This window comes from Brachycentrus maculatus, unplaced genomic scaffold (assembly GCF_059751285.1).
Source record: "Brachycentrus maculatus isolate JH-2025_06_01 unplaced genomic scaffold, ASM5975128v1 h1tg000056l, whole genome shotgun sequence".
Lineage (NCBI taxonomy): Eukaryota > Metazoa > Arthropoda > Insecta > Trichoptera > Brachycentridae > Brachycentrus > Brachycentrus maculatus.
In genome coordinates, this window is record NW_028280810.1 from 1,483,400 (window position 1) to 1,544,347 (window position 60,948).

The following is a 60,948-nucleotide window of genomic DNA, read 5'->3' on the forward strand; positions in this document are numbered from 1 at the left end:
GTTACAGATGGCATCACTATCGGCTGGGAGACAATCATCAAGAACGTGTCCAAGCTATAGTTACAACAGCTCGTATTGTGAACCACTGAAGGCTTTCCATCCACCACTCTTACCGTCTTCATCAGCCACCAAACGATTCCGCAAACAAACACAGTCGCAATGCTCACTTCCCAGACTGTCATGCTTAGCCCCAGGAAGATATTCATCCAAGAAGGAATCTGCAAAGCTTTCGGGACGAGCACGCAAAACTGATCGTTGTATATTGGATTAGTAAAGTCTATATCGGGTGAACCGTATGCCGTGAGGAACCTTCCATTAAAAGAAATATCGGCTCTTCTTGATATTACATCGCCTATTGTTCCCGTGTATGTCCCATTGTCAGCTTTCCAACCGTACTCCTGTCCATCAGCGGACTCGGAAATTTTAGAAGTAAACTTTAAGTACTTCATCAAGTTCCCTAACAAAAACCCGTCGATTCCACCTACATAGCCACAATCGGCTATATCTTTACGCAGATAAGTAGATAGCAGGGACTCAGGAAGATGTTTCACCAAGGTCGGGATGCGCTCGAACAATTTAACTTCCAAGGGGTAGCCGTTAAATCCACCGTCGTAACTATGCAACAACGAATAATTTCTCATCGTTACATCTAGTTCCGTCATGATCACAATATCTTCAGGTGAACCACCATTTTGGTACAAAACAGGATCGAATGTCAAGAATCTCGCAGTGCCGCAGATGTTAGGTAAATATATTAAAATTTCCAAAATTCTGTACATATTCCAAATTACTAAAAATATTTCTCTTATCTTCTTTTTCAGCGTATCCTCGTAAATTGAGATTTCACAGTTTACCGATTCGAAACCCATATCAAAAACAGTAAGGACAAAATACGAAGAGAGTGATTCTTTCAAAATTATGTTATCGACCAAAGACGTTTTCGCTACTCTCGCCGAATCGAAGGCCATGAAAAATATTTGTTTCAGTGAAATGGCTTCCCTCATGATGCCTGTTTGATTTTGCGGATCACCGATAATCATTATACCCACTTTATTATTGAATATGTCTAACAGATTAGTTAAGTATTCATCTCTTTGCTCAGATCGGTCTTTGCATATAGTCACGGTTTTAGTATTCGTAACATCCAACAAGTCTTCCCATAGGTTGTTGTGATCTTTTAAAATAGGTCCGGTGCTCGTTTCATTCAAAGCCATTTTGTATGTTTGCGAAAAAACATTACCAAAAAATATATTTAAAATAAAAACAAGTAATCTGCATTCGCACTGCATTTTCATTATTATTATGAAATAGTCAACAACAATACAGTATATCTTTAGACGTTATTCCTAAGCGAACTAAGAACAGTTAAATTTCTGTGTCCGAAAATGTAATAAAATGTAAACAGCAATTTTAGATAATCTGTTTACAAGTCCCGCGACACCAAAATCGAGCAATCCTTAATCGCTATAATTACAGATACGATCAATCATTTAACGGTTCCCAAAGGTACCTAAATGTACACCACCCAACCATCTGAGCGAATGGATACATCTCCAAAAATGAATTCACGTTTTGTAAGCAGTTTTTTTCTTATATTTTTTTAATTCAACGGGAACATACAATCATAAAATTGTGGGTATACTGGAAAAAAAAATTTAACTCTAAAATTCCTGTTTGAATAATCCCTGTTATTTAAAGCTTTTAGCCTGAATAAAATACCCGCCATTAAACTTTAAAAAATTTTTCTTAAAACCACATATATTCAAACTAATTAGTGAATTTTGCCAGTTTATAGAGCGTTGAAAACTTTATAATATGCATCACCAAGTCAAAATTGCATATTTTCGAGTTAAAGTTTTTTGCCAGTACACCCACGATATAATATAAGCTCCTGTGGCCATATTATGGGCAGCGTTGTGCCTGTTAAAAATAAGGACCGGCTCAAGAGCTTTGGCGAGAGCAACCGACAAAAAACAATGCTAGATCGCATCGACGCGTAGTCGCGACGATAACAAATGATATTGTCCCCTTTCTTTGCACCGTTTTCCGGATTTTTACGAGATTTCGGTTGGATTTTAGGCCATATGGGATGCTAAAACCATTTTCTTTTATAGTCAAACAATATATGCTTCATCTTAAGTTGCGACATATATTTTATTGGTACACTTGTATAATCCGTAAGGTTAATAATCCAGTATTCGATAGAATAAATAAAAATAGTAAATTGGTAGATATTTCACTCTCACTTCCAGCTGAATGAGAGCATACTCGTATGCAAGTAAATTTTGATACAAGTGCCTACAACTAATTTAGATCGATGTTACACCTTCGATCGATGTTTCCACGATGTTATCCACAACTGAATAATATATCTACGTTGATTTAAATATAATAATAAAACACTTGTATAAGACCGCTTTTGATTTTATTCATGAAACACGACTAGTTTTAAAAATACTACAAATGTTCGTAACAATAGGTTAAAATACAAACAGTACATACCGTACATCAGAGGCGTGCATTATATACAGGTAGAGAGCCAGTGCCTACCCTGGATTACTCGCGGTTCATATAAAAACACGACCGGTGCCTACTATGCCTTATCCTTACCCAACCCTACTGACTACCCTTATTAAAAACTTTGTGCACACCACTGCTGTATACAAACAGTTACTTATTAACTTTATAAAATTAAACAACTTTGTTTTAACCACTTTTTTATTATTAGTACACTTTAACCTACCGGTTTCGATAAGGGCCTTGTATGTTAAAGTGTACTAATAATAACAAAGTGGTTAAAACAAAGTTGTTTAATTTTATAAAGTTTATAAAATGTGCCACAAAGTATCTGCGAAAAACATTCAAGAAAGTTACTTATCAGTTTTTTAAAATAGTCGTGTTACATTAATAAACTGAAAAGTAATCATAAACGAGTGTTTAATGTTTATATTTAGAAAACATGTTTTTTCACAAAGGTACTGCCGAATCAATAAATGATCTGCACTTTGATATTATAGTACCCAAAAATGTGCTTATAATACGATTATAAAATAATAAAATGACCATCACTAAATAAAAATATCCACTAATTCCAGCATCTCTAAAAATATGTGTTTTGTAATGTTTTTCCATCGGGAAATCAAAGTATTTTTTTATTAAAATATTTTTATACGCAGAGAAATCGCGTGTACATTTGGAGAACAAGAGCTTTGCCAATATTATTCCAACGAACTACTAATATTGACGCTGGTTGGACAATTATTAGTATTTACCTAGCTACTATTAGTTACGGATACCTACATTCCTTGAATTATTAATTATATTTGAAAGGAACTTTTATTATTTTATTATTTTTCTATAATAAAGAACTTTTATAATAGAAAAAGCAACGATAATAAATTTAATAAAACGATCGTAATCGATTTTATAAAACACTGGCTGTGCCCGGCCACGCGTTGCCGTGGCTCAGTCTGATTTAATGGAAAAGAAAGAAAATTAAAGCATACATTTCTCATGTTTTATTTCTACATGTTTATGAAGCAATGAACATATTTTAAATTTATGATATAACATTGCAATTGAAAACAAATTAAAATGCTTCGAGACAGCAGTGCCAAGAAGCACGCTGTCCGGCATGAGCAATGTTAAGTATTGCGTGAGTTGCTATAACGTTCAACAGATTGCGCTGCCACTGCCGTAACAAAAGCTGTGAAAAAATGATTATACCTGATACAGTACATAAAAACACTCGCTTACTAGAACATATTGTCAAACTTTCTAAATAAATTTATGGGATTTAAGATTTAGAACAAACGAACATTTACATTTTTATTTATTAAGATTGTGTCGATAAATGTATTATTTTTTATATTTGTTTTGCAATTCCATTTGAATTTGTATTGAATTCCATACATGTTGATGCTTTTTTACCATATTGTCAATTTTTAGATTGATATTTTTGTAGATCTAAGTGACCCGTTATTAAAAATAGGTCTCAAGTTGTGGTAGAGTGGGTTCGAACCCAAAATCTCTTCTACGACAATAACCACGGAACCACTTTTAGGATTTTCGAGCCAAAAAACCATTTATAAAAATAAAAAATATTGCGTATTCATCGGCACCCAGTAAATTGGGATAACTTCAAACACCCTTGTAAATTTTATAGTATCAATAATATAAGTCATTTGGAAAATTAAGTAAAAAATCAATTCCATGTCTTTTACTACTGTATAACAAAAATATATACAAAATTTTATATGTATGTATATATAAAATGAATGTGCTTCTTCTTCTTCTTCTTCTGTGCGTGTCATATCGCTCACTCCTTTCAAGAACGTCAAAAATAAAAATAAACTTGATTTTTCAGCAGAACGTTTTTGAAGCTTAAAAATATAATACAATGTTTTAAAAATAAATATCAAGCCACTTATTAATCTTTTTACTGTGCAACAGATCTTTTTAGGTAAAACCTGAAGGTTTTTTCTCCATTTGAAAAATATTTGGTATATTTAAACAAATAATCAAACAATACCTTTTCTTCAAAATGCAAAAACAACACTTTCTGCCCTGTAGCGGGTAAATATTAAGTTAAAAATATGCCGCTTTTGTTGGGATATAGTACATTTTCTGGGCACTCCGAAAATATGCACAACTGAAAATTGACAATTTTTGATATATGACGTTATTGAAAGGAGTGAGCGATATGTCCGCCTCCATTGTGTAATGGTCCAGATCCCCGTCCAATTTCGCATATTCCGTAGTCAGGAGATCCGTCTTCTGCCCATACCTCGTAGACCTTATTTTGTGCATTTTATGATTAAGTGCAATAGATTGTACTTCTATCATATTAGCACATGCTAGGATACCTTCCAAACCTTGATATCAGTCAGCAACTGTCTCCCCACTCTTGCTCTTTGAAGCACATTTGGTTGCTGACCATATTGTCCATGGAAGTGATTCAATTAAAGTCCAGGTGTAATTATTTTATTGTAAAACCTTTACGCTGTAAATTATTACTGTATCTCTTGTATGTAATGTATATAACCTAATAATTAAAAAAAAAAAAACAAATAATAATCAAGATAAATAAAAATAATAAAAATTGTATTAACATCTTAGTATTTCGGCTCAACACAGGCCATACCTAAAGAGCCGTAATACATGTAGTAAATGTATCTATGAAATAAATATGTATCTATGAATGTATCTATGTATCTATGAAATGAAATAAATAAATAAACAAACAATGGAATGCGTAGCATTGCACTATGTAGCCACATTTCAAATGTCTCTAATCGGTCCATAGTAGTGATCTTGAGGGTCCACGATTCAACTACGTATAGAAGTTCTGACCAAACATAATACATACCATTATTTGTCGAAGATTCAGATTGAGGCTATTGTTACAGAATATATTTCTCACCTTATTAAAAACTGTACGAACTGCCTTTATTCTACACTTTACTTGGGTTTCTGGGTTGACATTTTAAAAAAGGACACTTCCCAGGTACTTAAATTTCATGACTCTCTATACTGGCCGCATTTAAAGTGAGACAAGCTTGTGCGTGGTCCTGATAATAATAATAATCAATTTGGATAACTTATATAGCGCCATTTTCGTAAAATAATACCTCACTGTACTCAAGGGCGCTTCACTGTGAATACTTTGGGGAAAATATTATGGTGGAAATGATTTAGCACACAAATGATGGCCGAATACCATTTTTTTTTGTTTTACTTGGTAAATATCACTATTTCTTAAAATCTACTGTGACACGTGTTTCGATGCATTCTGCATCATTTTCAGTTTGAAAATGATGGGGAATGCATCGATACACATGTCACAGTAGATTTTAAGAAATAGTGGTATTTACTAAGTAAAACATTAATTAAAAATGGATAGATTTTACCACGAAGTGACTGCCGAATCAATTAATGAAACTGTAAATTTTGTTTTGCTGGTGTTTGTGTTGAGTCCTAACTTTACTCCTACATCATTGATTCTATTATTCAGCACTTCTTCTTCCTCATATAGGCCTTGTGACCTATTTTTAAGAGGGATTAGCCTCCAGCAATGTCGATTTCCAGCCGTCAATCCATGTCTTTGGTGGTCTACCCAGAAGTCATCTACCTTGGGATTGACCGTACAGTGCAATGTGGGGGAGTCTGGATGGTTCCATTCTGATCAGCACTTGCAAGTCATAAGTTGATTGGTGCAGCATTATTCAATTATAAATTGAACAAAGGTTGGTAATAAAAAGTAAAGTAATTAATTTTCAAATCATTTAATGTGTTTCTTAAACATAATAATGCAATGAATCTAGTTAAAGCATTTCAAATTTAAATATAGGTATTTATAACAGGTGTTAACTAATCACATAATAATATATATACAAAACAGTTTTATAAACTATACATGAAAAAATTACATATACCATTTTGTATTGTGTAAATATGTCTGTCAAACAGTATTGCATTTTTGAGGGTTCGGAAGGAAATCATAATAGAAAAATATTTTCTCGATAAATATGTTACAGTAAGAAGTATATTGTACATACCCTCATTAGAGTTCCTTTTAAATACGATTTGCATCCAAATAAATCTATATATTTTATACATACAACTAGAAAACTGCGAGTTAGTTAATTGTCTACCCATAAATACTGGATTAGTAATTAATAAATACTATGTAATATACAAATTATTCATTTAAATACAAAGAAAACAATCCTGTATACATTTACCTCACTTTGTTAACAATATTAATATAGTAAGAGTAATATATAAATTTTTATTCAACTAAACTATGAATAATATGAAAAGTAACGTAAGCCAGTTTATATTTATCCACACTGCCCTATAATGTGTTGTTTTTATTTTCAATATTCAACAAAATTATGCAATGCGCTACATACACAAACTTTTTCACAATATTAAAGTTTAACATTAAAAAGGCAATGAGCGATTCAATATGGGGAGGTTGCTTTAGATTTGATCTTACAACCACCAATCCCACACCGCTCAGCGTACAGTGAATCTAACAAATTTATTTTTATAATTAAAATGTAACTTTGTTTTAAAATCACTATAAATATTTTATTATAACTTAATTATAATGTCTACCGGTTAGCTTCGAAACCGGTAGACATTATAATTAAGTTATAATAAAATATTTATAGTGGTTTTAAAACAAAGTTACATTTTAATTATAAAATAGAAAATCACAAATTTAGTGCTTCAAATATAAATTATAAGTTTATTTCTTTTTTACTGACACTTCTTGGTGGAACTTTATTTTATAAAATAAAATAACAAATGTATATTTTTTTCTATTTTTATTTTATTTAACCGGTGACAGGATTTCTTCATCACTGACATCATAACACTGGTGGGAGGCTAGAGAAAAATCTATGTTATGTACACAACAAGGCAGGGATTGAAAAACATGATCAATAATTTTTCTGACAAAATGAGAATTAGCGATAAGAAATAACTGCCAGAAATTTTATATATCGGAAAACACAGGAGGAGTTGTCAACCAAAGGTTTGAGATTCACCCTTATATTATTATACCTACAAAAATCCATTTCTATAGTAAAAGTTTTATAAAAATCCTACTTAAAATGTTTACCCATAACTTGTATGTAATTTTGATTTTAATACACTACATAAATTCGTTAAATTTAAATTCATTTTGTTAGAAAAGTTATATAAAATCGTGGTTATTGGCCCTTGCCTTGTCGTTTATAAAACAATTTTCTCTAGCCTTTTACCAGTCTGGCACGTTGTGGGTAACGACGAAACCCGGTCATTGGTCAAATAAAATAAAATTGGAAAAAACGAAATAGTTGTTGTTTTATGATACTTATAACAAATGTTGTTTATTTCTACATTTATCCTCTAAACAAAGTTGGATCTGGAATATAAAGGTTTGAAGTTATGCAAATGTTCATTTCTACAACTCAAACATTCAAAATGTATAACTAAGCAAACAATAATGATTTACAGTTAATAAATACACAATTAAATGATTTATATAAAAGTCTGTTAATAAAAATGCTTCCAATCATTGATTATGTCTTGATTCCTTTGTAACTGTCAATCAATACAAAAAATAGCCTCTCGAAATTCCTCCCCGAGACCCGTTAACTGCCAAATATTATATTTTTATTAAGTAGATAGTATTTAGTGCTATTAATTTTGTAAATGATTTAAAACTTAATTTGCTAAATACATTTACAATTAATTTTGAATGTTTATAAGCTATGTACTCAATAAACATGTTAGATTGTTCTTAGAATTTTGACACAAATCCTAACCTTATATCGTCCATTATATTTGTGTTCATTTTACACTGATTTTTTTTTACGCCAGTGTCTCTTGGAATAGAACTCCTCTGCAAAATGAGGTTTACCTGTATTTCGGTGGAAATAAGGGTGATATATGTGTCACCTACTTTCAAAATCAGCCAGATCCATGTAAGTCGATTTTACAAAAAATGCAAAATTCTCCGGCAACATTTATGTTTAAAAGATAAGTCTATCTGTAGTTAAAATATTATGAAACAGAGAATTTTACCATTTTTTAAGAAAATATTCAATTATTAAAAAAAATAGACGAGACACAAACCGATAATGACGTCATTTTAATTTTTGACCTAACCCCGCTCTCTGATTGGCCGATATGGGTCTGTAGGCAAGTTCCATAAATATATCGGAATTTGAAATACAACGCTGGTTTTAAGTTATTTTTATCAGGGTTTTCAAGTATATAAATATTTCAAACAATAAAACCCACAATTAGCATTCCCATGGAGTATTTATTTTAAAATCTTATAAAATTCGATCTGGCGGATTTTGAAAGTAGGCGACACATATCTAGCATTTATTATTTCGGAGAGGTGGATGTCAATGTCAAAAGTAGATACAATTTATTTATCTATTATTATCATCAATACTCTGGCAAGCAAGCAGTATGACACACACTGGTTTTGTGAACACATGGAAACATTTTTAGATTGTGTGCTAGGAGGTTGTTTCCATAGCTTTTTTCTGAAATTCAAAGTATGATGTGCAAAAGAAAGTAAAGAGTGTTTTGGCAATTTTAAAAGGGGAGAAAAATACAAAATAAAATATACATTATGAGGGAAAGTTGAAGGCAAATGCAGCATAGAAAAAAGACATATTATATTCTGACAAAGAACTTGAGAGAGTGGCTGTAGCACGAAACCACTATTTAGAGCAGTTACACAAAATAAAATTTATCAAGTGATTTCCAACCTGCATGGAGTGTCACAATGAAAATCTTAACACATAAAATTACTGAATAATGCGTTGTGCGTTCATAAAATCATATGCAATCTCTTTTTTGCACGGACTTCTCGTTAAACAAATTCATTGAATTTTTTCAATAATTGTTTAATGGAATAATTGTTTAACCTTTGGCGGCGTGCAAACAATACATAGCTTAGCTTGTCAATTCAAAGTTCAAGGGACCAAAGTGTAAAAAATATTTAGAATAAGTTTTTTAAAAATGTAAAGTAATGCGCTGCAAAGTTTCCAAAGCATTTTTTTTTCTTGAAATCAACAAATGTAGAAAATAAATTTAAATTAAAATTTTATTAAATTTTTATAAACATCTACAATAATTTATGTTCATTTGTTGTAATTTTATTGAGAGTTTCATGCGAAATATAGTTAGGGCGACCAAAATATTGAAATATTTTTTAAAGTTGTATTGAATTATAGTTGTTGGAATCAATAAGCTTTTACTGTACGTATTAAGTTTGGCATTTTGAAATTAATTTTGCATAAAACATGAACAATCAACTTTTGTGACACTGTTTCGATATTCACGGTCAGCAGCCATGTGACGCCACGACAGGAACAGCCCTTAGGGTAAATGTATCAATAGACTATCATTTATAAGCGAGATAAGAGATAGATGTGCTCTTTGTGTTAAAACAGTTTAATATTAGATATAACATTCTTTGATCTACTCTAATGTATATTTAATATTCATGTACAATGCTTCTTTACGAAATCAACACGTGACAACTTGCTTCACACTGTGCCAAAGACAAATAATATGTTAGAACTATGGATATTCCTAGGGGACATTTGATTTATTCATATACACATTCTTAGGCTATAATAAACACTGTCAATACGAATCGTAATCTGTAAATATTCAATTTATATAGAAATGATAATAAATATGTAATCATATCACATCTGTTTTTTATTGATAAGGATTTGAGAATTTTCTAGTGTAAAATATTAATTTTTCAGATAAACTCGGATATTTTGTAGGGTGTATACATTTTTTTCTAAAGGCACTAAACAAAAATCGAAATGAGTCATAATTTTCAATAGATTTACAATCAACACACTTGAAAGTTAGAAAGAGTGTGTCAAATGAATAACTTAATATGTATTCTAATAGTATATCAGTAGAATTCTCTGGAATATTGTAACAAGAAACGTTCATTAAGTATATATGTATTATCTATTTAGTAAATTGTATGTATACATAGATTATCATTAGTATAATAAAGGCCTGTTTAGATACATATACCTACTACTCATTAGGGCAAGAAACTATACGAAGAGAGATTGGGAAAGTTTTATTATTATTCAATTTTCACCGACACATAACAGTAGATCAATCTAGGCAATTTTGAACGACCGGGTAACATTGAACAAAACCAAATATATTTTTATTTGTCTCCATAGAGATGAAGTATCTACTAATGAAGTAAACTACCAGAATTTCATATTTCCATCTTGAAAACTTCTTCATCTCTGATAAGATATTGAAAAAATCTTGATTACAACCCCTCGAATGGTGAAATCCGGTATTTGTATAAATGATACGAGCACATTCAAATTCTTCTCAAAACAAAAAAGCTCAGCTTAGAGATTTTTATCTCTGTAATAACAGTTAAATATTTAAAGTATGTGGTAATAAGTAGACATGGTATATAATAGATACATAATTTTTTTTAACAGATTTTTTTTTGCAGTTTGATTTATGCAAAAAATAAATTCCAGAATCGTTTTGTTTTAGGAAGAAAAGCGGTACAGAATTAATGAAACTTATTGATATCCTAACATTATTAAAATATGAAATTGTGTTCAATGTTACCCTGATAACTTAATATACATACTTTTAAATACACGCTGATTTTAAAATTTTCCATTTCAACAAGAGGATGTAGATAATATAATTATTGTTTTAATAACAAATACAAAACAGATGGCAAAAGGCGTTCAAAGTTACCCAGATTGTGTGTATTTCAAATACAAAATATGTAGTTAAATAATAAAACCGTCAACATAACATTGAAACAGACCAAAATTCAAGAGATACAACTATTTTCCCTGTTTTCCGTTTCACTTGATTCTGTTTCCTGATCAGTTGGTGTCATTTCTCTTCTTAGCATTACTTGGCAAATTAACAATTTACTAAGCCATTGTCTAACAAAATGACTTCTCCCTAAAACATTACATGGCAACAACTACAAATATTACTGTTTGCAATCATAGTTACCGCTAGAGTTATCTTTACAAATAAAACTGCGTCTGAGGAGTATTACATTTACAACATCAGGAATTTGAAAAAACTTCTTTTGATCTACACAAACAGCCAACATGTGAAAATAATTTATTAAAAAGAAAATTATATTCATAATTATTGTTTAATATCCATACATACATGTCCATACTCCTCTAAATTTGTTTCAACACAGTATTCCATCCACGCTAGCAGATAGATAAAGGTGAATAATAAATGATAAAATTCAATTTTGTGCAATCCTAAGAACAAATTTAACAACCAATAAGTAACAGTCAAACGAATACAAAAGTAACAGAAATAAAAATTTTGTCACACATCATCACACCAAAAATGCATCATATAATGCAAACTGTTGTGCATCAGCTTTATATGTAAGTAGGAGAATGTTTCAAGTCTGTATCGCAAACTGTGCATACCATGGCATCTCTTTTATTGACCAGGGTACATGTCGGACACTCCTTGCCGCCACTCATGAGGGGCGTGGCTTCCACACCCACCTGCCTGGACTTGGCGCACATCTCGCACGCATTCCTTGCGGCGCTGTTCACGTAGGTGCAAGTCCCGCACTCCCAATGAGCGAACCCGACATCTTTCCTTTCCTTACCTCCTGGTTGGTCCGAATTCTTCACTCCTTGGTTATCGTTTCTAGAATGGGTTTCCGAGTCTCTGGCCCCCGAGCTGCGAGATCCATGCTGTTCGGAACCATGCCTGTTTGTGAAACTCTTATCTTGGTCGTGAAGACTGACTACTAACCGGGTTTTGAGGCCTGCGTCCGTACTGTCGAAGCCTTGAGAGTGCTGCCGAATGTGACGGCTATTTGAACTACCAGATGCTGCAATGTAAGATTAACATTAGATTGTGATGATGATCAATAAAGAGTAACAATGGAAGAGGGAAATTATTCTCCAGCATAATTACTTAAAGATACTGAATTGACATGTACAAATGACTAGCATATACTAGGAGCCATCAAAGACATTGCGACAGTACAGATCAAGCAATTATTATTAGCTCCCTCTCCAAGCACAAGAGCTCAGTCTCTTTTTTGGAGAGGCTCAGAGCAACTAAAATTATAAGATTGTATTAAGTAGAATTGTATAGAAATTGTATAAAAAAATAACCATATTAAATAAATTTAAAAAAAAAAAAAATTATGATTATTTTTTGTATTATTATTTCATTATTGCCCTATATCACTCATCACTCCAACCGATAAAGGTATTTATAAAACAAGTAAATATCTATGATACATCCCAAATATAGATGTATCTAATAGATATGCGATACTTTTACAGTTAAGCAATTGGGATTAGGTACATCAGAATTATTTCTCAGTTTATATTTCTTCCAGTTTGTTTTTGATGTCAAATACATCAGAAACTGGAAATACTATATACTACTAGACAACTAGAATTAACATAATTAGCATTAGTCAAATTAACTAACAACTTCTTAATAAGAATTTGTTACTTATTTCAGTTTTTTAATACGATGCCCATCACTGATCCCAAGTACCCCAAAGAAAAGAGCATTAATTATTTTATGGCAATCTCCATCAAACTTTCAAAGATTACAATACAAATATGGAGCCATGACAAATATAAAACATGCGTAATGACAAATCAGATAGGAATATTACCTGGAGTCTTTTTGTTGGTGGGTGCCGCCTGTGCAGAATGATCTAAGGGTGGCTTCTTTTTGGGTACATTGTCATTTTCCGAACTCAAGCACTTGACGACACTTTTCTTCGCTTTGCGACTTTCAGCGCCTCTAGTTGTATTGTTTCCATTGACATAAATGTTCATATCCATTTCTTTTTTATCTTTGGTATCCTCCTTGGAAATAAGACGTGTTTTATCAGTGGTTACTCTAAATCCGTTGGTATCTTTCGCGGGGCTTATAGATGCATTTTCGTACGAACTAGACTTTCTTTTGTCCTTCTCATCGGCGAGAATATGTTTTCTACTGTTTGCTTTTGCCGCCTTGGCCTCGTTGTCTTGTTTAATTTTAAGCAAGGCCTCATTTATTTTAGCAGTCCTGTACATCTCTTCGTCAGAATCTTTTTCTAAACTTATCGCATGGAGGGCGTCTTCCAGGTCCATAGTCGTCTGTTGATACCTCTTCGGATCCCTAGTTCCCACCCTTCCTAGAGTCTTAGAATCCCTTTCGAGGGGCGGTGAGAGGATATTGCCTCTTTCGCCCAAATCTTTCGAATAACCTTGACTTTCCAAATTCCTAAAAACATAATCCCAGCTCTCGAAAGTACCCATTCCGTCTTCGCGCGCTTTACTTAGCGAAGGTTGGGTATCGGATCTCGGAATGGAAAACGTGTTATCGCTCGTGTACGAAGCTGACGATCTCGGTGCGCTGTTTCTCCTGGAATTTTCTTGATTTTCATAATTCAAATCGTGGGATTTTTTCATGGTTCCGTGGGCCATCGAATTATTTTTGGAATCCATCGAACCGCCGTGGTAAATTTTAGAATTCACGTGGGACTGGCCATTGTCCGTCCTCTTCCTTTCGGGATTGACTTGCTTGGGACTGGACATACTCGGACAAGTATGGTGAGAATGACTATTGTTAGAATAGCTGGGTATATCGAGCTCGATGAGTTGACCAATGGGAACAGATTGACAGTAGTTAGTCTGGGGAACGGCGGGACAATGGTATCCATTGCTGAGAGGCAGAGTGGTGGCTTGCCTGACTGGCCCGTACGCGGTCAAGGGAGGTTGTATCAAATAAGGATGCGGGTTCATAGGATTGTAATAGTACCCGGGCAGAGGTGCACACTGGTTAATGCCCACATTGTTGAACCTATACATCGGGTTGACTTCTAAAGGATTTCTTTGTAACCCATTCAAAGAGTTGACGTGTTGAGCTTGCATCATGGGATTGGAACAGTACAGACTGTGTGGATCCGGGTGGGAATCGACGTGCACGTGTGTTTTGACGGGTAGTGTATTTGCCGCTACAGCGTGACCATTGTGAATATATCCATTAGTACCCGGTTGCACGCAGTGAGGGTTTATGTGCTGCCCGTGCAAACCGTTTATTGTTGAAATAGTATGATAGTTCTGTTGTAACATGTTGTAGTCATTAACTGGGGGGGATGAAAAGGGCAGATTATTTTTAATGACTGCGTGAGGACTGGTACCAAACTTCACATTGGAATACAAATCTGAAAGAAAGGCAGAAATATGTAATCGATTTATTTATGAGAAATAATAGTGGAAACAAATTAATTGTACATCCTATATGGAAAGGCAAAATAAAAATATATTTCTTATTTTTGAAGGAATAAATTTAGAAGGTATTTCAATTAGTTTTGGCTACCTTTAGAATGATTCCTCTGAGAGTAGATAATGATGGCAGCAGCCTGGTCCACATCCCCAGAATACTCTTCTCTACAGCGCAAGACTTCCAGCCAACTACAGCTTCCTCCCCGTATGGACACTTCCTCCCAGATTTGGATCATTATCTGAACAAAAACAAATGATGTAATACGCGAAATCGTCAAAATACGAATGGTCAAAGGTGCCTTGAGGGAAGATAAAGTGCGCCTTTAATGTACTACACTTTTGTACGTTTGACTTCCAAAGATAAATTGGGAAAATATAAATATCCCAAAAATACTTAGGATTTCATAAAAAATTTAACTTCATGCATTTGTTACATTTGTAACAAGTTATAATGAAATACATAAAACATTATTAACCTGTTAACTGGGGAGTTCACATTTTAATTACGTAACATACAACGGGCGTGAACTCTTTCACTAGAACGTGTCAGTACGTCAACCCGGTGGACGTAATTTCATATATTTTATGCTTAAAACAAATAAAAAGACTATGAAATGTATATTTTTTTGTTTATTTTTATATAAATCACAAAGTAAAAGACAAAATTACGATCAAATGGAAAAGAATTCTTGTCGAGACATGTATGGATGACTAATTAACTCTGTTGTTGGAAAATATAGGTCTCACCCAATCCGGGGCGCAGCATATATTTCAAGGACGTATTCATTTGACCTACCCGTACCCGATATTGTTTACTTTTGACATATTTATACGTCCCGTCCGGTTAACAGGTTAATTTGGCGAAGGCCTAATGGTATTTTTTTCATTCCAAAGCCCTGTTCCTGTCTTAATTTTTAGTATTTCTCAATATCAATTACCTGACATTCAACGTAGGCGATGAGCGAGTCTCTGGAAACTGCCGTGACTTGATCAGGACAGACAGGTCCATCCAGGGTGAAGGTGTGCGGAGTGCTATCTTGTCGGTACCCCATGGCGCGCAGCATGTCTCCAGCGTCGGCCAATCCGGAACCTTCCACCTCATGCTTGTAGAAGCCGCTGTACAACTGCAAACCAAAAAAGTAATAAAATTTTTTCAAGAAAAGAGAAAAATATTTTTGTTATTCATTATTTACAAAAATACTTCAATTTCATACTATTTATGTGAGCCTAAGCGGCTCATTATTAGAAATAGGTATCAAATTGAGGTAGAGTGGGTTCCGACCGGGACCACAACCCGACACATATATTACACGTAAGAACTTCCGTAGTGTCATATTATGAAATATTATTATTTTAAATATTATTACATATAAGAGCTTCCATAGTGTAATGGTCAGCACGCTCGGCTACCATTCTGGAGGTCCCGGGTTCAATTCCCAGGGGGTGTCAAATAAATATAAGTGATTTTTTCACTCTAATTTTTATTTGATATTATCCTGGACTGGTACCTGAAGCGGAGGGCTGATCACCTTTCCTTCATGTGTTAACGATCAAGATAACACTGCGTTTATATGCAGTGCCCTATGTACCACTGAGGTGCGGATGAGGGTTTGAAGAAGGAAGAAGTTGAGGTATTAGTATTTTACAAAAATGGCACTATACAAATTATCTAAATTATTATTATTATTATTAACCGTAATGCAGGACAAACCCTTATGGTGCGGTACTCCTTGCGCCAGTGCTGCACCAGCAGGTTGGAGGCGTAGCGAGCGAGCGCGACCCACCCCCGGGCGAGACGGAAGGCACTGAAGTCCGGGAGAAGGGCCGACCTCGACAGCAGCTCCGCCGTCTCGGGAAGAGTGAACTTGTTCTCGTGAGGCACCAGATATAAGTAATCCAAAATATAACCTGAAAGATTTAACGATAGTTGTGAAACTGTGATTTTGTTATGCGCATATTTATTCATTAGAGTCTCGCTAATCCCAACACGCGAATCCGAACGTCCAGTTAATCCGAACATGCCCCGGAATGATATTTTTTTATGAACGATTAGTTTTTTATGTGACATAAATGCTCATTTCTCAAGGAATTAATGCTTAAAGGGGTGAAAATAAGTGCATGTCAAATCAATTAAAAAATAAATGAAATATTTATTAAATACAGTACAGTTTTTTATTTAACCACCCTACCAACACGAATGTACGTAATACGTCCATTATATTACCGCCCGAACGCAATAAGCCGTATCACCTACGTTCAGGTACAAAAAAGCATACCCTCAACCACAGAAACGTACATGATATCGCTCACTCCTTACAACAATGTCATATATCAAAAATTGTCACTATGTTTTCGAAATGCCCAGAAAATGTACTATATCCCAGCAAAAGCCGCATAATTTTAACTTAATATTTACCCGCTACAGGGCAGAAAGTGTTGTTTTTGCATTTTGAAGAAAAGGTATTGTTTAATTATTTTTTTAAGTGTACTAAATATTTCTCAAATAGAGAAAAAACCTATAGGTTTTACCTAAAAAGATCTGTTGCACAGTAAAAAGTTTAATAAGTACTTGATATTTATTTTTAATACATTTTATTATATTCTTAAACTTTAAAAACGATCTCCTGAAAAATCGAGTTTTTTTATATACGACGTTGTTGAAAGGAGTGAGCGATATGTCAAATCGTTCCTACTCGGGCTACGCATACGAATATGTCATACGGCACGTTTAGCATTTCGAGGTCAATATCACTAGCTACCTCTTTTTCAATGTTTGCAGAATATGTCGGGATTATGTTGATTGATATATTGCATTCAATACAAAATATATTTGTAAAAATATTCAATAGAATGTCATAACAACAACAATAAAAATCCGGCGACATCTCATGTTGAGAACCTCTGACTTGCAAAGGGTCATAAATAGGTATATTGCTTTAAAAATTGTCTGGTACATTGTAAATAAGTATTGTTATCGAGAAATCTTATGAAAAAAAACCCGAGGATTTTTCACCTATCTTTTTGGGTTATTACCCAAAGGTAGGGTGGTTAATACTGGGGTTTGACAGCACATTATGTACAGTAATTGCACATGTACTGCAGTGTAATAACTGTTAGCCGTGAACTGTATTCGGGTATTATTATATTGATAAAGAAGAGTAGTCTGTTCCGATTCTGTATTAGTTTATATTTACACACTATACGCCACTACAACACAAGAGTGTCGGGCTGTGGTCCCGTGGTTAGTATCGCGGACTCTTAAGTCAGAGTTTCTCGGTTCGAACCCACTCTACCACAATTTAATACCTATTTCTAATAATGAGGCTCACAGAAATAGTATGAAATTGAAATATTTGTGTAAATAATGAAAATACAAATATGATTTTTTTCAATAAAGAAAAAAAAAAAGGAGACTCGTTCTTTCACATCCAACTGCGTTATCACGGTTATTTCGGCTAATCCGAACAAGGTCCGGTCCCAATTGGGTCGGATTACCGGAACTGTACTGTAAGTTAATTTCATTTTACCTAGTGTGGGTCTTATGGAAAAATTCTGACCAGAACCCATTTACAATAGTAATTCCCACAGAATAGTAATTCTTTACGAGAGGTTATAAGATATAAATAGAAGGAAAAATATCAAGCAATCCCAGTCTGTATATACATGGTTGACAAATTTTTGATGGCAGAAATGGCAAAAACGAAAGAATTATATAAATAATAAAAAAATACTATCATTATAAATTACTTATGTAAAAAAATATTATTATTAAAATTGTACAAAGTAATTCATTAAATTTAAAGATCATTATGAGCATTTTCACTATTCACTCCTGCAATGACGACAATATTACACAGGAAGCACTTGTTATTTCAGTGATTTTTATATTTTTATCAAATAAAACATATAATATATAACAGTAAATAATAAAACCATTGTTACCTTCTAATTTCTTCCTTTGGTCTAATTTCTCTGGACTGTCATCCGTTTCCAAATAACTTAAATGTGTGTTGTCAATTTGTCGCCAGAGTTCTGGTAATTTTTCTCTTATAACATAATCAGTCAATGCCATTTTGAGTTTATTCTCAATTACATTCGAAGAGTAATATGCAAATCTGAAATAAATAATTTATAAAACAACACTTGGCTCGCATAAACATAACATCCACGAAAAACATATGCAATATGTAAATTAACATGAAAAGAAAGACGAAGAACACACATCAATTTATCAATTATATAGAACTGATAAGATAAAAATGATTTGCAAACAATGTGATTGACTCCAGTAAATCAAAAACAGATTAAATCTGGTAGAATAAGGAAGTCGAGGAAATGTCGATTCGTAAGGTTAGTGTGTTAGCTGCCCAAAATAGTTATTCCCAAAATAGCAACGCTATCAAACACTACTTACATTTTAGCCCGCGACGAAATAGGTCATAATCATTATATTAATATTTGTTGATGTCAGCCAATTTATAGAGAAATACACAAATATTGTAATGCGGAAATTACTACATTTTCACTTCAAACTTATTTTGACGTCTCCCTTCATAGCCATCTGTGTTTCATAAATAAAACCAGGTAATATGTCAGATGGCTATAAAATATACAATTTATGTGTACGGTCAAAATGTATCAGTGGCAAGTTAGAAAAGGATTATGAAAAATAAATAAACGGATGTTTAAAAGATTTTTCTAATACTTATGACTACAGTGTTTGCTTCAATAATTTTAATAATAATATGGAAGCACTAACCCAAAGATTTTACACGTTTAGACAATAAACAAAAATTATTTTATTTTATTATTTGATGGAAAGGTGTGTTGAGATGGTTTGTACATGTAGAACGTATGAGTGAGGAAAGAACGGTTAAACAAATTTATGAGGTGAATGTAGTTGGAAAAAGAAGCAGAGGAAGACCGAGGAAAACCTGGCACAATCAAGTATGTCAAATACTTGAAAGCGCCCGGGTCAGGAGTCGTAATAATCGTCGGATATGTATGAGGATATGCATGAATGTAGAAGAGGCAAAGAATGTTTGCAAAGACAGGGTGGTGTGGCGTTCGATTTTATCTGCCTACGCCTGCGGTGAAGCGGCGTGATGGTTAGTTAGTTAGTTAGTTACAGTTTTATTATTTGATGGATTCAAAAATATTTAGAGGTAATTGAATGGATTTTCCGTTTTAATATTATTATTACCGTAGAAAACGGTATTTTTTTAGCTAGGTATCTACTTATCAAATTTATTTTGATTTTATTTTATCTTCATTGTAAGTATCTACCTTTGTAACATAAATTATTCGGTGTTGCCAAGTTAATAGTCACCTATTGTCATTTTTGAATACCTATAGATAACTTTTCTATCGGGAAATCTTAGTAAATCTATGGCTGAACGGGACTGGGGGTCGACGTCTGTTGTAAATGGCTTTAGTTTTGTTTTTAAATAAGTTGTTTTCTGCATGAAGGATGCCATTGGTAATTATGAATTCATTGTTTATTTAAAATTTCAGCGCTATATGTCATATTATGCAACATATTCCAATAATACGTCACCGCGACTTACGTTGCACACGCAATATAAATTTTTCACGGGAAATTGACCAAATTTCGTTAATTTGTGTGCTATTGTTAATCATTGTTTCGTGTTCTTGTAATTAAAATACAATTTCCATTTACTATTTGTTTTTTTTTATGATCCAAGTGATAACGCCCTGTGCGGATGAACCATAAGTACATGTTTCTATGTAAACTTCCCAGCGTAGGTTTCCTGACTTTGAAAGAGTCGCCTGAGTAAAATATATGCAAATCCAGTAATTTGGTGATTTAAAATAATTACGTATTTTTTAAAATTATCTGTGCATGTTATAAAAACTGACGTTTATATTTAGTAAACTGTTAATTTCCACTCGGTGGTGTTGTAACACGGCTCGGAATAAATATCGCGTTTATTTACAAACGTCTTTCTTATTCAACACATTATTTACTCAGTTATCAAGACAACACATCCACATTGCACGATATTCGTTATCTACCGAATGTTTTCACACATGATTTACTAACCACGCTTTCAAGTAACCTCTGTAGTTTTTACATTTTATTTTCATGTTTTTCTAAATTAAATATTATCAGAATATATCCCCGTAACTAATCATATTCCACTAAACAATTTAATTTTACATTTTCTTAGACATTGCCCATAAATAATTGGTGGGATAATGATACAATAACCTGTGAATTTATTTTTAGAATGAAATCCCGATTGAGATTTTAATTAATGTTTTTATCCAGGTACAAATTTATATAGCATACAATTTTACCTGTCTTGTGTTTTAGAGGGCATTTGGAATTTCTGTGTTCAATAGAGCATGTTTGAATGACACTCCTCATTTTTTCAAAGGGTCAATGCCTCCAATTTGTAGCCTCTTTGCTGGTTACAGAAATAAGTTTTGTGTTCCTGAATGGTACATACAGTTATATACTCATACATACATATAGCTTATTAAAAAATGAATTACTGTAATTTGTTCCATGAGTTAAATTAATGTTACCAAAAATACCCAAAGATATAAAACAATGCAAAAATATATTGGCAGCTAGGACAATACAGCCCCTGGAGCTCTTTAGCTGTCAGGCAAGTTCTGTCAGCTAAGACAACAAATTAAGTTACACCTCCATAGACAATTTTTTTTATATTTAAGAGTCACTTATATAATATTTGTTATGATTAAATAAAATAAATTGTAAAATAATCATTAAAACAACTCACATACTCAAACATATTGGAGAGATTCTTACTTTATATAGGGGCATAATATCTTTTCCCACATAACATCAATTATAACTATCTTTTCCATACAGAGTGTGGTATGTCTGATGGCTATAGCCATCATTTTCTAAATAAGAGACATAGTTTTGACTTCTATAGTTTAATTCTGAATGTATTCAATTTATATTATTTTTCAAAGATGAGGAAGAATATAGAATATGAGATGTCAAAAAATAATATGAAATTAACTCCTGTAATTGGAGATAATCCAGATTTTGTGAACAAGTATTTGGACACACTCAAAATGTTGTATTCAATTTAGTGAATGTTAAAACATTTTCTCCAGAGCTGATTATCAAGCCCCCATGTTCCTGTTTTCATTTATTTCTACGTGATTTCTGATCAAATGTGTTTGTTTTAGAACAATGAATGAAACATTTCATGGAGCTATCAACATAGTATGGAAACACCCGGAGTGGATTTGGACTCAAACTGTGACTCTTTGATAGAGTCCGTCTGTCCGTACAGCAGCTACCTGGGGCCATCCGAGGCCATGTATAATCTCTTCAAACCGGGAAGTAGTTTCATCGGCATACTGGACTCCGACTCCTGCAGCTCTGATCCTGTGCGCGCCGATTGCTCCCTGAATGATGGATTAGTCGCAGTGGAACTCCGATCTCCCAAAGTGGACTTTTACCCATCGAAAAGAACTAGTATACATATTCAAATCGAAGATGATGATATCTGCCCGCTGAATTCATTCCCGCGGAACAATAATTGTGCTGAATCTGAACAATTCCATCAAAATTTGTCCGAGGAAAGTTACGTACAAAGTATTCATTCAAATTTCGAGCTTAAGGAATCCGGCTGTGAAAGTTTATTAATAGACAATAATCTACCAGAGAACAATGAAATCCATCCAGATTTTGTCGATCCTGTAACACTCTCTGAAGATTTAGGAAAGAATCTCCCGAGCGTGTTTTGTCCAAATATTCGTCGGGAAACGCACTGCATTCGAGAAGAGTTTAAAGAGTCTAGAATTCCGGACACCAAACCTTCCCTGGCAACTTTTCTGACAATGGAAAACAGCAACAACGCGATAGATAACAATCTCCATGCCAGCGTTTCTCTTTGTCAATCTGTTCCTTCCGCTAATAACTGCGATTCCAACAACCACATCTTCAAGCTTCCCAATAATGAACTCACTTTCAATGGGACACTAAAGCATTTACAAAAGTTTCCACCCATTGCTGAATTCAAGGAATTGAAAGACGACTACAAGTATACTTTACCTAGAGAGTATACCCATAAAGATGAATCCACAGAATACTTACCATACAAATCATCCGATGATGTGACTTCCAATTCATCACTGAGCATTTCCACTAGCAGCAGTAAATCTGAGATCACTGTCTTCTCATCCGCATCTCAGTTTCCTTCTGATTGTGATGTAGTATCTAGTGATATACCATCCAAGAATTTATCTCTCAAGTTTTCCGACGCACTCCCTAAGAGTCCTGTTAAAGCTACCGCCAGCGCGCCTGACAATGCCTTTACATTCGCGGGGACTGTCAACACTTTGAAGCCTAAAAGGAATGAAATGCAAGAGACGAATGTGCAACAAAACTTGCCGCACAATAAAAGCGGAGAATCTATGGACAGTTCTTACAATAGTGGACCACAATCGCCCAACATATTCTCCGATGACGATGAAGACTATCTTGACCAGAAGTCGGAATACGATAAAGTTAACCTGATATTGAAGCAATTTGAAACGTGCGATAAACATTTGATACAAACTTTAGAGGTATGCATCTCACTTTTTTTAATTTTGTGTTCTGTATCCTTTTAAGAAGTAATTTGTATTTTTTTTTTTTCAAAAATGTTAATAATATTAGTATATAACCACTCACGGAGATTTTTATGTCTACCGGTTTCGAGACGTACCCATCTCTTCGTCAGGACAATCACTACCACAGCATGTAAACAATACCACCCTTCACCACCATAGCACCATTTACACACTCAAAACTGCACAAAATGTCTAACACATGTGATTTTTGGTCGACCCGAAGACCAACATGCACTAAAGGGTTCAGCACAGACATGCGTTACGAGCCGAGGTTAAATATGCACTTGAATTAAACACATTAATGAATCAACTTATATACTCGTAGTGCATGTTTAACCTCGGCTCGTAATGCATGTCTGTGCTGAACCGTTTAGTGCATGTTGGTCTTCAGGTCAACCGAAAATCACATGTGTTGAGTGCATCTCGGTGAGTGGTACTAATATTATTAACATTTTTGTAAAAAAATAAATAAGTAAAAATGACTAACCACAAAGTAAATGCTTTAAATATTAATAATATTGAGAATAATATAGTAATTTGTATATTTATATTCCATTATTTTCACCTCATAGTTATCTAACTTTTGCCACTAATACGATGCTATATTCATTTGGACTGTGATATTTTATTTTGATTAATATGAAGTAGGCTACTAATGACATCATTTTACTAGACACGATTGATAGAATTCATCCGTTATTCTTTCAGAAAACTTTGCAAGGTGTGTTGCCACCTCCCTCGGTTACCATTTGCCAACTAACTGCTGCAGACATATTGGATCGCTACAAGCAGCACCTTCCTAAATTCGATAATCCCGAAGAAACAAACAGGGAGCCGGTTGATCCTGAGGCCTCTGCCTCTATGACGCCGCCACGGAGAATCAGCTCTGACGCTTCGAGTGACCCTTTACTGTCCAACACTCTAGCCTTGGCTTTAGAAAACACAGTCAATCAGACGTTTGACCAGTCAATGGTGTCCGATCAAGGAAATGAAACATTGTGCGCCGATAAATGCGAACGAACTTCTAGCTCTAGAGGATTCCTTCACATTAATGGATCAGAGGATATTGCCGCCAATGAAGATTGGCCTCATATACTTCTATACAGATTCCACGGAGTCCAGTAAGTTTTTTTTTAATGTACTGTTGATATATCTTATACTGTCATCTTTTAATAAAAACAATTGTAACCATATTAAATAAAAAAAATCGGAATTGTGTTTACGGTTTCTTGTGATTGGATTACTTGTGTTAACTATATGACCCTAATTAGTGTAATAATTAGGGTCTGAATGGACGAAAAAACCGCAGGACAATATTGTGTCAAAATACTATTGAAGAAGATACATACTATTTATAGATTCTAATTTATGATCAATAAGTAAGTAATCTTTGTAGATCCCTATCTATATTTTTCTTCTTTTTCTTTTAACCCTTATCCGCACCCAATGGTGCATAGGGCACTTGCATCATAGTTACGCAGTGTTACCTTGATCATTAAATGTATGAAGGGAAGGTGATCAGCCCTGCGCTTATTGTACTAGTCCAGGGTGATATTAAATAAATATGAGAGTGAAAATCACCCATATTTATTTTGACCCCCCTGACCGGAAACTGACCAGAGCATTTTGTCATATGTAACATGTTATGATGCGAGCATTCAGATAGTCAATACACCGAACCGAGCGCTCCATCCATAGTTTCGGACGCTCAGTGATGCTCGCCGCGAGCGATGTTAGGACGTTATGTTACGACGAAATGCTCTGGTCAGTCTCCACCTTAAATTTTATTGTGAGCTTATTTAAGAACCCAATGACAAACTGATGGAATTGCAGTTTATTAAGATTTGAAAAAATTTTGTAAGTTGTTTTTGTTTTTTTTTTTTTAATTTAAAAGAAACAATTATTTCTAAAAGCTGCCTCATTACAAATTTGCGTGATCAATCTTCCAGCTACAACTCCACCCCGCACTCGGAGCACGTGGACCTGCTGCTCTCGCGCTACTCGTCCCGCTACCTGGGCTGCGAGACAGCCTCGTCGCTGGTGTGCGTGCAGCCGCCCGCGGCGCCGCGCGCCCGCCGCAGCTGCGGCGTGGGGGCGCCCTCCCCCGGCCGGCGCCTCAGCCACCTGGCCCGGCGCCGGGCCGCCTTCTGCACGGCCGCCAGCCTCTCCCAGCCCACCAACAGGAGGCAGATACTCATCGACAGAAAGTAAATACTCTACAGTTATTAATACAATCCTTCACCCTCGTGTGTTTCATACTAATACTACATAACATACATCGCTCACTCCTTTCAAGAACGTCATAAATCAAAAATCGACAATTTTCAGTTTTACATGTTTCCGGAATGCCCAGAAAATGTACTTTATCCCACCAAAAGACGCATATTTTTAACTTAATGTTTACCCGCTACTGGGCAGAAAGTGCTTTTTTTGCATTTTGAAGAAAAGGTATTGTTTAATTATTTTTTTTAATGTACTAGATATTTTTCAAATGGAGAAAAAACCTTCAGGTTTTACCTACAAAAAGATTTGTTGCACAGTAAAAAGTTCTGTAAGTGGCTTGATATTTATTTTTAATACATTGTATTATATTTTTAAACTTTAAAAACGTTCCCCTGAAAAATCAAGTTTTTTTTATTTATGACGTTCTTGAAAGGAGTGAGCGATATGACATGGCAAGGAAACATCATTCAAGTTAATACATTCTTGTTCTAACTATCATACCCGCCCAATGTTGCATAAAGGTGGGGACTGACCGGAGTCATTTCGTTGTAACAACACATTGCAATGCGAGCATCCGTATAGTCAGTACAGCGTTCCGAGTGCTCCATCCGAAGTCGGATGCTCGCCGGGAATGTTACGTTACGATGAAATGTTTCGGTCAGTCCCCACCTTTAGACATTGCATCCAATCAACCTCCATCATTGTGTGGGATACATTCTAGACATGGTCGTGAATTTTCATAATGAGCAGGGGATTTTGAAAATATCATCTATGATTTGAATAATTGGTGTATTAATATGATAAAATATTACCAATAATTAAAACATGTCATACAAATATAAATCATTTATTTCCAAAAACGATTCCCTTATTTGGCCTTTTAACACATTGTTTGCGAGAAACTAATGTTGGTAGAGAGTGAGAGACCCTTAAAACGTTCTAATTGCTTATTTCTGGTACAGCGCGAGACGCCTAAAAACATTGTACAGATCGGAGTTGGGATTACAGTTACTTAGGTGATTAACGGGTTGATGAAATACCGTCGGGGTTGATGAAATACCGCCTGCCAACAATGTGTTGCATTTGTTAAGCAAAATTTACTGACTTTTTGCGTTAATTGGCCAAACTCATGTAATTGGTTTTCAAAATAACCTTATCGCTAATGGCACGAGAAGTTTCTGATTCATGAATCGACAATAGTTTTGCTTCAACATTATTTTTCGGATGCATTATCTCTGAGAAAAAACATCAGACAAATCTCCGCAGCATCTTGCTATGTAATAATTCCGCATTCACCGGGGTCACGATAAATGCAGGTTACCTGTACTATTACTCGAGTGTCAATCTCAAAAAGGCCAGGTGATTAGTGCTATGGGTACCAGACCAGAGTGATACAAAATTAATAATTGAGGAAAATCTTATTACTTATATAAAACAAGGGACCACCAGCGGAGTGATCACCTAAGAAGCCCTAAACTTCACAGTCTTTAACTATAACAAAGATGTCATGATAAAATAATCTTAAAACCTCAAAATAAAATAATGAAATATGAAAGAGATATTTATATTTTTTAACACTCATTATATAATGTGTGAAAATACAAGTTTCAATCAAATGACAAAAGTTAGTTGCGGTGAACAATTTTTCAATTGTTTTGTTTGTATTTTTTTTTACTATATGAAATATTAACCAATGTTATTTACAATCTAATTCACCAATGAATGTTTACATGTTATCTCTTCTTAGTCATATCTGTATGCTCCCAGACTTTCGAAACTTTCTAATTGTACATACTTCCATACAAAACATTATAGTATCCATTTTTGCAATATGACATACTGATTAAATACTTTCTTCCGTTTTTATATAAAAGTAAATAATCTTATTTTCATTATTAATTTTATCGTTTAAGAGCTCAACAATTTACTATGTGATATACTTTTTTTATTACCATAACTACCGAGCTCGCTCAATTATTTTCTACACTTTGGCAGAGTATTTTTGATAGTATTTTTTTTTTCATTTTTAATTCTAATGTAAATATTTTGAAGCTTTCATCATAATGGCGATTTATTATTTAGTCCCGCTTCCGTTGAACAGCGATCACTAACTCTAATCATACTTTGAATTTTTCATTCCCATACTAATACAATTTTCACCTAAAGTTTCTTCCCCCACAGAAAGTTTGGCAATAACGTCGTCGGTCGATCGCAACTCAAAGGCAAGAGTCCTCGAACTCGCCGCACTCCCGGAAAGAAAACCCCGGGAAGGAAGACTCCCGGGAAGAGGACCCCCGGAAAGAAAACGCCCGGGAAAAAGACACCGGGAAAGAAAACTCCCGGCAGCGCCCAAAAGAGAATGGCTGCCAAAAAGCTGGGGCTCACTACCGATTCCAAAATTAAATCTCAGCCGACGAGAGAGACTTCAAAAAGAGCCCTTTTTCTCAGTCCGGAGAATACATCCGCCAAGCCTCTGGAATCCTTCTATTCCGCCCCTCGACCTTCCACTTCTCGAGCTGTGAAGTCCAAACGAGCTCTTTTCGGTTCCCCGACCAAAACTGACAACGCCAACTTCAACATCACCAAGAGCGACAGCAAGGCTGCCGTCTCTTTCAATAGGATGGGAGGGTTCTCCCTGGATAATGTCAGCCGAAAGCGAAACAGGATGGATGATTCGGAATCGGAAGTCACTCCTACAAATAAAATGCCTAAGAGCTTGTCTTTTGGCGGGGATAAAATTGGATATAATTCCACCGAGAGCGTGCGTACTCTCACCAGGAGAGCGACAGAATATGCATCTTCTAATGGAGAACTAACAGATATTCATAAAAAGGTAGGTTTTGTATACTTTAAGAATTTTTCATTATTATAAATAAATAGAAAGCAAAAAAGACAACAGTAATAGCTCATTAATTTTTAATCATAATTATTTTAACTATGCCGTAATTATATAAATCTTACTAAATTTTCTCCCCCATAACGATGCTTTCATTTAAAACTTTCAATGATTCAAAATAATATTCAGTCCAAAATTCCTGAAGTTTATCTAAAGATAGTTTGGGTTAAAATAACTTTTCAGTAACATTAACTTTAACATTTCTTTCAAACTTCAAACAAAGCGTTAACAATTTTTCATTTTTTCAGAATTAAGTTATAATATTAATCCAAAGTTCTCAAAAATGACATTTGTATCTTTTTCGCTTTTCACTGTCAATAAAAATAATTCAAATAAAAAAACCTCTTATTCACTCGCCTCATTGGTAAAAGATGTACAGATGATTTTTCAATATAATCACAGGATTTTCATTTCAAATTTATTTGAGAATTTTAATGTGTTTAAATGAATCCTTCTGGATTGCAGAAACTCCTCTGGGCGGTAGCGGAGGCACTGCGAGCTCATGGTATCGGTATGTCCCACGATTCCTTCAAGCAGCACGCCACTTCTTTAATACGTTTAACACGTAAACTTTGCACCCTGCCGGCGCACTTACGGGCTTTGAGAACTCCATTCTCCTCCACTAGTGACACGTTGCTTAAGTAAGTTATACTTTATCACTTTTTCTCTCACTGATATTTGTTAATAATTTCTGTTTGCCAAAACTGCTCATGGACCGTCAACGTCTTTGTGATTGCAAAATTGTTTTATTTATCGTTGAAGTATGGTATCCATAACAGTATTATTTATTATCATATTTTAAATAATTCTTCTTAATATCATATTTTTTTACTATCATATTTTTAATAAAACTTCTCAATATTGAATTTTCACATATCTAATTCGTTTTAAGTATTGTAGATTACAACTTGATTACTCTCATAAAGGTATGCAAAAACACCTTAACAAATAATGATATAAAAATATTTTGTAGGGTTTTGTATATAATGTAATATCTACATATAATGATTTTCATATAATTTTTCCGCCAATGAAGTATAACAGTACATATTCACACTCTGTGTGAGTATTTTCACTTTTTTTGACTAATGTTTGAGTCATTTGTATGTGTTTGTCATTAAAAAATCTATAGTAGGTTAAGTAAAAGAATCGCTTTCCCTTTTGCACTTCAGGATCAAAGAAATAATGTAGCATGTCTGTAAAAATATTTATTATTTATTATTTGAATTGTTATTTTTGTATTGTGTATAACCACATAGAACATTTCTGATTGTTTGTTTGTTTTGGTGTTATAGAATCGCCAGGCTGCATGTATTTGCTGTAATCAAGGGAAGGTCAGTTGATGAGCTGTTCTTGGAAGAACAGATCAAGCAGCTGAACGCTGTCTCCACGAAGGTAGTGGGTTATGTCCCTCCCGCCTCCTACGAGCCTAATAAAGGGATGCCGACTTCCGCACTCAGCAAAAACAGTGAAAACTCTTACGGAGAAGTAAAAGTTTTTAAATCTGATGTCGGTAGTAATAAGAAAACAGTTTTGCAGGACAAAACTGTCAATATTGACACTAAGTCTAATGGCAGTAGTAACGGTGCGACAAACCCTGATCTCAAGAAACCCTCATTGTTTAGAGACTATAATAAATTAAAAGCGAGAAGACAAATCAGCTTTGACAATATGGAGGACCCATCCAGTAGGTGACCTACGCTTATGTGAAAGAATCAGCTTCTAAGGAAACTGTTACATGATACAGTAATTAATAAAAAGTGCAATTTTATTCGTATTAATAATTGCGCATTTGAGAGTGTATGTATATTAAAGTGTTAATTAACAAAATATTGACTGAATTTTGAATAATATATTAATGGGTTTGGTTTGAATAAATTAATTGTTTGCGGGAATTCCAGTATATGGATACTGATAATGTGTAGCAAAATTTGAGGTCTTTTCTTTCACATGACATTTTAGTTTTTTTTTTTATACATTACACAAAACTTATATTCAATGGATTGAATCTTTTTATAAATCGGGAAAAATATTTTAAATGTATTGAATGTGTCTGAACCATGTTTACGATTGTAATGATGATTTTGTGAGTGCATAAAAATAATCTTAACATTTATAAATTCCTATTTTCAATTTGAGAAAATACAAAGAGGCAAACTGTTGGCCAAAGGTACACAGTGATTGATATCCGCATCAGTTGCATGTCATTATTTCTTCCCGAAAGCAATGCGACCAATGACTATTGCCAAAAATCCATCCCACAACAAATTATTGTTTTTTTTTTGTCGTTTAAAATATCTGTACTTAGAACATATCGCTCACTCCTTTCAACAACGTCATATATCAAAAATCGTCAATTTTCAGTTGTGCATGTTTTCGGAATGCCCAGAAAATGTACTATATCCCAGCAAAAACGGCATATTTTTAAATTAATATTTACCCGCTACAGGGCAGACAGTGTTGTTTTTGCGTTTTGAAGAAAAGGTATTGTATAATTTTTTTTTAAATAAACTTAATATTTTTCAAATGAAGAAAAAACATTCAGGCTTAACCTAAAAATATCTGTTGCGCAGTAAAAAATTCAATAAGTGGCTTGATATTTATTTTTAATACATTTTATCATATTTTTAAACTTTAAAAACGATCTCCTGAAATATCAAGTTTTTTTATAATGACGTTGTTGAAAGGAGTGAGCGATATATGGGAAATTCATTTAACATTGCAAAAAAATATATATTAAAAACATATTCACTGAATTGAAAACCAAATTAATTAATTAATATGTGAGTGATGTAATGTGGTTGGTGTCATATGAGACAACTCTTAGATATAGAATTGTATTTTTGTTTTTGAACTCAACTTACCTTGTGCAATAAAAATTCTAAACAATTGAAACGGAAACCTCTTAAATACACTTAAACTGCTTTTACAAAATATCTATGCATTTAAATCATTAGAGTGTGAATTACGAATTAAGATACTTGATGTTATAGATACATAGGTCGACTTTAAGTGGCATATTTATATCCCACCACAATCTTTAAATAATTAGTAGTTTATGTGTATGTATTATTGTATTTATCCACCAGGGATTCAGCAAAAGTTTTTATAAAGGTTGAAAGAAAAACAAGTAATATGAATGTTTGATGACCCATATTATATAAGCCACAAAATATGTACAATTTTACAGAAGGATTTAAAGATAGTATTTTGTCCGGTACATTTGTACTGAGTTGCCTAAGTTTTACGTCCAAGGAAAATTGTTATTAATTGCAAGATTTTTTGGTAGTTGGAAGTATGTAGGAAATTCAATTTTTAAATCTTAAAATTGTGGTTTATGATAGTAAACGTTGTGAATATGAATTCAATAACATAGCAACGTGGCCCTTGCTCTTAATTTTTGATTCCGTACTCATTTTACATTAAATATTATTTTCAAATGATTTCTCTGATTTTTTTAAATTAACTTTCCATTTCCATATGATATGCATGACTTCTAAAATTTTCATTGTATTCTTATGTGATAATGTCAAAATAAAAATACAAATTATTTATGTTAATCTGTGATAATTGGGTATTATCATACATTTAAAAAAAGTGTTTGGAAATAAATTATTTTAAAAATATCACAAGATAATAGGTACTGTTCTTATTAAAATCTGTAAAGAAATAAGTCAGGTATTAAGAATTTAACTATGTATATATATTTGAAATTGGTGGAAATATGGACAAATTGTGACATCATTAAATGTGTTGTCATTATGGGTCTCACTGCAAGACTGTCCTGCCGGTTGGCTTGCGATATATGAATCCTGTAATGTACTTTTAATGTATTTCAAGTATTTGGTACAGGGGGCAGGGAACTCATGCAAATGGAATCTTTTATACATCGGTACCAACTTTCCAAAACCATATATGCCTAATTATTGCACGACACATACCTTATATTGATTACTTTTGTATTTTGCTACATTCATATTTGAAATCATTTTTAATGTGATCACTAATTTAACATTCGTAGACATAACGATACTTTACGTGTTTTAAATTAATAACCTATCAATTATAACATTCTGTGATATACATATCAACATATTTGAGATAATGAACATCAATAACAGTTACAGTGCTTTTATAGTTTCATTTCATACAAAGCACATCATAATTTTTAATGATCAAATTAAAGTCTCTGCAATCCAATAATTGTTAAGATTATTGGATTTTTAATCAAATAAAAATAGTCATGAATAGACTACAATACCAATTTATTAGTTTATTAATATACCAGACAATGCTGTACGTTCAGGCTTTCATATCAATACATAAGTTGGAGATCTATGAGAAAGTTCAGTTTTATGTACCTAAAATATAATTTGTGAATATTTTATTTTATACATGGTAAAAAAATATTCACATTTTATTATAAGGCCAAACTTCTAAAACATAATTAAATATCATTGGAAAAAAATACATACTATTCAATTTTAAAGGAGCGACATGTGTATCCTAATGGGAAGCATATGCAATACATCTCTACCATAAAGGTATGTCTACCTACGAAAGAGACAACAGCTCATTTGTTAGTTCTGTTAACTAGTTTTGTTAACTAGTTTTGCAAGGATGGGTTCCCTTTTATATACATATGTGACTAAAATTAATTTACACTATTTTGACTCGTGTGTCTCCTACAAAGTTTATGTCTTTTCGTATTACAACTTTTAAAAATTCTAGAACCATTGAGACACCTAAAATTAATAAAATAATTGGCTTACTCTTATTAGTCTCTTTGCAAATAGAATAAAAACACTTTCTCATTATCAAATCATGGCTATCAGGGACTTATTTAACTATATTGTCACTTAATTTGCTATTTGACCGGGCAAGTTTTTCATTACTGCACACGTCAGACTTGTGAGACTACTCTCGTTTTGGAAAAATTATCAAATTAATCAAATCAATAATACAGGGAGTGTGCGATCGATAATAAACGGGCCTTAACTTCTTAGTCCTAAGTTAATTTTTTTATGTTCTGATATCTTTGTTGATTTTAATATTTATTGCGAGTAATTTATTTCATTCAATAATACTGAGGGGTTGACAATTTGTAATATAAGTTGTGTATGATGTATGTGTGCGCAAATGATCTACATATTTGATTTCTTCAAATGTAAATATACTTTCTTAGCAACATAATATATTCTGTAATAATAAATCTTGTAAATACTGGAAGATGACAATGTACTGATTACTTTTCCTTTGTTTAAGAAATAAATATTTATGTTATAATTTTTATTTGATTTTTGAAAACCCTAATTGCGATACTAAAACATGACTATCCCAAGGATTTTTTTTACACATTTAGCTTAGTTTTGTGCAAAACTTGGCCAGCCGTTGATTATTTGATGATTATTTTTACGCACAAATGGTTTTTCAACTTTACAGCTACTAGGCTCCAATGTCCAAGCAAACATTGGGGGCGTGGTTTATTTTTTAAAAAACATTTGTGCAAGCAAAGTATGTCGATGTTTATTTAGCCAAATAAAATGCATGTACACATAGCTGTAGTGAGCATACACATTATTATGTATAACCTTCAGCATATTGAGAATACATGAGTTTTGCAAGCAGCAATACATATTTCATTCCACACGGAAAGCTAATGATGACACATCTTATATGTGGATGTTATCATAATGCTTACTTTTTTTTCCTATTGTAGTAATGATCCTATCCTATCCGTTATCATTGAACAAGCTAATAATTCCCAAACCATATCAACAACAAGCTTTTATGACTCAAGAAAATGAATCGCTTTTTATCATGATTGGAATAAACACTCCTATCTAAACCCTGCTTATGGCTTATCTGTAACATATCCGTGTCACCTGTAATGTGATAACACACGCATGTGTTTGGCATTTTCAAAACAAATTGGGGGAGAAGTAAGTAGCCAATTCAACGAGTAATTTATCTTCACCTTTTATAAAGTATGGGAAATTCACAAGCATATATCGGAGGACTAACAGAAGAAGCATTAGATGACTATGTTGAGTTGTCATTCTTATCAAAATCGGAAATATTATTGTAAGTATAGAATTTTATAAATATATATTTAATCTACATTATGATGCTTTCTTAAACTTCTTCTAACCCTTATCCGCACCTATGGTGAGAAGGCTACTGCATCGTATAGAAGCAGTGTTTTCTTAATCATTGAATACTTAATTGCTTCAGGTACAGCTGAATTTTATTGTTTTTATTTTTAGTCTTTTGAAGCGATTTTACTCTATTGGACCTGAACTCATGGATTATGATTTTAACTATAGATTTCACCGCAATGAAATAGTAGATAAGTTTCCTGTTTTAAAGGTAAGTTACATAGTACACTTTGTTTAACATAATTTAAGAAGTTCTCAGGCAGGTGCTGTGGCGTAGTTGGGTAGAAGACGCTCGACTGCGAAACTGGCGTCGTGGGTTTGATTCCTGATAAGTGCAAAATAAAATTCAAGAAAGATTTGTTTAAAAGAAAGAAAAGTCTGGGTGTTTGTGATGTATTTTTCACATTTACCTTCCCTTTCCTTACTATCCAATATGCAGACGAACCTCTGATAGAGACTTTGGGGGTTATTCCTTTAAAAATAAACAATATAGTTAAGTTACTCATAACATAATTTTTATAAATTGATATGAGTGAGGATAGCACATAATTGCTAAAACGGATCACGAGTCACTCTACAAAAATACTTTTTAACTTTTTCAGTATAATCCTTTTCAAGATCGAATATTTTACGTATTTTCATCCAGGAAAGATGAATGCTTTTCTTTTGAAGATATGTTGGATTTGTGTTCAGTTATGAGCAAAGACTGTCCTGATACCATCAAAGCTGCTTGGGCTTTTAAAATTTTTGGTAAGACTTGTTAAAATAACATTCTTGGGGCTCATTTTGACAACTAATAAATGTTTATAATTTACCACTTTTTTCTGCAGATCTTGATAATGATAATCAAATAAATGTTGATGATCTGTGTGAGACTATTGATCGACTGACTTGGGATCGTACTGACCCGACAAAATTGATTGCAAACTCTGAGAAGCGAAAAATTGCCAATATTGTAGGTATCTCCAACTTATTTATTCTTGACAAATTGTCAATAAACAAATGTTCACAAACGTGTATGTATTTTTATTATGTTCTTGCAGCTTTTGAATGAGATGGATCTTCAATTTGTTGGAAGCTTAGGCCCCGTGGAGTTCAATCATTTGGTATCCAAAATGCCAGAATTCAAGAATGCATTTTACTTCAAATTATAAATGCCCACACAAATGTAAACCAAAAATTTCATATTCCAAATTGAGATTAATTTTTAATTCTATTTGCTAATTATGTATTAAAATATTCATTTTACAACAGTTTGATTGAATTAAACCATAATTTATTGAACATTTTTATTTTCTTCTTTTGTTTTTATACTCCACAACTCCTTTTCCTTCAAACCCTTATCCGCATCTGATGGTGCATAGGGTACTGCATTATGTAAACGCAATATCATCGTTAACACATGAAGGAAAGGTGATCAGCCCTCTGCTTCAGGTACCAGTCCAGGTAATATTGAGTAAATAAAGTGAAAAAATCACTTATATTTGTTTGACCCCTTACCCCTGGGAATCGACCTCCAGAATGGTAGTCGAGATCCTCTTTACCCATTAAAAAAATATATTTTCACCCAATGTATTTTATATAGAGCCCCTATTGGAGGGCGGTCTTCAAATAATCAATAGGTAAATAATGAAATGTTTTTATAATTTGTAAAACAAGATAACCGAGAAAAACTTGGGATGATCAAGCATTTCAAATACTTGAAAGTGGTCAGGTCAGGAGTCGGAATAATCGGCATGTATGTATGAGACGATGTATGAATGTAAAGGAGGCGAAGATTGTGTGCTAAGACAGATTGGTGTGGCATTCTATTCTATGCGCCTCCCCCGTGGAGAGCGGCGTGAAGGTTACTTGGTTAGTTTTTTTTTTGGTGTTTGTTGTATAATGTGTATGCCATATGAGCCTTAGAGGTTTGTACACTTCACCTGAAGGATTGGAATAAAGAATACAATGTAGATAACAAACTTATAAAAGTAAATTTTATTTTTAAACATGCTCATATATATATTTTTTTTTTTTTCAATAATGACAGGTAAAATTTTAACAATTACATTTTGATGTACGTATTTAAGAAATACATAATTTTAAGAAAAGTTATCGCCGAAAATCAACTGCAGCATTTTTACTAAATCGAGCGTTGAAAGATGTATCTTTATTTTCTTTTTTTAATAAACTTGGTGGATTTTTATATTGTACATGATAAAACGGAAAATCCAAATAAGTGCTAAAAAATAAAAGTTATTATAAAATATAAAGTGAACATTTAACAAGTTCAATTATTGTTTGTCAATAACTTACCTTGTTAATTCTGGTGGAGACTGCCAAGAATATGGTTTTTTTCTGAAAAAATCCAAAGGATGTTCCGCTTTGGGATAACTTCTATAGTAATTTCTTTGTAGTTGACAAGCCTAGAATAATTCATTATAAATATTATTTTTAAACTTCCTATATATTTTGTTAACACATAAATAACCTACTTCATAAAATGCATAAACTTCTGATTGGCGTTTTTTATCAATAAAAAGCATATCAATACTCATTTTTGGGTAAATTAAAAAAAAATGACTGCTGACTTTTCATAATGGTAAAATAATTTTCCAAAGTGCTTAATTCAAAATTATCACTTTTTTTACAAAGATACCTACCAACCCTGACTAGTAATTAAGTACTTGAATGTATATAGAAAAATAAATACTTAAAATAAACAGAAAATACACTAAATATAAAATGAGGAGTCTTTCATTGAAAATTCCCAAATATGCTTTGACCGACAACAGCAATAATCAAAACAACAGGTTTTGCTATAAGATTTTAAAATTACCGATTTATTATTCCTATTTATAATAAATAAATATATGGTTTCGAAAAAAGGTAAGGAGATAAAAAAATATAATTATTTTTGTAAAAAACAAAAAAAAATCCAAAATATATCCTTTAAAAAAATTGTGCGTGTATTGACGTCCGGCCCGCAGTACAGCCGGATGCTTGCTAAATTTTAATATTGCGAGTGTGCTGTAATAATTCAGAATTGAGTTTTGATGTATAAAAATGTAATCTCTTTACTTCTCGCAACCGTCTCTATGATATATTGAAATTAAATTAATCCGTTTTTATTTTTATAAATCATAAAATCATTTGAGCTAATCGGAAACGAATACTCGTCGATATTTTCGTTATTTCGTCAGCTGTTCTTATTATTTGTTAGGAACCTTTTGAATTAGGTACCTTCAACTTTTTATTTATACTTTTTTAGGTACTTACCTATATATATTTTTATTGTTTATGAAACATAGAATTTATTTTATCGTTCAAAATTTGCTGAAATTTTTATTGTCTATGGGCGTGGCGGTCGCCGGATTTTTGTCGTATTGCCGGTATTATTTTATCGCGATAATCTTTTATAATCCGTAAGTGAAAATATACTTTTCAATTCGGGAATGTTAAAATAGTTTATCAAATTATTCGTCCAGCATATATAAATGTTTTTTGTACACTTTGCATTGTTTTTTCAGTGATCCTCGGCGTCTCTGATGTTGACATTTACATGTTACTTTTAAAAATACAGTTACCCATTTAATTTAATACATTACATATTTAATTTACACACCCATAACCTTAAACACTATTTAATTTTATAATTTCTATTCTTTAAAATATTTTTTCGTATTATTTATGTTTTGTCAGAAAATTTATAGCTAAAAAAAACGAATTTTTTGTCAGGATGTTTTCGAAATCTCAAAGATTTTTTGTGTATTTTCAAGTTCTGGTTATCTGGCAAATGATCATTAAATCTGGACAATGGCCGATTCCGACGTTTTACTAGCTGGGGACATGGAAGAAGAGACAAATGGCAATGTAAATATGACTGATGTCAGCTATAGTGAGGTAGACTTTATTTTGTTTTATCATTTTTTTTCTGTTTATTTCCTTATTTTATTTTGAACAGTACACACAATATTATTTTTGTTAATTCCTCTCACATGCTTTTCAAATACAAAATTGTAAATACACATACATTTTAAGAGTAATCTGTGCCTTATTTTAATCTTCGATTGAACACGTACATCAAGATGATTACACACATACACAAGTCGTATCATTATCTTATTTAACTTGAATTATGTGTTAAATATTTATTTATTATATTTTCTCATCAATTAAAACTAAAACTTCGACACAGGTTATACAAAATAGTGAAGCGAATGCTTTCTAAGAAAACTTTAACAATGTCGATATAAACAATTTGTCAACAGTGAGTGCTATTACAACAGTGTATCCGGTCTTGCTAAGATATGGAGAACAGCAATGCAACTCAAAATAAGGTTGAGAAATCCCTCCAAACTTATACATTTTATAATTAGGTATTTTCGCTCAGGAGGAATATCAGATTTAACATGCTCTTGTTTAAAATAAGAATTTTAACATTATTTCTGTATTTATATATTTTTTATAATCAACTATTTCCTTCTGCATTTTAATTTGAAAAATTAGCTTATCGAATAACAGCATTTTTATTTTGTGATATTGCAACATAAGTGCATGTTTAAAAAAAGAAATATTTTTTTACCACTTTATTTCAATATACTTCGAGTAGGGTTCTGATTTCTGTATATTTGCAAGCTTCGTGGTAGAAAATAGTGTAGTTTGCATAGAGTCTAAGGTAGGTAAATAGATTTAAAGCTATACGGGCTCATAATGACCTCAAACCTGATGTCATGATTTGTCTGTTTTCTCTCCACTCAACATATAGATGATAGTTTAATCCTCCCTTAGCTCTCAACAGATTTTAATAACAGTAGTACAGATAAGCTTGATATTATTTATTAAACACTTTACTTTTTCACCAAATATTCTTTTAACACTAGCATTGAATTTTGCGATATTTAAATTTATTTAAGTCGTGGTTTCTCAGGAATACAACCAGTTTGAAAGTAATGACTTAAATAAACCAACGATTTAGTAACTACATGTTTAAGTTATTTTTCTTATCTACATCATTGTGATAAATCCACGATTTGCTGATTCATTACTGGCACTTTAAAAATCAAGTTTACTCGCATGATGTAGAGGCATTTTTAGTGAATATTTTGATGTTTAAGCACACATTTTAATTATAATGATGGTTAGTAACGGCCTATTTTGTTATTAGGTAAAAAATATTTTCAATAATTATTACGTAAATCAGTAATATATTTATTTAAAGCATTTAATTATTACCCTTATCATGTGAAATTTTTAACTTATTCTCCTGGAAAAAAGTCCTTTTCTGCACTGAGGCTTAGCTCTATTTTGTATATCAAATTAGCAATGTTATGTACAAAATGTGTTTTTTCTTTCAATCAATGCTTAATGACTAAATATCTCTTTTTATAAATTAATATCTCTTTGACAGTCCCGACAATGTGTGACAAGTTATAACTAGTCACATTTTAACAAGTAATTTGAGTTATCTTTTGGCAGTTAAAAAACAATATTCAAAGTCATTTTTTGGTCATGTGTGAAATGTCTATTTCTGTTGACCTCTCCCCTAGTATGAGCATAAATAGTATGGTACGAAAGAAATATATCTTATTAATCTGCGGGCAAGTTAATTGTATTACCTAATGCAGACATCGAGCCTTGAGGATCATTCAGACACAGGACCGTATTCAGATTGCTGCTCAGTTTCTATCAATGATTGGTTAGTCGTGTTGATGATCACACAAATCCCATAGTTTGATTAACCACCTCATGGCAAACGGAGACATCCAAAATGCACTCTGCGGAATGGCTACAAATTGGGCCCAACTTAAAACCTAAAATGTTTCAATTCAACAAATACAGTTTTAACCAAGTTTTAGCAGTACGTCAATAAACTAATTCAGAACCGATCACTTATTAATTAATGTAGTTTTATATCTATTGCTTCGCAATGCTTTATTCCTGTCACCTATTTTAGAAGCATCAACATATTTGCACACGAGGTATCTTAAGAACTCACTGAGAATAGTGAGTGTCAAATATCTCACTTATTACATGCTGGTGTTTAAATTTTTACTTTTTTTAATAAAACATTCATTAATTAATAAATTTTAAATTACCTAAATATGTCAACTATATACATTCTCTTTTTTTTTTTTTACTAATCAGCTATCGTTAGTGCCAATGTATTTTTTCTATGGCCCGAAACAATTTATCTACCATAGTCCAGGGTAGCTAAGTTCTAATCTAAAATGAACAACAATTTGGAATATAGTCTTGTGTCTGAAAGGAATCCGACAAACTAATAGAATAGCGAGGAGATGTTGATTGGTCGCTTCGTGTGTCAGGGGCTGGAAAAGGGCATCGGAGGCGTGGAGGGGGCAGACGACCCTGAACTGGCCGCCATCAAGGCCCGCATGAGGGAGATGGAAGAAGAAGCGGAGAAGCTCAAGCAGCTTCAGACTGAGGTGGACAAGCAGCTCAGCCTGGCTAGTCCTGGCATCAGTGAGTAACTCTCACATTCAACCTAGCATGTTTTTATAGTCAAGGTCCCGCTATTATAGCTGCTGTATCAAGGTGGAGACTGACCGGAGCATTTCGTCTTAACATCGCTCGCGGCGAGCATCAGCGAGCATCCGAAACTATGGAGGGAGCGCTCGGCTCGGTGTACTGACTGCCTGAATGCTCGCATCGTAACGTGTTACGTTACGACGAAATTCTCCGGTCAGTATCCACCTTTATAGGAACACTTTTTCTCCAAAAAGATGAACAGATTGCGGTAGTTGATTGCCGTATGAAATGATTTCTGTATTTGGGAATATATTGACTCATCCATGGTTACCTATAGTAAGCCACAAAATTCAATTTACAGAATGATTAAAATAGATGTATTTTGTCTAGTATATTTGTACGGAACTGTCTGAATTTTGCATCTGGAGAAAAATGTAATTATTTACAAAACAGTTTTTGTTAGTTGAAACTAAAAATACAATAAAACACATGAGATTCATTAAAAAAAATAACTCAATATTGTCGATTTGTGGCTTACGATAGTATACCGTAGGAGCTGATATATAGAACTTATTAAGGAAATAAGATTTTCAGAAACCAAAAATAAATTTGTCACAAATATAATGCTCATTTTATGAGGCTTATTTTCATCTGCCTTTAAATCTCTCATTTCACCATTTAAAACGTTCTTTTCTGGTAAATTTAAAAAGAAAAACAAGTATTAAAAAAGACATAAGAGAAATAAAAAAAAGGAATGAAAGAGGTTGTTGCAAGATCAGTTGACACTCGATAGGATGTAGCCATTCGTACTAGTCTTGATGAAATATGTAAATATGATTTCCTCGTTTATCTTGACACATAAAGCAACTAAATAATCTATTTTATTTTTGCAGCAAGTCCCCTAAATATGTCCCTGGAAGAGAAAGGCGAGGTAGACAACCGCTCGGTGTATGTCGGCAATGTGGACTACGGAGCCACTGCTGAAGAGTTGGAGGAACATTTCCACGGCTGTGGATCCATCAACAGGTCTTGTCATATTCAAATTTTACAATTTATCTGCTGAAGATCTTTGAATTAACTCTTTACCGGTCCAATGTTTTCATCACCAGTATTGTTAAATTAAAAAGCAAGTTTTGTTCACTCATATCTATTACAAAAGAATGTTAATCAGAGGACAAATTATTTTTTCCTTCTGGAATGTGTAACTGTCTACTTGATTTTTTTTTTGGGACTGGAAGGGTCAGAAATAACAAGAGGGTCTTTTTAGATATTTATTTTATTAGCAAATTAATATGAAAAATCTCAAGATAATCTGTGCTACTATTCTAATCAAAATTAGGGATCAAAATGGAATTAGAGAGATATAAAGAATTAAAATGTCATTTCCAGTGACGCAAATATCATATTATCATGAAATTTTAATGGAATTGAATCTGGTGTGTGAGTTAGATAAGGCGGCAAGTCAAAGCTCAAACCATTTATTTTGGCTATTTCAGCAGATGCCTTGAATTAGTCTAGGATGTTTTTTTTTATCTCAAAATTTATTATAAGGCATGATAGTGTCTTATATTGTATTTTTGTTTTGAATTTTGAAAGCATTAACTTTGTGGATCATATTGACATATTATTTCGAGAAATAAAAATACTTTGTGTTTTGATCCACTCACATTTTTATTAACCAACTAGTTTCGGCAACAACCTGTTGCCCTCTTCAGGGTTTAAATTAAACCCTGAAGTCATAAATTAAACCCTGAAGAGAACTAGTTTCGGCAACAGGTTGTTGCCGAAACTAGTTGGTTAATAAAAATGTGAGTGGATCAAAACACAAAGTATTTTTATTTCTCGAAATAATATATCTTGTATTGTAATTTATAAATATCTTGATTATGAAATTAAAATATACTAAATATAATTAATTAATCCGCAGGGTCACTATACTTTGTAATAAATTTGATGGCCACCCTAAGGGATTTGCATATATAGAGTTTGGTGACAAGGACGGAGTACAGACCGCCATGGCTATGGATGAATCACTCTTCAGAGGCAGGCAGATCAAGGTTTGCGCATATTCCTTTCTTTTATTTTATAATCAGCATGTTACTGGGGAAAAGAAAATAAACAAATGTATTTAGATACATTATCCGTAAGTTAAAAGTTTTTAAATTAATTCACTATTTATACTCATGTTCTTGTTGTTTTAATTTGTGTTTATCCAGGCAATACAGTTGCCTCAGTGTAATTTAATTCCTATTCTATATCAACCACATAAAATTACTTATGAAAAAATTCTACTATATAATTTATCCAATAAATTCACCGCTCACTGTGTCACTATTAGGAAAATGATCTTTTAGACGCCACATCCACTTGATATTTTTATATTATATACCGATATTTTTAACTCCTTGATTATTTTACGTTTGCCTTTTACCCTAAAATATCTACTTGAACCATTAGTGCGTATCTCGTACGAGGTTATGTATCTTGAACTAATGTGTACAAGGATTTACTCGACGAATGCAACAGCTACTGTTCCTCCACATAGCAGTAATGTTTCTACCCCTCAGCTGGTTCATCTGTGTCATCTGCAAACCATTAATTATAATTGACTCCTAAAACCAAGGAACCAGAGAACAAGACTAATTACCAAGACATTACCTTCATACAATTAATTTTGGAGGCGTATATCTCGACATTTTTTTTATTTCTCTAGTACCGCCCAAAATTATATGAATTATGTGCTCAGAATAATTGAAACTAAATTTATTCTTTATTTATTTATTTTTTATTTTATGATAATTTATACAACATACGTACATATACAACATATGTGATGTGTAGGTACACCATACTATAATATGTATGTAAAACCTAGAAATTTAATTTGTCTCATACTATTGTATTGATTCACTATTTTAACTTTATATTCCGCTAATTTATTGTGTTCATTATTATTACCCCAACTATGTTTAATCAAATAAGGTATCCTAAGTATATAATTTATACTGTATATTTAAACTATGTAATATATTTTGTACAAATTGGCTACTACCGTTAATAAAAAATTAAAAAATAAATCATTTGGTCATCAATGCGCAGAATAAAAAACATAGCGTGAACCCACCATAAGCAGGACACTGCTGCGGATTCTCAGTCGGGTGTTTTAGTTAATTGGAATTGTTTGACAGGTCATGCCGAAACGAACAAACCGGCCGGGACTGAGCACCACCAACCGCTTCCCTCGGGGGGCACGGGCCCGGGGCCGCGGTGCCCCCACGCGGGGGGCCTACATGGGCATGATGGGCTTCAGGCCCACACGCCGACCCAGGTAACTATAGCCCCATATTAACAACTCTATGACTCACTTCAAGCAATGACCTTAAAAAAATCTTCACTATTTATTACTGTAAAGGTTCATTAATTCAAAAATAAAGGGACCAAAGTTTGAAAATATCCTGAATTAACACATTTCGGACCGGTGTTTTTTACGCCTATGGACCGCTAGCGGCGGATTTTGATCCTTTTTTTTTTTTTTAAAGAAAACAGAAATATTTGTGTTACTATTTACAAAAATACTTAAGCGGCTCATTATTAGAAATAGGTATCAAATTGTGGTAGAGTGAGTTCGAAGCGAGAAACTCTGACTCAAGAGTCCGCGACACTAACCACTGGACCACAACCTGACACAAAATTTTACTATAATAAAGGCCATTAATTAAAAAATATAGGAACTATTTTTTTTAATATCTTGAATTAGCACACTCTTAACACATTTCGGGTGGGTGTTTTTTATGCCTATGGACTGGTGGCGACGGGATTTGATAATTGTGTACATATAGTTAAGATCTTAACAAAGAGATTGGTATATATTATTTGTATAAATCCATTGGATAATTCCTTCTCTTCTGCTTTTGAAATGAGGCTTGCGCAGAACGTAAAAATACCCTTCCCGTCCTTGAGCATTAATAACGGGTAGAAATACCTTTCCCGTCCAAAGTGTGTTAAGAAAGTCATTTTTCATACATGTACGGTGATGATTCAAAAGTAAATATTTTTTTTATGGAATAACAAAAGCACTAAATGAAATTGGAGATTTTAATATATTTTTTTATTCACATTTATTTACTCTTCGTAATTTTATTTAAAATTTACCTAAAATATTTTTCAAATTGACAGTTTTTATTACTAGTTTTAAGCTTTTACTGAACGCAGAAAATGCTAATATTGGTAAATTAAAGTGTTAATTTAAAGCTTATTACTATATTAGCAGTCCAGATGGATTATTAAATGAAACATTTACTTTTAAAATGACATAAACGCAGTGCAGGACCTACATAATACTGATTTTGTTTTTTTCTTTTCACTCCTGTAAAAGCTCCTTAATTATAAATGAATTATACCTTTTGATGAAAAAAAATATTAATTTTCTAAATGTAAATTGATGTGCTGCAATGATTCAAAGGAAATTCCTATTTTTTTTTGGCATATTAATAAAAGCCGTAAATGAAATTGGTAATTTGAAAAGATTCAATATGTTTATGTTTTTATTTTATTCTCATTTCACATAATTTTATTTTAAATTTCATACAAAACATCTTTTTTGACTTCGAATTATCAAAAGCTTTGGATGAATAAAATCATTGTATGTGCCTTTATTTATTTGCCGGTCGTTTAAAATTAATGATCTTTTACTGTATTAACATAGCAGAAACCATGAACTAAGTCTACATATGTAGCATTAAAATATTAAATCATTTTCTGTATCAATACATATCAATTACGATTTCATAAGTGCTTTATCATGTCGCTCACTCCTTTCAAGAACGTCATAAATCAAAATACTTGATTTCTCAGGAGAACGATTTTAAAGTATAAAAATATAACACAATGTATTAAAAATAAATGTCAAGCCACTTATTGAACTTTTTACTGTGCAACAGATCATTTTAGGTAAAACCTGAAGGTTTTTTCTACATTTGAAAAATATTTAATTTATTTATAAAAATAATTAAACAATACATTTTCTTCAAAAGGCAAAAATAACATTTTCTGCCCTGTAGCGGGTAAATATTAAGTTAAAAATATGCCTCTTTTGCTGGGATATAGTACATTTTCTGGGCATTCTGAAAACATGCACAACTGAAAATTGACAATTTTTGATTTATGACGTTCTTGAAAGGAGTGAGCGATGTGTCTGTACTAGTAAGTAATGTTTATGTATCTTTGAATCTCTTTGATTCATGATTTTTTCAATCATTAATTCTCTGCAATATATCCTGCACACCTCTACTATTCGACTATAAAAATTAAAGTGTAATGTTATTACATTTGGTCGAATTTCGAAAGTCGGGAAAACATAGCCAAATAGTTATGTCATAGAGACAATTTTAGTATTTAATGGAGTTAAATGCATAAGGAAAACATAATATATTTTACTGCACTGCACGCTTGCATAATTTCTGTTTTTTGTAAAAAAAAATCTTCTAAATTATTCTTAGTAAACTATACACTGGCGATCAAAAAGTGTATGTTTTTTTACCATTACACATTTGGGATTTGGTATTTGCATGTAAACAATGTTTACTGGATATTGCTGTCTTATTGAATACTGAATATTTTATTGCATGGTATCAGGGGAAATCTTAAATCGGTACTACAGAAAATGAATCTCAGAGAAAAGGTCCTTGAAATATAAATTGCTGTTCATTATATAATGAACAGTAATTTATATTTATTTATTTATATTCTTCATTACAATATCCTTAACGTTCTACGTTTAGTAAAAATATTTGCTATTGGGAGAACTATGTAGATTTTTTTTTAAATAATTCTATCATGTCATTGACTTTGAATTTCAACCTTATATTAATAATATATTTTACATGATATAACAAGATTTACATGGAGAAAAGCATTCAGCATTAAATCTTTGTGAAATTATCTTGAAATAGCTTTTTTGTGGATTACATGCAATATAATGTAAGATATTCACTGTTGATCTGTATGTTTACTTTACAAATGGTTTGAAGGGATATGAAGTTGTGGAATGAAAAAAATGTAAATTGATATTTTACAGCTGCTTTGAAAGAAAACATGAAGCACAATTGAAAACATATGGACAATTTTTAATGTTTTTTTGAGTTCAGTTAACATAAAGTTAATGAATTGTATTTGCATAAATTATTTGTGGAGTGATTTATTTCACTGATTTAATTTAATAAAATTATCAGTCCTTAAATTATATGTACTCCTTTGATATTTATTTTCTTTGGATGATACAACCCATCCATACTACTCAATAGAATTTGAAAATAATCTTGTTAATTTGTGTACTGAAAAATACATTAAAAAAATTGTGTTACTTTTTGATTGATAGTGCTATACATTTTTGTGATGTTTTCTCATGCAAAAAAGTTTTTATAGTGGTAGTTTGGTGCTGGGATCATAATAATAGACATTAATCTATGGAACGTTGTGAAGCATATTACAAAAGCTGACCAAAAAATGGTGTGATTAAAAAAAATACTGAATCATATCATTAAATTTTTATTTTAAACCAGAATGCATGCTTCTTATGTTTCTGGACAAATATCAATATTGTAATTAAACTTTATCTAGAAAGAAATTTATAAAACGTTTTGAAACATTTATTAAATTGGCTTGGTCAGTTTTCGTTGTGTGACTTGGAATATACTTGGAATATACTTGGAAATTGGAAATGAAATACAGCATGTTAATATATATTTATTTTTACTTGTATAATTATTGTGATCTATATGTCAACTATATTTATGTGTATGTATATGGAAAATGCAGAAAAAGTAAATTCAATATCTCAATATTTGCTGAAATATGTGTGTAGTTTATTCAAGGTGGGAAATCATCTCTGTTGTAATACTGTGGTCTAGTATTTTTAGCTCTTATTCGTTTTGTGTTGTCACTTATTGGCATTGAGTGTTGTTGTTTCTATGCAAGAATGTATTTACTTACAAAAATACTGGTTTTAAGTTAGCAACAGCTCTAAATGTATATCTGTGTATGTATGAAGAAACAAAACACAGGGAGAAAGAAAAATCACGATTTACCCTTTGTTTTTCATTATCTTCGATGAATATGTTAAAATGCATACTTTTTATAGGTCAGAGATTCTTTTTTCAAGTATTACGATATTAAAAACACTTTGGTCAATATTACAGGGATAATCTTCAGGGTACTGAAATTGTGTACCTTAGTGCTCTGATGGTAGCTAAAATATTGAGAGGAGAAAATAATTTTAAAATCAACCCTAAAATAGATGTTCTGTTATTAACTATGACTGAAAAATCTACATTAATGTTTATTATATAACTGGGCAAAATGAAGTTTAATTTTAACGAGACTATGATAGAAAAAAAACTTACTTGTTTCCACTGCCCTAATAAAATATTTCAGCCTCCTAGTAGAAGATATTGATCAAAAGTGTTGTCATTTCCAACTAATTTCTATGCTCTTATAAATGGTCACATTATGTTTTTTGTCCACAGTTACGAAGACACGCGGATGTATTTTTGAAAATTAAATTTTGCCCAAAAGTTTGAGTTTTTTATAACCCAGCGTTAAATTTCAAAGGATATTTAGTTGTTTTATCAACTCGTTTTTGAGTAGCCACAAGTTCCCGACCCACGCCTTGAATCCAGTGTTTTCACACTAGAATCCTCTAAGTCTACTCAGATCCACTTAAGTTGTGTGTTGGATGTATAATATTGTTTATTTATATTTAGAATATTTATTTTACATAACAAATTGTATTATTTTTCAATTAAAATGTTTATCTCGAGTCATAGAATCAGTCAAGATAAACTTGCGAGTTATGCCACATCACATTAATTCTACCGGCCTGATCTTTTTTGGCCGAGGCATAATATATTTAGTCATTCTTACTAAGTTAAGTCTTAACATGTTGTAATTAAAAATTATTTCAAGATTAAATTGGATGCATTTTCCGATGGTGCTAAGCTTATAGAGATTGTTGAATATGTGCAATTTGTTTCCCACGCCTCTTTACTGCCAACAGTATGCTAAGAGACACGTCATGAATTTAGACAATTATCTTTTTAGAATTGGCACCTGTTTCATGAGAAATAATTTAGCAAAGTGCCTTACTTAGAGTGCACTATGTTCTATATTGCAGCAACAAGTCTCCGATAGCAATAGATATTTTATTATATAAATGTGGCAATTCCCTCGAGCATTGTGTGATGTTGATTCCTAAATGAACAGTTGTGTCTGCATGTTGAAATACAAATCTATTTTAATAGCATGTTTTTCTTAGATTTTGTAAAAGTAAATATGATTTTATGCAAATTATACATAGTTAATTGATTTTCACTGTAAAAATTTATTAGCTAGATGCCATAATAGCTTCTTTATATTGATCAGTATAAATGTCAACCTGTTTCTAATTTCTCTAAAATTTACTATGTATTTACATATTACGCAATGTATGTATGTATGTTTGCGCTACATATGTATGATTTATTATATTAGTATGTATGTCCAAATGCTACACTTTACTAATAAATATAAGAAGGAATGTCTCCATACATAATAATTAATAGACTGAACACTGTTTATATTGTTATTCGTTGGTCTTTTCAATAATTTATTATTTTGTTATTTTAATTAAATATGTTGGTTGTACGATGTTTGAAAAATAAAGTTGCGGTTTGAAAGTAAGCTATGATTTGTTCTTTCACTTCGCTTTGATCCTTCTCTCTTATTTTATATGTACAGTGTAGCTGTATAATGGATTGAATTATATTCCTATACATATATATTACAAAAAAAATACATCCTCAAAAAAATATTTATTAAAAAAAAACAATGTAAGGAAGGCTAAATGTAGAAATGTTTGATTTTTTTGTTTGTTATAAAACGCCTATAAATAATCACAATTTGGAGAAAAAAGAAACAATTTTAAAAAAGATATAAAAAAACCTTTTAATGCATGTATTTATAAAAGAGGATTACACGGAATTATGTATATGTTGAAGCAATTTTACTGGACGACATCAAATAGTATTCGATTTATTAATGAAGGTAAGAAGTTACTGCATTTGGTTCCTATAACCAATTCCTACACACATTCATTTATTGAGAGAAATATCCCGAGGTCTGGAGCCAATCGATGGAAAACGAAAAAAAGAATTTACTTGTGACTTTGAAAATAGGATGAGAATTTTGGTTCTGGAGATATCTAGGAGTATTCGGCGGATGACGATGAAATCTAAATTTGATGAGCACATTGAATGTTATCGGAATTCAATAAATGTGATTTGTTTTTACACCTATAAATCACAATGGAGTAAAGTCGGTATTGTCAGGTAGCCTTGAAACCACATGTCTGCAATGTGTGTCAATAATTTACTCAGTTCCTCGCCCGACTGCTTGTTTGACTTACGACCATTTTGAAAAAATATAAAGGTTTTTTTAAAACATATTCATTACTATAAAAGTATTTTTAACAATCAAAAATATTTATAATCCTAATAAATATTATTAACCCTTTATAAAGTTTATAATAGTGAAAATGTTTCATAAGAAAACTTTTTGATTTTTTTCCAAATGGTCTCTAAGCCTAACAAAAACCAGGCAACATGCTGTCTGTATAGCTGCTTTGGTTTCTCAAAGTGGTAGATCGTTTCACTGTAATCTTAGTATGGTAGATTAGTGTTTACTTGAGTGTTGCCGTAGCAAATATAATGACATCTGTGTACCACGCCAGGATATTAAGATAACAGTTACAAAATAAGTAAGTTAGCTGTTATATAGGACATATATATTTTTTTAAACATTGAAAAATTGTTAGTTTCCGCAAATAAAAGTTCTCCCTGTTAATTATTACTGGTATTGAGTTACTGGAATACTGATGATGCACAGTGGCTGCCAATGTGGTAACATTACACATTACAAACACCGTGTGGAATAGTATTATTCTAAAATCGTGTTTTAGTAAATTTGCTTATGAGAAACCATTGTGAAAAATCTTGTAGTAATACATAAAGCTAACCTTCAGTATTATTCTCAATATGGTTAAAATTTTCAAATGAAGCTTTCTGTAGCTGTTGTTAAAGATAATTGTGAGATGAACAGTAATAAGTTTTTCAGTTTATCGTCGTTAATCATTTTTATTATAGGCTCTGAGGATACAGTAGAACCTCGATTATCCTAACTAATTGAGAATGTAGGTAGCCCGGATAAGAAAAAAATCCGATCTAAAAAAAAAACATAATAGACAAAGAAAGACACACATTCAGAATTAATAATTTTTGTTAGTCTAGATTTACAAATACCTTCAATATTACATTCTTTTCTATTTAAAAAATCCATTAATAATTACTACTTCAAGCCAACAGTTAAGTTCTTTTTGAAGCTGCGAAAACGCAATGTTGCCCGTAATGTCTCACGTTTTCCAGGGTGTTATTGAAAATAATACATAAAGCAACAACCTAAATGTTGTGCGTTACTTCGTAACACCAGTATACGTAATTCGCTTCGTGCAAATCAGCAAATTTTTATTTTATTTAGTTTTTATCGATCCGGAATAATCGAGGTTCTTCGACATTTTAAAATATAATATTAAAAAACTTAATAAAATGTAACAAAAATAAAACTTTTATAAAGTTTAAAAAAACCAAATAATTATGTCGGTTTTGTTGTATTAATATAGATTCAGATTTGATTATTACACCTTTTAATTGTAAGCATTGTATTTTGTCCCATTTAATGTGTTTTTCTTACTGTCCTTTGCCAACCCCTCTCCTACCTTTCAGCCTCTCAAAAAGAGGATATATATTTGATACACTATACGAGTACTTCATTGTCGCATTAAATTAATATTGAGTTTTCCATCTACTGTCCCATTTAATTAATTTTATGTATTCCACTGTCCCGTTTAATTGATGTCTGGTATTCCATTGTCCTATTTGATATAAAATACAATTACTTCATTGTCGCATTTAATTAATATTGAGTATTCCATATATCGTCCCATTTAATCAATTTTGTATATTCGCTGTCCTGTTTAATTGATGTCAGGTATTCCATTGTCCGATTCAATTAACGTTGTATATTGATTGCCCCCTTTGATCAATGTGAGTATTCCATTTAATAAATATCTGGTATTCCACTGTCCTATTTAATTAATTTTGAGTGTTCCGCTTACTGTCCCGTTTAATTAATATTGGGTATTCTATTTTGGCAGGTCTTACAGGCGCGGAGCATACTATTCACCCTACTGACCTCGAGGGAGTACCACCATCAGGAGACACTTCTAGTAAGAGCTAGCGGTGCAATGTCCTGAAGTGCCCGTACGGTGCGCGTGAATTTCTCTTATCTTTACCACCTGTGTGAATCAGTGATGGGGTGAATGGGTATTACCGATACAGTAAATGTAATACAAAACATTCGAACATTATTTCACATTTAGGAGGTTGCATTGACTACTGCATTCAATAGTGCAGACACAATTATGATATACTTTTTAAAGAACATTATCGACAATTAGCTAGAGGAAACTGTTTTATAAATGTTGGTGTTGTGTATTTTTGTCATTGCAATGTGATATGTTTCAGTGTACATAAATGTATGGTGGCGTTTTCTCGTGTATTGCGTATAAACCATTCTTAACAATTCCATATTGTAAACAATGTAATATGGAATTTCCTAACAAAGATATGTACCCACCCCTTCTTTGTATACTATTGTATGCCACATAATGACATTTTACCCATATATTATATTTAATTTTATCTTTAGTTCCAACTATCAAAAAATGTAATTATTACATTTTTACTTAGAAGCAAAACTCCGGCAACTCAAATACAAATATATCAGATAAAGTATATTTAAATCCTTCTCCTGTAAATAATAAGGCTTACGATAGTACACCATGCATAGAAGGGGTTCATACAGAGGTGATAGATACAAAATTAGGAATGTTCCAGTATTAAATCACTGGAAAACCGGTTATAATTTCAACAACATTCAAAATGCATACAATATGTTTAGTCTGAACATACAAAGCATATTTTTATAAATTTGGTAGTTTTTATAATGACTGTGAATAGGTAATAACTATTTTTTCCTTATCTACAGTATACTTACACTTTTCATATATATATGTATATACATATATATATATATATATATATATATATATATATATATATATATATATATATATATATATATATATATATATATATATATATATATATATATTTATATATATATATATATATAAAATCAATCATGTACATTCTGTAAGTAGGTTCCCTACTTAAACTTGTAATTATTTTTTTCACTTATTGTAAAAATATTCAATAACAAAAACATGAATATTATTAAAAACATTGACAGATGTAGTTCACTTTTACCAATTTAAAGGTATATTTGTATTTAAAAATATATTGCTAAAATGTTGCAACCTTAATCACATACTGTAATCACAATTATGTAGACTTGTTTTCAGTATTTTTGTTCAAATTTTTTTACTACGGATGTACTCAAAAATGTTAAATATAATGTTAGTGTATGTAAAAAAATATGTTTTACATTCATTAACTACATAAATGGCCTTATTTTTATACTTATGAAATGACGTTGGGGAAAAATTTATATGTATGCTGAAGTAATTTTTTAGAATATTACACTCTTTTTTTTAATGTAATTCTTAAACTAAAGTATGTCACATTTTGACCCCGGAAAAGCTACAACTGACACATTTTATTCTATATCAAAACATCTAGTTTTTTTTACTTATCATGACTTGTTTCGCTTTAACTATTTAAATGGTCAATTATAGCTAAAATTTGGTTTCAATGATAAGCAAATATGATATTCGTTTCAATATACTCGTCTCTTTAAATTTATTTATGTATTTTTAGATAGAGGATATTTTTAAATTCATTCTTTGGTTTTTACCTTTTTTCAACCTTTATAGTGTAGTGTTGAGCATGTTTAGTTACAGTGCTGAAGGTCCTAAGTTCAATTCCCAAGGGAGGGTAAAATAAAAACATGTGATTTTTCAATCTAATATTTATTTAATATCACGCTGGACTGCTACCTGTATTGCAGGGCTGATCACCTTTACTTCGCGTATCTAACAATGAAGATAGCACTGTTTATAAACGATGCAGTGCCCTATGCACCATTGTTTACGGATAAGAGTTACAAAGAAAAAGGTTTACCCTGTATCATTTGACACATCCATATATTTTTCTGTCTGTATAAACCGTTATGTAATGTAGCAGTTTTATTTTTTTTAACTGAAATTTGTCACAGAAAGCATAGGATTACTTTTTTATTTATGTTAATTTATTGGAATTGTTGATAATTGAGCTAATGTGTGCTCTTATTTTCTTTACAAAAAAATCAAAACCTATTTTCTGTTTGTATCGCTCGAATTTGTTGTCAGTAAATATTATGATATCGGTAAACCACATTGTTACACAAATGTTTTGTAGAATTATTACTATTATCCATAGTTTTTAAGAAATAAATTGTATTTTGAAAACCGACTAGAAAGTATATTGTACGTGAAGCTCTTGGTGAATAACACAATAAAGGAAAATAATAAGGTCAAAAAAATGCGACAAAAGAAAGGGTCGTTAATGATTCCACCTGAGCTTTGGGCTTTGTCTCATTTTTGTATGCATAAATTGATTGTATAATATTTATTTTGTGTTCAACAGGTCATGTAAAACGTTAATGCATGGGTGTATTTTACAGGACTGATGTATAGTCCAACTTCTATGGTGTGACGCCACTAAGTCACTGTAACAAAGTTCACGTTCTTCATTTCTTGGAGTAAATTGAATACTAACAAAGGTTGGCTATTAATTCGGGAATTCCGTAATGAATTATGCATACCGAGATCTCGGGTAAAAATTCTTGTTGCTGTTTTTTTTTATCCTTTCAAAATTTAATTAAGGACACGTAATAAATGCATTTAAAATGTATTAATAATTTAATTTAAAAAAAGTAGTAAACATTCACATGTAAATTGACTCCCAAATACACCATTTTGTCTATTTTCTCGGTAATTTTCTCATTGAATTTTCTCCACTTTTAGACATAATCGGTTTTCGTAGCAAGTTAAATTTTTCCTTAATTGGAATATCTGAGTATTTATGTATGTACACGGTACTTCTTGAAATTTAGAATTTATTGACATTGAAAAGTTATAAAAATATTGTAACTTCCCAGTATATTTATTACTATGTACTACGTAATACATATTTATTTTTATCTTTAACTAATAACATAGCTTCTTTCCTTTACTCAGTAGTAATTCATCTTAAACCAATTCAATTTCACTAACCCTTAACCCCTACATATTTATTGTTCACTGAGCGTAATAACTTCACCCTTCCATAGAGAATAATTCGATATATATTTTTTTTTTAATATTTGAGGGATTTTTAGCGATGGAATGAGTTTATGGAATGATTTAAGATGGAATGAGTTTACATAGAACTTGAAGCATGTTTTTTTTAAACATTGGCTTTGATTTTTTTGTTAGCATATTGAATTCAAATTTATACTACTACAAATTTACTAAACTCAATTAGTATTTCCTTTTGATTTATGACAGTGGAATATTTTTGAAGGCATTTGTAAAGATATGTTGGTTTATGTATCTATATAATGATTGGACAATGTGTGATTGATGCAGTGTTTTTATTTTTTAGAACTTTTGATGAGGTTTGAATTTAATAATTTTTCATCATGTAGTATAATGCATGAAACTGATTTGAACGAAGAAGATAAAATATGCCTGGAGGAAATAATACACATTTGGAGTATCTAATAATTTGCCAAAAGATGTGTCAAGTTGAGAAGTATTTTGAAAAATTGTTGAAGAATTCATTGTTATTTAGCCTGGCATGAACTGTATGCAATTATTTACTTTCAGTATTTAACTAAATTGAAGTAGTATTTAAAAGAAACGCATGGTGATATCCTATTTTCCTTTTCTGATTATCCTTTCGTGACTCGAATACCAGGCTAAGAAATCACGCATGTGATTGAAATAACGATTTTTAAGTGTTATACAAAATAAAAGTTTTGAACGTTTCCGGTTTCAAATAATATCTTCAAATTGACATTTTAGATATAACGGTAATTGCTAAAATGTTATTATTTTTTGGGCCTCATTCAGTCACGGAGGTTTTGACCTTTTGGCAATGAATACCCCGTAATGGTTCAGGTAAGTGGGTAAAAATTATTATTTTATTAAAAGAAAAAAGAAAACACATACATCAACAAAAAGAATAAACATAAAAAATAAGTAATTATATAGTGGTCAAAGTATGTAATAAAATAAAACAATAAAATAAATTTGATAATCTAAACATTGTTTTCTTTTGTACCCTTTGGGCATTTGTCCACTACATGGAATTTTACCATTCGGCACTTCAGTTAGTGTGATAAAATAATGATTCGCTTGGATTGGCTTGTGTTTCGTCCATCTTTCTTCGGATCGGTGCGTGAACACGTTGCGTGTGAATTCAATCATGCTAAACCGTCGTAGTCGCTTTTATTTTTCAAAACTGTCATACAAAACAAAATATATTTATGTCTATTTCAAATAGCTTAAATATAGGGTCTTATAATAAATACTTCCTAACTTTAACAGTCAATAGCGGCCATATTGTTGATGCTACATCTGTCAAATTTATTGTCATTTATTCAGTCAGTTGTGGCAAATTACCATAAATGGATAAAGCGTTCAATACTACGTAAAAAAGGTAAAATTATTTTTATAAGAATAAGTGTTTTGTTTGGGCAACGTTCCGCACGCTTCACCCATTTTACGGTCGCCATAGGCACTGCTATCACGTGGAGGTGCTGTTCCACCGAGATTGTGCAATTAGACCCTGTTAAACTTTTTCTTGTAGGGTTTCCTTAAGTCGTAGGTCTATCCGAATAAGCTACAAACCATAGTGACCCACAAAGCCAACATAACCCATACCATCGTTAAAATTCAGCCAGGATGCATTCCACCCATAGAAGCCGCATCGGACATTCGAACGATGTTATATTTCATACATATTGCCATTAATGGACCTTTCAAAGGAATAAAAAATTCATTAATATCTTACACTTACTTTGTTTTATTAAAATTTAAAAATAGGAAGCATTCAATGAAAGACCCCGTATAAATTATATTATAGTCGAAAGAAATAGGTACGTAGAATAATTGTCCGCCTCCGTAGTGTAATGGTCATCACGCCCGGCTACCGTACTGGAGGTCCCGGGTTCGATTCCCAGGGGGGGTCAAATAAATATAAGTGATTTTTCACTTATAATATTTATTCAATTTTACACTGGACTGGTACCTGAAGCGGAGGGCTGATCACCTTTCCTCCATGTGTTAACGATCAAGATAACACTGCGTTTATATGATGCAGTGCCCTATGCGCCATCGGGTGCGGATAAGGGTTAGAAGAAGAATAATAGTAGTTGGGTAGATAGGCACAAAAATTAAAACATCCAAAATATGAAATTGAGTTTCATTATATTTATAAGAGTTCAGAATTGAAACAGAGAACAACAAAAAAGATATTTGTGGTTTCAGATAATGATAGAGGATCGGCTTAAAACGCCCTTCTTTACTTTCTACGACGCACTAGGGTGTCCCGCGGCGCACACTTTGGGAACCCCTGGTCTATTGGATTAGTATATGAGGGGTGTAATATAAAGTACTCATTTTATTTTTTCGTTAGCCAAAAAAATTTACCCTCTCTTCAAATATTCAAAAAAAATTCTTTGGAGATTGCAACATACTGTGTTCATTAATACCTATTATACCATTTACATATATTTGCAAAATTAAATTGAACATAACATAAACAAAATCCTGTCATTCTTATTTTCAGAGAACATGACTCGCATGGTTCACGTGTTGGACATGTTGAATATCTCATTTATTATTCAAGCATTGAGAGAAAAAGTGTTTTCCTACAGAATGTTAAAAATGCAGCAGAGTTGGAAAGAAATCATGGTAGCAGCTTTCGGGATGAACTGTACAGGTGGAGACTGACCGGAGCATTTTGCGTAACATAACGTGTTACGATGCGAGCATTCAGGCAGTCAGTACACCGAGCCGAGCGCTCCATCCATAGTTTCGGATGCTCGCCGCGAGCGATGTTACAACGAAATGCTCCGGTCAGTCTCCACCTTAAATGACTTAGTAACTTACATTTTCCCCCGGACGCACATTTAAATATTTGTAAAAACTATTAATGAAAGAGGAGTTAACAAAAAACGGTTACATTCCGTCTACTGTTAATTGAGGAGTGTGGTTATTATATTATGTGTCACATAGTAAATGATTAGTACTGTGATGAGTACACAGTGGTGTTATGTAAACTGATGATGCGGCTCTCGAGCTAATCCGTGATATCTCTAAAAGTAACACCTTCTTACCTATATAAATGAATTACAATTAAATCTAGCACAGTTCTCATTCCAATCTTACAAGTGCATTGCTAGTTCTTGCAAAATAACCTTTAAAAAAAGTAAACAATGAAATTCGTAAGTTTTAAGTTTATTTTGCTTAGAAATAATTGTGATTTCTGTTTGTAATCTCCGCCTATTAGTTCATTCGAGTCTTTGAGCTCCTTAGCTGACTCATTTCCGGCGCCTTTCTTATTTTCATCATTGTACAGTTACAAATATTATTATTATTATTCAACTCCTTATTATTTTGTTTAAATTATACTATCTGCCCACTTATTTCAAATAAGGTGCAATCCTTGACCAGCATCACTAGTCTGTTTTAGTTACATATTTGGAAAATATTGCTTCATAATAAGTATATATATATATTTTTTTTTTTTAAATCTTAGCTTTACTTGGGATAAAAAAGTATTTCCTACTGGCAGAAAAACGCTACAAGAATAACCAACACTGCCATTTTGACGGCTGCAATAATTATATTTTTATAATCATGGTTAATCTTAACCCATAACTGCTCATGTAGAGTATGAGTCCAGAAACTGCCTCCAGACTTTTCTGTAAGCTACCAGCTACTTTGCGCCCTCAATTCCAGTCCACATTTCACCCTTGTAACAGCAGATATGGTCGAAAAGAGCCAACAGTGATTTTTGTGACCATATCAGCCATCACAGTGACTAAAAATGGATTCTCCACTGCCGATAGATTGTCAGCAAAGGACATCCTGGGGGGTCTTATGCTAAGGTTGCTTCGATCTACGCCTTATTTCCTCATACCTCACAAAGTCTAACCAAAACAAATTCATCGTAGATATCCATTCTTAGGTCCAGAACAGACTGGGCCATGTTTCTTAGCCGTATCAGAAAATAGATATGTTGCTGGCATTGAATAGAAGGCAATTTGGTGTTCTTCGAGTATAATTTATTTATATTAGTTGACAGCCTTCATACTCTTGCCATTTTAGTCTACCTTAAACTTCAAGTGAATATGAACTCAATTAAATTTTAAAAAGATTTTTGATTTTTGCAGAAATGGATAGTGGTGATATATATTTGCAACTTTATCAATCTGATACGATTCGCGGAACAGCGGCCGCAATATTCTGATGAACAATTTGTTTCCATTGGTGTTTCCGTTGATGACTCAGGAAGCCAATATGACGATTCTTCTTCCTCTTCTGAAGAATTCACAGTACAAGTGAAAAGAGATTTATCCACACAAAATAATCATTCTCTCCTAAACGTTGATGAACCATTCCCAGAGAAATATGGAAAAGTTGAACTAAGTCGATCAAAGAAAGACTGCTTATCCGAAGGAGAAGACAAACAAGTACCAATTACGCAGTATTTTTACCCTGATCCTGTATTCAAAAAGCGTTCAACTGAATCTGAAAATAATTCCAATGATGGTTCCCTGAGATCGTTACGAAAAAAAAGACAAGTTAAAAATCTCTCTGATTTTATAATGGGGGATGCGATATTTCCCCATCTCAATTTTAGAAAACGTTCTGCTGATGATGTTGCTACTGAAAAACCAAATGAAACCTTAGGAATGTCTCTTAATAAATCTTCTGCAGCTCATCTACCCCTGCAAGATATTTCCACAGTTAAAACTAAAAGATCAATCGACGATATAGAAGACTTTGGAATCGAGAATGGAAGTGAAACAATATATATCATAGATAATAGACAAGAAATTGCTGACTTAGAAGTGGCAGAAAGTAGCATTATTTATAAACCCTTGTTTAAATATAGGTCACAAATTGGACAGCGAAGAAGAATCAGAACATAATGTGTATATAAATTTGTTTGAAATTTAATTATTTGTTAACTGTGAGAAATTTTAATTATGGTTTTCCATAAATTCCTTCATATTGCATTAATCAACCTTAATAATTGGTTTATTTGCTTGTTATCCTACGGGTAGTGAGTGCACCAACAAATAAATGAACAATGTTAATATTGTAACATTTCAATGTCAAAAAAGAACTATATCTATATATTTTTGAAAACAATATTTTATATGCATTTAAATATATTAATTCGGTAAGAATCCCCCACACAGAAATAAAGATTTAAGCCCTAATTACTTAATGAAAGCAATTAAATTTGTGTGCAAAACTATGAAATTCATCATTATATTTTTACAAGCATTATATTTTTTAAAGGTTCTTAGAATCAAATCCCCCTTAAAAGTAACTTTCACATAGGATCATACTTTGAAAAATAATTTTAACCACACTGCAGTAACCAGTTTTATT

General features: G+C 32.3%; 5 protein-coding genes across 7 annotated transcripts; 3 read left to right on the forward strand and 2 right to left on the reverse strand.

The window, feature by feature from the left end:
- Positions 1–11,010: 11,010 nt before the first annotated feature.
- tamo (PUB and ZnF_RBZ domain-containing protein tamozhennic) lies at positions 11,011–19,366 on the reverse strand. The gene is made up of 7 exons (XM_088278345.1): positions 19,231–19,366; positions 18,759–18,931; positions 16,528–16,724; positions 15,755–15,940; positions 14,911–15,055; positions 13,217–14,755; positions 11,011–12,409 (listed from the first exon to the last, which is right to left on the reverse strand). Exons 2-7 carry the CDS (start codon positions 18,886–18,888, stop codon positions 11,943–11,945), a joined length of 2,664 nt encoding a protein of 887 aa, XP_088134471.1. The 5' UTR covers positions 18,889–18,931; positions 19,231–19,366; the 3' UTR covers positions 11,011–11,942.
- Positions 19,367–20,166: 800 nt separating this feature from the next.
- mi (cyclin E-interacting protein minus) lies at positions 20,167–30,481 on the forward strand. 2 transcript variants are annotated; one of them, XM_088278346.1, is made up of 7 exons: positions 20,167–20,295; positions 22,008–23,393; positions 24,147–24,559; positions 25,388–25,645; positions 27,828–28,494; positions 29,023–29,198; positions 29,853–30,481. In XM_088278346.1, the coding sequence occupies exons 2-7, from the start codon at positions 22,047–22,049 to the stop codon at positions 30,250–30,252; spliced, it is 3,261 nt and encodes a 1,086-aa protein (XP_088134472.1). In that variant the 5' UTR covers positions 20,167–20,295; positions 22,008–22,046; the 3' UTR covers positions 30,253–30,481. The 2 variants fall into 2 exon arrangements, with proteins under 2 accessions (XP_088134472.1, XP_088134473.1); XM_088278347.1 differs by having other exon boundaries at positions 27,843–28,494.
- Positions 30,482–34,215: 3,734 nt separating this feature from the next.
- LOC148311801 (calcium and integrin-binding protein 1-like) lies at positions 34,216–36,007 on the forward strand. Its single transcript, XM_088278348.1, has 5 exons — positions 34,216–34,641; positions 34,824–34,926; positions 35,318–35,465; positions 35,546–35,670; positions 35,759–36,007. Exons 1-5 carry the CDS (start codon positions 34,547–34,549, stop codon positions 35,867–35,869), a joined length of 582 nt encoding a protein of 193 aa, XP_088134474.1. The 5' UTR covers positions 34,216–34,546; the 3' UTR covers positions 35,870–36,007.
- A 661-nt stretch (positions 36,008–36,668) lies between these two features.
- Positions 36,669–37,322, reverse strand: LOC148311802 (uncharacterized). Its single transcript, XM_088278380.1, has 3 exons — positions 37,193–37,322; positions 37,014–37,123; positions 36,669–36,939 (listed from the first exon to the last, which is right to left on the reverse strand). Exons 1-3 carry the CDS (start codon positions 37,253–37,255, stop codon positions 36,810–36,812), a joined length of 303 nt encoding a protein of 100 aa, XP_088134506.1. The 5' UTR covers positions 37,256–37,322; the 3' UTR covers positions 36,669–36,809.
- Positions 37,323–38,044: 722 nt separating this feature from the next.
- Pabp2 (poly(A) binding protein nuclear 1) lies at positions 38,045–53,327 on the forward strand. Of its 2 annotated transcripts, none has more exons than XM_088278350.1 (7): positions 38,045–38,122; positions 38,477–38,600; positions 41,024–41,180; positions 42,080–42,212; positions 43,114–43,243; positions 44,375–44,514; positions 52,429–53,327. In XM_088278350.1, the coding sequence occupies exons 2-7, from the start codon at positions 38,514–38,516 to the stop codon at positions 52,463–52,465; spliced, it is 684 nt and encodes a 227-aa protein (XP_088134476.1). In that variant the 5' UTR covers positions 38,045–38,122; positions 38,477–38,513; the 3' UTR covers positions 52,466–53,327. The 2 variants fall into 2 exon arrangements, with proteins under 2 accessions (XP_088134476.1, XP_088134477.1); XM_088278351.1 differs by lacking the exon at positions 52,429–53,327 and adding an exon at positions 48,710–49,901.
- The last annotated feature ends 7,621 nt before the right edge of the window (positions 53,328–60,948 follow it).

Bases quoted from the DNA above. Each gene is read 5' to 3' on its own strand.
- Pabp2 (XM_088278350.1), top strand. From the start codon at position 38,514: ATGGCCGATTCCGACGTTTTACTAGCTGGGGACATGGAAGAAGAGACA. The intron at 42,213-43,113 runs GTCTTGTCATAT...ATTAATCCGCAG, and splicing joins GGCTGTGGATCCATCAACAG to GGTCACTATACTTTGTAATA. The intron at 43,244-44,374 runs GTTTGCGCATAT...ATTGTTTGACAG, and splicing joins TCAGAGGCAGGCAGATCAAG to GTCATGCCGAAACGAACAAA.
- mi (XM_088278346.1), top strand. From the start codon at position 22,047: ATGGAAACACCCGGAGTGGATTTGGACTCAAACTGTGACTCTTTGATA. The intron at 25,646-27,827 runs GTAAATACTCTA...TTTCACCTAAAG, and splicing joins CAGATACTCATCGACAGAAA to TTTCTTCCCCCACAGAAAGT. The intron at 29,199-29,852 runs GTAAGTTATACT...TTGGTGTTATAG, and splicing joins ACTAGTGACACGTTGCTTAA to AATCGCCAGGCTGCATGTAT.
- LOC148311801 (XM_088278348.1), top strand. From the start codon at position 34,547: ATGGGAAATTCACAAGCATATATCGGAGGACTAACAGAAGAAGCATTA. The intron at 34,642-34,823 runs GTAAGTATAGAA...TTTTATTTTTAG, and splicing joins TCAAAATCGGAAATATTATT to TCTTTTGAAGCGATTTTACT. The intron at 34,927-35,317 runs GTAAGTTACATA...TAACTTTTTCAG, and splicing joins ATAAGTTTCCTGTTTTAAAG to TATAATCCTTTTCAAGATCG.
- tamo (XM_088278345.1), bottom strand. From the start codon at position 18,888: ATGGCATTGACTGATTATGTTATAAGAGAAAAATTACCAGAACTCTGG. The intron at 16,725-18,758 runs GTAACAATGGTT...TAAATCTTTCAG, and splicing joins CCAAAGGAAGAAATTAGAAG to GTTATATTTTGGATTACTTA. The intron at 12,410-13,216 runs GTAATATTCCTA...CTTACATTGCAG, and splicing joins CACCAACAAAAAGACTCCAG to CATCTGGTAGTTCAAATAGC.
- LOC148311802 (XM_088278380.1), bottom strand. From the start codon at position 37,255: ATGAGTATTGATATGCTTTTTATTGATAAAAAACGCCAATCAGAAGTT. The intron at 37,124-37,192 runs GTAGGTTATTTA...GAATTATTCTAG, and splicing joins AAGTTTATGCATTTTATGAA to GCTTGTCAACTACAAAGAAA. The intron at 36,940-37,013 runs GTAAGTTATTGA...TTTATTTTTTAG, and splicing joins TCTCCACCAGAATTAACAAG to CACTTATTTGGATTTTCCGT.